The 70,519-nt window shown below is 37.9% G+C and overlaps 5 protein-coding genes and 1 pseudogene across 17 annotated transcripts in view; 2 read left to right on the top strand and 4 right to left on the bottom strand.

Annotated features, from left to right (window-relative positions):
- The window catches only part of LOC143882608 (1-acyl-sn-glycerol-3-phosphate acyltransferase-like), a 10,813-nt pseudogene extending 1,223 nt beyond the window's left edge, over positions 1 to 9,590 (top strand). Inside the window, exons 2-5 of the transcript XR_013252281.1 lie at positions 8,461 to 8,610; positions 8,947 to 9,045; positions 9,123 to 9,215; positions 9,289 to 9,590. The product of XR_013252281.1 is annotated as a 1-acyl-sn-glycerol-3-phosphate acyltransferase-like (transcript). The remainder of the gene's footprint in view (positions 1 to 8,460; positions 8,611 to 8,946; positions 9,046 to 9,122; positions 9,216 to 9,288) is intronic.
- Positions 9,591 to 20,581: 10,991 nt separating this feature from the next.
- On the bottom strand, positions 20,582 to 26,027 carry LOC143884102 (ylmG homolog protein 1-2, chloroplastic-like). The gene is made up of 2 exons (XM_077387495.1): positions 25,223 to 26,027; positions 20,582 to 20,953 (listed from the first exon to the last, which is right to left on the bottom strand). Exon 1 carries the CDS (start codon positions 25,988 to 25,990, stop codon positions 25,229 to 25,231), a length of 762 nt encoding a protein of 253 aa, XP_077243610.1. The 5' UTR covers positions 25,991 to 26,027; the 3' UTR covers positions 20,582 to 20,953; positions 25,223 to 25,228.
- Positions 26,028 to 27,178: 1,151 nt separating this feature from the next.
- RBP45A (RNA-binding protein 45A) lies at positions 27,179 to 37,084 on the top strand. 2 transcript variants are annotated; one of them, XM_077387494.1, is made up of 7 exons: positions 27,179 to 27,746; positions 30,244 to 30,724; positions 34,937 to 34,992; positions 35,071 to 35,201; positions 35,297 to 35,393; positions 35,522 to 35,668; positions 36,738 to 37,084. In XM_077387494.1, exons 1-7 carry the CDS (start codon positions 27,477 to 27,479, stop codon positions 36,738 to 36,740), a joined length of 1,185 nt encoding a protein of 394 aa, XP_077243609.1. In that variant the 5' UTR covers positions 27,179 to 27,476; the 3' UTR covers positions 36,741 to 37,084. The 2 variants fall into 2 exon arrangements, with proteins under 2 accessions (XP_077243609.1, XP_077243608.1); XM_077387493.1 differs by having other exon boundaries at positions 35,492 to 35,668.
- Positions 37,085 to 41,641: 4,557 nt separating this feature from the next.
- Positions 41,642 to 46,358, bottom strand: LOC143884100 (DEA(D/H)-box RNA helicase family protein). Its single transcript, XM_077387492.1, has 8 exons — positions 45,804 to 46,358; positions 44,271 to 44,546; positions 43,856 to 44,179; positions 43,519 to 43,707; positions 43,219 to 43,374; positions 42,574 to 42,989; positions 42,300 to 42,457; positions 41,642 to 42,196 (listed from the first exon to the last, which is right to left on the bottom strand). The coding sequence occupies exons 1-8, from the start codon at positions 46,179 to 46,181 to the stop codon at positions 41,850 to 41,852; spliced, it is 2,244 nt and encodes a 747-aa protein (XP_077243607.1). The 5' UTR covers positions 46,182 to 46,358; the 3' UTR covers positions 41,642 to 41,849.
- A 2,670-nt stretch (positions 46,359 to 49,028) lies between these two features.
- Positions 49,029 to 57,311, bottom strand: MED21 (mediator 21). Of its 4 annotated transcripts, none has more exons than XM_077387488.1 (6): positions 57,140 to 57,311; positions 52,277 to 52,505; positions 49,936 to 50,013; positions 49,653 to 49,734; positions 49,478 to 49,561; positions 49,029 to 49,361 (listed from the first exon to the last, which is right to left on the bottom strand). In XM_077387488.1, the coding sequence occupies exons 2-5, from the start codon at positions 52,481 to 52,483 to the stop codon at positions 49,488 to 49,490; spliced, it is 441 nt and encodes a 146-aa protein (XP_077243603.1). In that variant the 5' UTR covers positions 52,484 to 52,505; positions 57,140 to 57,311; the 3' UTR covers positions 49,029 to 49,361; positions 49,478 to 49,487. The 4 variants fall into 4 exon arrangements, with proteins under 4 accessions (XP_077243603.1, XP_077243606.1, XP_077243604.1 ...); XM_077387491.1 differs by having other exon boundaries at positions 49,683 to 49,734; positions 57,140 to 57,309; XM_077387489.1 differs by lacking the exon at positions 57,140 to 57,311 and adding an exon at positions 55,815 to 56,071.
- Positions 57,312 to 58,647: 1,336 nt separating this feature from the next.
- LOC143884096 (uncharacterized) lies at positions 58,648 to 69,141 on the bottom strand. Of its 8 annotated transcripts, XR_013252734.1 has the most exons (7): positions 68,653 to 69,124; positions 67,982 to 68,056; positions 67,738 to 67,810; positions 67,287 to 67,433; positions 66,693 to 66,848; positions 60,852 to 60,968; positions 60,466 to 60,485 (listed from the first exon to the last, which is right to left on the bottom strand). XR_013252734.1 is itself a non-coding variant. In XM_077387484.1 (6 exons), the coding sequence occupies exons 2-6, from the start codon at positions 68,006 to 68,008 to the stop codon at positions 58,976 to 58,978; spliced, it is 519 nt and encodes a 172-aa protein (XP_077243599.1). In that variant the 5' UTR covers positions 68,009 to 68,056; positions 68,653 to 69,128; the 3' UTR covers positions 58,648 to 58,975. The 8 variants fall into 8 exon arrangements, 4 of the variants coding, with proteins under 4 accessions (XP_077243599.1, XP_077243601.1, XP_077243600.1 ...); XM_077387484.1 differs by lacking the exons at positions 60,466 to 60,485; positions 60,852 to 60,968 and adding an exon at positions 58,648 to 59,091 and having other exon boundaries at positions 68,653 to 69,128; XM_077387486.1 differs by lacking the exons at positions 60,466 to 60,485; positions 60,852 to 60,968 and adding an exon at positions 58,648 to 59,081 and having other exon boundaries at positions 68,653 to 69,126.
- Positions 69,142 to 70,519: the final 1,378 nt, after the last annotated feature.

The raw sequence follows: 70,519 nt of genomic DNA, 5'->3' as shown, positions 1-70,519 counted from the left end.
TATCACTACATAAACATTGAGGAATATCTCCTAGGGGGGGAAAAGAAATGATACAGATTTCTAAAGAACAGAAATTCTTGATGCAGAAAATTTATGATGTTTCTGTTTCAGCCAAAATTCTTATGGGTAATGTTTCTTATTGTTTATAGGGACTTGGGAACTGATGTGGTAATCTGAAATATCTTTATGTTGCAAACACTGTCCCCTGAATATGAGAAAGAACAGAATTCTATGTTGGTATTGCAGTTTCCTCTAGCAGTCAGTCATGAAGTTATGGAAGCAAGAAGCAAGTTTGTTAGTTTCATAATAGTTGAATATATCTTCCTTTGTCCTTACACTACAATAAGACTATAACTTCATCTATGCAAAAGGAAAGGCCTCGGTACATGTTAGAATTTTTGAACAAAAATAATAATAAAAGATTTGAAAAGTCAAAGATGCTTTTTCTTTTTGTTTAAAAATTTGGAGGGAAGATTCAAATTATGTTTCCCTCTCTTGTTTTAAAGCAAAAGACTTTTGCATGTGTGGGGACTTGAACCTAAGATCTTGGTGAGTGTGCTTGTGGTGTGTTTTCAAAACCAAAGGCAAATTAATAGTCCCACATCACTTTGGAAGAAAATTCTTCTCATCCATATAAGATGGAGAGTTAGAGAAAGGCTTGAGCCTTCAAGGGGCTTTAGAATTTGTTGGGTCTTGGGCTTTTAGAAGAGCACAAGCCCATATGTAAATCACACACACACGCGCGCGTGCCTCGCCTCGCCGGGCCGGGGCCGTGGTCCGGGTTTGGGTTTGGGTTTTAAATAAAAAAAGGTTATTTTTATTGCCCAAAAAAAGGTTTTTCTTTTTACCCCATGTTTTTTTATAAAGATACACCCCTTAATTGCAAAACCGTTTCAAATCTCAACAGTCACAAATATGACTGTTGGAGAGAAACATTTTTGTCTTTTAATGGTGATTAGTTATCCTCCAACAGTCATATTCTCATCTATAAAAAGAAGAGAACAGCACCATTGGAGAATATAGTTTTTACAGAAAACATCAAAGTTTCTTCTTGTCTTCTTCCTTTCCTCCGTTCTGATCTGAGCACAGTTCTACGGTGATTCTGGGTGGACCGGTCAGCGAGTGCACGTGGACTGGAGCCAACTTTGGCTGTTTTATCTTGGAGCATCGGTTCGCGGATCCCGGTTTGCACCGGTAGGGGGCGGATACGATTCTTAAGGAGAGTGACCAGTGGCACGACTCAGCCTTCTTCTCGATCTGTTTTACAGAAACATTTTCTACAAAAGCTAAGTATTGATTTATTTACATTTCTAATTTCTGGATTCAATCAAGCCATATATCAGACCCTACTGGACAACATCTAATTTGTCCAACAATCTTAAGAATCGTATTTTTCAAATCTGATCATATGGCTTCTGATAATCCGAACCCAACTTCTGTTGATACCATCTCTGTTGAGAATTCCAATCCAACGGTTGTTCGCACCTCTGTTGTGAACAGAATTCTCAACACCATTCCAGATTTTTCCAAGATCGAACGCCTTACTGGATTGAACTATAAAAGATGGAAACAACAGATCTTGTTTGCTCTACAACAAATTGGTGTCGCTTTTGTTCTTACACAATCAAAACCATCTGAAGATTCTGCTGATTTTGAAAAGTGGAATAATGCAGATTATATTTGCAAGAACCATCTCTTGAATGGTTTGTCAAATGACCTTTATAACGTATACTATTCATTTGAACATGCTGCTAATCTTTGGAATGCATTGGTAACTAAATATGATTTAGAGGATGTTGGAAATAGGAAATATGTGATAGGGAATTTTTTAGACTTTGCTATGGAAGATGGGAAACCTATATCTGCTCAAATAGATGAGTATCAGTTCCTAATTGGAGAATTGGCTAAGGAAGGTATGAAGTTACCTGACACATTCGTGGATGGTTCTCTTATTGAGAAACTGCCTTTGTCTTGGAAAGATTTTAAAATCGGAATGAAGCACAAGACAAAAGAATGGACCCTAGACCAAGTAGTTGTTCGGATTAAAATCGAAGAGAAAAACAGACTAAAAGATAAGCAACAAAATGCCAAAGAGTATACCTCTAAGGCAAACATTGTTGAGACTAAGAATGATGGGTCTAAGAATCTGAAACCGAAGAAGGAAAAGAACTTCAAGAAATTTGGACCCAAAAAGAAAGGAGTCTGTTTTGAATGTGGAAAACCTGGATACTACAAGAAGGACTGCCGACACCGAAAGACTGGTTCGTCCAGTGCCAAGGTTAATTTAACCGAGGCAGATGTGATTGCAGCGGTTGTGACTAAGGTAAATCTGGTGGAAAATTCAAATGAGTGGGTTCTGGATACTGGTGCTACCAAGCACATTTGTAGAAACCGAAACTCCTTCTACAACTACACCTTAGTTAAGGAAGGGGATCAAGTTTTCATGGGGAACTCACAGACCTCAAAAGTCGTTGGTAAGGGCAAGGTCTTGCTGAAGTTAACTTCAGGGAAAGTACTTGCACTTCAGGAGGTGCTGCATGTGCCGGATATACGGCGTAACTTGGTGTCTGGTGCGCTCTTGAACAAGAATGGACTAAAGCTCACTTTTGAAGCAGACAAGGCAATCATTAACAAAAATAATGTGTTTGTAGGGAAGGGCTACAATGCAAATGGTTTATTTGTTCTTAATGTATTTGAAATCCTGAATGAAAAAGTATCCTCTTCTTCTACTTACATTGTTGAGTCCTTTGATATTTTGCATGGTAGATTAGGACATAGAAGTGCACCTTACATTAAAAGACTTTGTAATTTAGGTTTAATAAATGAAAAAATTGAACCTAGTAAAGAAAAATGTGAAATATGTGTTAAAGCAAAATTCATAAAGAAACCTCACTTTAGTGTTGAAAGAAAATCTGACTTATTAGAGTTAATTCATAATGATCTAGCTGATTTTAGAAATCTTGAATCTAGAGGAGGTAAAAGGTACTATATGACCTTTATAGATGATTACTCTAGATACACTAAAGTATATCTTCTTAGAACTAAGGATGAGGCTGAACAAGCCTTTATCAAATATAAAAATGAAGTGGAAAATCAGTTAGATAGAAGAATTAAAAGACTTAGAACAGATAGAGGTACAGAATACTCTATAACTAAGTTTTGTGATGATAATGGTATTATCCATGAAACCACAGCCCCGTACCAACCTGAATCAAATGGTATAGCAGAACGAATGAACAGAACATTAAAGGACATGTTTAATGTTATGTTGATAAGTTCTGGTTTACCCTTGAACTTGTGGGGGGAAGCACTTCTTTCAGCTTGTTATATATATAACAGGATACCTCCAAAGAAAAATGGTCAAATACCATATGATCTGTGGCATAACAAAATGCCTAGTTTATCTCATTTGAGAGTTTGGGGTTGTTTGGCTAAGGTTGGAATACCAGAACCTAAGAAAAGAAAACTATGACCTAAAACATGTGATTGTGTATTCATAGGATATGCTCAAAATAGTACAGCCTACAGATTTCTAGTTTTGAAATCAGTTGAAAATATCCTTGAATATAACATTATAATTGAATCTAGGGATGTTGAGTTCTTTGAACATCACTTCCCTATGAAGAAAGAAATTCCTAAAGAACCTAGTAATGATTCAAGAAATCAACCTGAAACTGAAAAGGAATTGGATTCTGAGTTTCAAGAACTTAGAAGAAGTAAAAGACAAAGAAAAGAAACAAATCTAGGAGATGGGATGTTCACCTATCTAATAGATAAAAATCCTGTAACTTACTATGAAGCTGTAACATCTCCAGATGCTGTATTTTGGAAAGAAGCTATTAAAAGTGAATTAGATTCCATAATAGAAAATCACACTTGGGAACTAGTGGACCTTCCACCTGGAACAAAAGCACTAAATAGCAAGTGGATATTTAAAAAGAAGCTAAGACCTGATGGGACAATTGATAAGTTTAAAGCAAGACTAGTAGCTAAAGGCTTTAGACAGAAAAAGGAGATAGATTATTTTGATACCTATTCTCATGTTGCTAGGTTGTCCACCATTAGGATATTATTAGCTATAGCTTCTATTCATAAATTGGTAATACATCAAATGGATGTAAAAACAGCTTTCTTAAATGGAGATTTAGAAGAAGAAATTTACATTAAACAACCTGAAGGATTCATTGTGTCTGGTCATGAAAACAAAGTTTGTAAACTAATTAAGTCACTGTATGGTTTGAAACAAGCACATAAATAGTGGAATGACAAATTTGATGGTGTCTTAATTACAAATGGGTATAAGATAAATGAATCCGACAAATGTGTTTAGAGTAAGTTTAATGGGGATAAAGGTGTAATACTTTGTGTATATGTAGATGATATACTAATTATTGGTACTAATTTGGACGTAGTAAAATCTACTAAGAGATTTTTAATGTCAAACTTTGAAACCAAAGATATGGGTGAAGCTGATGTAATCTTAGGGATGAAGATCATCAGAAAAGAAAATGAAATAATATTGTCTCTGTCTCTGTCTCATCATGTAGAGAGCATTCTAAGGAAATTTGGACAATATGATAGTTCACCTGCAAAGACACATTTAGATTGTCAGGCACACCTAAAGAAAAACAAAGGTGAGATGGTATCCCAAAAGGAATACTCAAGGATTATAGGTTCAGTGTCATATTTGATGAACTGTACTAGACCTGACATTGCTCTAGCAGTTGGAAAACTTAGTCAACACACTCATAGACCAGGACATGAACACTGGCAGGCTTTGACTAGGTTGTTAAGGTACCTAAAGGGTACAATAAACTTTGGACTGCATTTTAAGGGGTATCCTGCTGTCTTAGAAGGCTATAGTGATGCGAATTGGATCTCTGATTCAAGAGATTCAGTGTCTACCAGTGGATATGTATCCACCCTTGGTGGTGGTGCGATTTCTTGGAAATCGGTTAAACAAACTTGTAGTACAAGTTCCACTATGGAAGCGGAATTTATAACCTTAGCCCTAGCAGGAGCTGAAGCCGAATGGCTCAGGAATTTTATGGCAGATGTGCCTTTATGGCCAAGGCCGGTTCCCTCAGTGTCTTTACACTGTGATAGTCAAGCTGCTTTAGCCAATGCCAAAAGTAAGACCTATAATGGCAAAAGAAGCCATATACGCCTGAGGCATAATTTGGTAAAGCAATACTTGAGTGAGGGAACAATAGCACTCGACTTTGTAAGGTCGGAGAGGAATCTGGCAGATCCTCTGACAAAGCCACAAATAAACAAGGTGGTTTATGAGACATCGCAAGGAATGGGGTTAAAACTCGTAGCATGAACCATTAGTGATGGACACCCAACCAATGTGAAAGGAGATCCCTGGAATTTGGTTCAATGGGTACTAACAAGTCACCGGATGGTTTGTTAATACTATCACCCCCTACTCCTAGATGCAAAATGATGAAAGATAGTGTTCACTGCAAATGAGAGAGGATGAGTTATAGACTCTTAATCAGATCATAACCTGTATTGGGTGGTATGTTACTTGCAGTGCATACTTGATGACTGACCTAAATGAATGTGGAGGTAGGGCCGCTTCCTATGAGAATTTAACGAGTAATTCTCTAGAACATTCATGAGAACCAAGAGGGGAACAAGGCCAAAATGTTGTTCCAAAACTGTAAATGAATCACCAAGGAATCGAATGTAGAGTGTGGATAATAAGTTAGTCAGTTACACCCACGAGAAAAGGTTGAAGGAGTCTAACTCTACCCGTACTCGGTAACGTAATCTGTTTATCCTAAATATCGGTTGAAGTCCAAAAGACACCGGTATGAATCCACTCTATTTTCTAATGTGCTCAGATACTTCCGTTTTCAATTTTCAACTGTATTTTGAATCTTGTGGGGGATTGTTAGAATTTTTGAACAAAAATAATAATAAAAGATTTGAAAAGTCAAAGATGCTTTTTCTTTTTGTTTAAAAATTTGGAGGGAAGATTCAAATTATGTTTCCCTCTCTTGTTTTAAAGCAAAAGACTTTTGCATGTGTGAGTATGCTTGTGGTGTGTTTTCAAAACCAAAGGCAAATTAATAGTCCCACATCGCTTTGGAAGAAAATTCTTCTCATCCATATAAGATGGAGAGTTGGAGAAAGGCTTGAGCCTTCAGGGGGCTTTAGAATTTGTTGGGTCTTGGGCTTTTAGAAGAGCACAAGCCCATATGTAAATCACACACACGCGCGCGCGCGCGCCTCGCCTCGCCGGGCCGGGCCGGGCCGTGTCCGTGGTCCGTGGTCCGGGTCCGGGTTTGGGTATTAAATAAAAAAAGGTTATTTTTATTGCCCAAAAACGGTTTTTCTTTTTACCCCATGTTTTTTTATAAAGATACACCCCATAATTGCAAAACCGTTTCAAATCTCAACAGTCACAAATATGACTGTTGGAGAGAAACGTTTTTGTCTTTTAATGGTGATTAATTATCCTCCAACAGTCATATTCTCATCTATAAAAAGAAGAGAACAGCACCATTGAAGAATATAGTTTTTACAGAAAACATCAAAGTTTCTGCTTGTCTTCTTCCTTTCCTCCGTTTTGATCTGAGCACAGTTCTACGGTGATTCTGGGTGGACCAGTCAGCGAGTGCACGTGGACTGGAGCCAACTTTGGCTGTTTTATCTTTGAGCATCGGTTCGCGGATCCCAGTTGCACCGGTAGGGGGCGGATACGATTCTTAAGGAGAGTGACCAGTGGCACGACTCAGCCTTCTTCTTCTTGATCTGTTTTACAGAAACGTTTTCTACAAAAGCTAAGTACTGATTTATTTACATTTCTAATTTCTGGATTCAATCAAGCCATATATCAGACCCTACTGGACAACATCTAATTTGTCCAACAGTACATAATTTTTAAAAAGAGTGATAAATAACAATACTAGAGAATTTCCTGGGGTGCATCTACCAGATGCAACTGTTTATTGGTTGATGCATACAAATGGAGGAGAGATAAGGGGTCCTTCTTTTTGCTCTGTTTTACTGTCATAAGAGAATGCAAAACCCTTGAATCAGAAAGATTCAACCTGTCTTTGATGATGACTTTGGCTTGAGGTGGTTTATGAAATCGCTTCGGCGCCTAGAGATAAAAAAGAGTTTGGCTCAGATGATGAATGGAGAAGTTCACTTCACAAGAAAATCATACTAAGATACTTATTGGAAGAATAAAAGAGAGACAACGACACTGTAGAGCAAATTATAAATCAGATAGATATGTATAGTGGCTTTCTTTGGCTAAATAAGCAAGAATATATTAAGAAGAAGAGAGAGAAATACAAAACAGGGGCAGCACACAAGAGGGCTGGACCAGAAGAAGAGAAGAGAGAGAGAGAGAGAGAGAGAGAGAGAGAGAGAGAGAGAGAGAGAGAGAGAGAGCAACCACGACTAAGAAGAGGATGAGACGGAGTCAACTCAAACGAAACTGACAGAAACCCAAGCCATCTTCATCCAGCAGGGGGAGACAAGAGATAAATGATCGTTGACAAGATCCTGGTGTTTGGAAACTAGTCAGCACATCGGTTGCCTTCTCTGTAAAAGTGAGATATTATCCATTCGGAGCAATTGAGGAGCTCTATGATTCTTCTAACAGTGGTCATGCAATGCAAAGGAGGGGAGAAATTGTTTCAATAACCTGCCCAGAGAGAGAGAGATTGTTCCAATATGTATAGAGGTATTGACATATAACATTAGGCTAGTAGCCAGTGGATATTGTCAAAACAGGGCCAAGGCGGCAAGGCTGTCATAATTGTGCACAATGTGATGTCAATGTATAATTAAATCTCACTAGATCAAATCAGTTCACAGTAGTGCAACATCTTAGTTCAAGTTTTTGTCTTAATGTATCATGAAATAACAAACACGCAACAAAAATAAAATGGATGGGTTCTTTTGATCTGTTACTTTTCAATGCTTTAGCAATTTCTCCACCCATGAACATGTCTTCAAAAGAAAGGTTCAATAGCCCTCCCACTATGCTTCTGTACATTATGATTACTTTAGGTCATTGCTAAAGTACTCATTTTCAACCGTTGACTGTTTGAATCTAAATGAACAAAAGAACATTGAAGCTAAAGGTTGAAATGAAAGGTTAGTCCTATTAGTAGGTATTTTCTCTGCATTTTAAGTGGAGACTAATGAAGGAAAACCCTGTCACTAATCTAGAACAGTAAACTGTAACCCACTCATTATCCTGCAAAGATGAAGAAATTAAAGCAGTTGAAGCAAGGTTAACCCCATTATTACCTGATCAATAGAATACTTAGTTACGTCAAAGAGGCAATAAGAGATGAGTTATATGCTAACTATGCTGGTGATACTGGTGCAAAAGATACTGTATTCTGTAATGGGTTGTTCCATGTTGCTGAAAGAAATCTCATCTCATGGATTACTTTTCATGATTTCTGAATCTGATTGTGATTGCAGATGTGGATTTTAGGGAACCCTATAAAGATAGAAGGTGCTGAGTTCTCCAACTTAAGGGCTATTTATATCTGTAATCATGCGTCTCCCATAGACATCTTTCTTGCCATGTGGCTGACTCCCACGGGTACTGTTGGCATTGCCAAAAAAGAGGTAATGGTGCTGCTTTGGTTACTATTTTTGTTGTAATCATCGACTTCAGAATTCCGAAATTTATTGTGTGCAAAAAAATGAACTTGAACTTGAAATTACACACTGAAAATGATTTGGGGACCAATTGGTCCAAAATATGCATGCCATCTATAAAGTCGAGATGTTGAGTCCCTGTAGCAGAACTCTTACATATGATATTTGCAAAAGATTTGGATTAAATAAGCATCTTAAATCTTCTCTAACTGAATCACAATCAAAATCTCAGTTACTACAAATCATTTCTTCTGAGCAAATCCAAGGCATCCTCTAACAACAGGCTACTGTGTGTTTATTCAGATCATATGGTACCCACTATTTGGACAGCTTTATGTGTTGGCAAACCATCTCCGAATAGACCGCTCAAATCCAACCTCAGCAATAAAGTCAATGAAAGAGGTACCATGTTACTTTCTTAGCATTCTTAATCACCACTTTATGCTACATTTCTGACTCAAATTCAATGTCAAGCTCAGGCTGCTCGTGCGATCACCAAGTACAACTTATCTTTGATAATATTTCCGGAGGGTACCAGATCAGTTACCGGAAGATTACTCCGATTTAAGAAGGCAATCATCATAACCTGTTCAAATTTACCTTATTTTCTTTATTTCTTCATGTCACATTTTTTTCGCACTGCAGGGCTTTGTTCACATAGCATTGCAAACAAAATTGCCTATATATAGTTCGTATGGTATTCACTGGTACACATCTAGCCTGGAGAAAAGGCAGTTTGCATATCAGACCAGCACCTCTAACTGTAAAATATCTCCCTCCAATAAGAACAGATGACTGGAAAGTAGATAAGATTGATGAGTATTTGAAAATGGTGCACACCTTGTACATCAAACATCTACCAGAGGCCCAAAGGCCTCTTGAATTTGGGAAACAACAAATTTGAGGAGAGTCCAAAGTCATAGTTGTATTTTATTTTATTTTTAACCTGTATTATTTCTCATTTGATGGACAGTAATATTTGCAAGAAACCCCTCTGAACAGCTGCAATAGCCCATAAGGGTAGTTACCAAATTGTTTTTTGAATCAGAACTGAAATTTTTTCCTTCTACAATCCACCTATCCTCTCAAAGACCGCAACTGAAACTAGTACTTCTGGTGATCACCTTAAAGATGCTAAAGGAGTAGTGAGATTGCAATGGGCTGGGCCCGTCTGTTTGGTTGCACAAAAGCTGGGCTTTCGTGAGGGTTTTACTTGGGTTTTGGATGCCACATCATGAAAATGAAAATCCCACGTTTGGTTGCCATTAGAGGAATGAAATCTCCTTGAAACTACTTATATTAATATTTTCTGTAGTAGATATTCTGAGACCGTATGTCCTTGTTGTCTTGTGCATGGTTTTAAATTTCGACCGAAATCCAAAATTTCGGATTTCGATGGAGACCGAAACCGAAATTTCCAGAATTTCGGCCTTTACCTGAAATCAAAATTTTAAATCATGGTCTTGTGAACCACTCTGGCCCTTGTCCTTGGGTTTTCTTTAATAAAATTTTCAGGCCCGACATGGGACCTTGGTGCAAAAATCTGGGTTAAAATAAAACAATTACCTTTGGTGGAGTTATTGAGGTCTGTTGGGGAGATGGGACCATCATCTCATGGATTGGATATCCATCGGTTGCCTCGTGAACGGTCTATAGATCAATGTTTCCTAGTATACATGTATATTCCAGTGTGGGAGCCACAAATTGACTCTGTCAAGACTCAAGATTCATTTAAGGGTAGATGTGAATGGATATTCGAAAATTCGATTACCGTCCGCATCCGAATCCGTTTAAAGCGAATATTATCCTAATCCGTTTCAAGCGGATATTATCCTAATCCATTTATGAGATATCCGCCTCTTAGTAGATGCGAATCTGGTAAATGGTATATCAGACCGTTTAACATCCGAATCCGAGAAGTAAATCCTTTTTATTTTTATTAATCATATCATTAATATTTATTTTTAGTAATCACACACTATCTTTTGTTTCTAAAAGAAAAGTGAATTTTGTTTTTAGAAGAAAAAATAAAAACAAAAAGTGTTTTGGGTGGAAAATGGACTAATCTCTCATTTTAAGGGCATTCTTGGAGTTTGACGTGGCTTCTTTATGAAGCAACAAATGTGGGGTGTAGGATGAAAGAGATAAATGGATGATGGTGATTGAAAGAAGATGGCATAGCTTCTAGATAACTCTAAAGCAAAAAGGCCATCTAGGTCATTGATGCTAAATGGACGGCTCGGATCAATTTTCCAACTTAAGGTTATACAAAAACCCAAAATGCAATTAAAAGAGGAGACTTCTAAAGTTTGCAAGGAAAAGAAAGAGAGAGGAGAAAGGAGGAGGCTGAGACACCATCTCCGGCATTCCTTGGTTCCCCCAACCCCCACCAAAATCACCGCCGCCCCTCTCCACTTTCTCATAACCACCTCCATCACCGCCAGTCACCTCCATCTCTAACCCAATCCCCATCTTCATCCCCATTTCTCTTCATCTTCCACCATTAGCACTCCCACTTCTCCTATTCAAAATAGTCCAAACTCATTCCATCATGTACAAAAAAAAAAAAACACCCAAAGACCATTACCAATACCATCATCAATCCCCACCACCTCTCTCTCTGCCTTTGTTTTAAAAGGAGGAAGAGGATCTCATATATTTTAGAGTTTGAGAGTTAATTTTGAGAAGATAAGGTAGAGATCTGATTTTAGGGTTTGGAAAATTCATTCGAGGAGCAAGAAGTAAAAGAAAGATAAAGTGTTGCAATAAATGTTCGAATTTACATGATAAACGGATACGGATAATATCCGAATTAGAACAATATCCGCTGGAATCGAATGCTGTAAGGGATATTAAATATCCGTCAAATTCGAATTTGAATCCGAATTCAGATAGTTTATATTGTAATTGAATTCGGATATAATCATATCCACTTCGAATTCGATCCGTTTACACCCCTATTTAAAGAGAGTGATAAATTGACCCCCATATGTCTCTTTCTCTCTCCTCTCACTCTAACCCAAACGAGAAAAACAAGAGACATAGGGGTCGATTTAAGATATTTGGGATCGATTTATCACTGATCTTCATTTAATTTAGAGTTTATATGATACATGGGCATGTATTTCTATGGAGATACACGTGTAAAAAAAAGTAGGGTGCCCACTTATTTGGATGATCTAAATCATATACGGGCATGTTGGGTTGCTCACACAGTACTCAAAAGCATGTGAATGTTCAACAAGGAATCACCACTCAGGAAGCAAAGTATAATCCAGATGGGTTTTTAAATGTGTTGAACTCAATAAATCTGGTACCAGTATGATTAGATAAAAGAGTTTTCTCATATGTTTAATCAAATATGTTATATGTGCTAATGATATTTGCACCACCATGTGTTTGTAGTTGCACAGCTCATTTTGTCTTTTAGGGTTTTGCTCACGAGTGCCCCTTCGTTATCACTTATTTCCAACAACAAAAAGTCTTAAAACGTTTACAAATAAAAATCTCAAAACATTCTCAAACGTGTAAGGGCACTCGTTAGTAAAACAAGAGTATAATTGGAATCATACTATCATAGTTTGAAATCCTATTATATCCCATGCCAACTTGTTTTTTTTATATGACATAGGGTATCCCCGCCCTATTTTAGGGCAGGACTAATTCCTATGATGCACGCAGTCACCCATAAACCACGTGCTCCCATGCCAACTTGTTAACAAAGAGAAATTCTCATTGTGTATAAATACAACATAAGCATAAGCTAACATGAGTTTTTATATGGTGCCCGACAGTCAAGTCCCTTGCGGGCGGTACCACCGTCGATGTTTGATCCAACAGCAGATCATTTTTTAAGATGCTGATATTGGATCAAACATAGCTAACAAAAGCACAATTTTGGGCAGATGAAGGAGATTTCGTGTTGGCATCTTCAGAGTCGAAGAAGCTAAGCAAATGCATGAATCTCAAGAGGCAGGAGAATTGGACTGCGTTGCTTGACTGGTAACTCCTTTCACCAATTTTTTTTCTTGGAGATAATCCAAGCACTTCACAAGGAGAAGATTTTATGCGGTGTGTGATCGTGCAGTCAAGTATTTTTTGAAAAAAATACTGTGAGCCCCAACTTCACTGCAAATCAGCATGTCGTGAAACTGTCTATTTTGTTGGGAGAGAGATGTCATCCTTTTTGGTATTTTTTTCGCCTGCATGTCGATGTTAAAATATAAATTTTAATGCCCTTAAGCTTGTGAAAAGTCCCCAAAAAGGCTTGGAGATAGTCCCATATTCTAGACGGAAATTGTTAATACACTAATTTGTTATTATAGCCAAATTTTTTAGAATTAATTTTCTCAAATTAGGGGCACGAGGCTCCCGCCATTGCAAGATCTGGAGAGGGCTAGATGCACGCAGCCTTACCCCTGCTTTGCAGAGAGGCTGTTTTCGTGACTCGAACCCGTGACCACCAGGTCACAATGGAGCAACCTTACCGTTGCGCCAAGGCTCGCCCTCTAATTTTCTCAAATTAGAATTCAAAAACACGTGATGGCTATCATTCAAGAGTTGAATGATCTAGGGTTTTATGTTTTGTGATTGGAATTTGTATTTAAAAGGGCCATAATAATTGGATTTTAAAATAGTTGTTATGACTGCATTGCTGAACTCTGTGATGTACCTTCTTCTATGGATTCGTCCGTTTGTTGTTCTACAAAAATAATGTTGTGATCGCTCAGGTGAAGCAGTCAAGGTATCATCATAAGATTAAGCATATGGAGCAGAGGTTTCATGTTAAATGTAATAAGACATAATGACCACTGTCTTAGAACGTATGTGAGAAACAATGACCGGCTTTGAGTGCAAGTGAGAGAATGTTAGCATATTACATCATAAAAAATTGAGACCTCATTGAAGGAGAAAGCATATTGAGCAGATGTTTCATGTAAAACGTAAAATATAATATCATTGTAGATGAGATATTGTCCACACCAACATTCCATCAGCGGATAATATGGTGAAACCATCAACCAAGGCCTTGATTCAAAATTGCTTGAGAAATGCGTGAATCACATAGGAATGAAGTACATGCATGACTAACTTTGAGTGCAAGTAGGAGTTATGGGTATGCTTTATTTGTGTTACATATATTATCGACGTAAAGGTTCCTTGGGTTATATTGTAGGAACACAATGCCTCGGCATTCCAATTCTTTATGGTCCTAGAATTACTCTCAGCTGAGGATGGCACCAGCATCTCATCATGTAAAAGATGATACATATTTTGCCACTACAAAATAAGATAACTTATCTCAATCACTGAGTAGAGACTCTAAGTAGACATGTGGGTGTGTAAAATAGGTTTACACGCTATACAAGATCTTGAGTGTAGAACACCTAATGGATTGATCAATGTCAGGCTTTAGGAGTTGTCCGATTCACACTGCAGATCGAGTATGTGAATGCTCAACAATGAATCTATCACTCCAAAAGGTGAGCATGATCAAGATGGTTTTATATCATAAATTCAGTACCAATGTGATTAGATAAAAGAGTTTTATCAAATGTTTAATCGACTATATTATATATTTATATATTATAAGAGGAATGCTAAACGGAACAACACTTACAAAGACCCAGCTGCAAGGGCAATGGGCACCCTATTGCCTTCATCATTACACTGAAAATGTAAAAAAGGCCTTATAGACTCATTGCCGTGTATACAATGTCCGCGGTCTGTGAATCCTGTGGACATCACAACTTCACAAATCTATACTGGACGATCTAGACACCCAACTTTTACCAGGAAAAAAAATGTTTGCAACACTCGAAAGCAAAGAAGAAGCAATAAATGGTCAGATTGCACCCTAAATAAAAGAGAAATTGAACAGACCCACATTGTTCAATAAGTGAAGCTGCATGCCTGGAATCTCACAGACTAGACTCACATTTGCTTTAGTTTGTTTCTCTTCAATTCATACAAAGCCATGGCTTCTTATATAATGAATGCGCATACGAGCAGCTAAAAGTAGAAGTGGTGACCACTTGTTCAATGATCATTATGGGTTAGACCACTTGGTCAATTAGTCATTAACTACATTGTAACAAAAGATGAAAGTTACAAGAGCGTGAAACCTATGTGGGAAATGTAGAACAACTAAAATATTGATTTACAATGGCCTACATAAGACCACAATGGGCACCATCAAAGTCTATAACACAAAGGATTCTTACACTTGTGAGAAGGAAAACAATACGAACTCAGTCTCCTCTATACAGCTGATCGTGAGTTTTCATATCTCCCACAATGCTAACTCAAACGAAGAAATTACAAGGAGAATAAAAAGGATTTAGAATATGATAAGATAGAGGTATTTAACAGTTTGGTCATCCCTCCAATGAAGCCAACATTCAGCATATGTGTAGGTTGTGAACACCATTGCAGACATAAAGCTTCAATCACATCAGAAGTAGCAAAGGAGCTATGACATGAAGAAAAAGGTTGCCGAAGAAGAGCTTTGGACAAGGATGAAGACATACATAATTCACATGCCAAGGATGGTGGTCATCAGAAATTCAGATATTAAAAGTTGCTACGAAATTGTATTGTAATAATGAGTTAATTACAAGGAAAATCAAGTATAAAATACAAAATACAATACAAGGCATAACACAAGGAAAAGAATTGGGATTTACCTCATACTAATAATGCAAAATAAAGGAAACACAATAGGCATAACACATCAGTAGATAAAAAAGGAAATGAAATGGGATTTACCTCATACTAATAATGCAGCTACCATCACTTGGGTCTGTTCATTGGCTTCTTTTCACTCCTTGAAATAGGTCTCATCTAAAAGAGGTTGGAGGCATGGCATGACACCTTCATCTTCCCACTCCAAATTAGGGCGCTTGCTTCAAGCTGTTGAAACGGACATCTTCATCATCTATTAGGTTTATGATATTCCAGACACCCTCCACAACACTCAAGCAAATTTCCTCGCTACTGTCCAATAACAACTTAACCCACTTACATAAAAGGTGTGACATTATCTTAATGAATGCACGCTTCTCGTCGACACTATTAATAGTGTCTCTTCAACACGCAGATGCAAAATTTCTTTAGTTTCTCTCAAGGACCAGGGACTTCTAGAGACGAGCAATTTACGTCTCTAACATAGATGTATAGAACAACTAAGCGAGGCAAAGATGCCACCTCATCAAAGCAATACTTCTATCTCCACTACTACCTCTTACCTCCCACTTATCGAAGCTCTCTTCCATCTACAGTTCTTCTAATTTAGACGAACTTGATATCACATTCGGTGCTGCCATTATAAGAGCATTGCAGTATGTCAAGTCCCAAACCTTCAGATTGGACAATTGCCCTATTTCTATTGGCAATTATTTGATCTTAGTTTTTCTTAGGCTAAGTATTTCAAGTTTCTCAAACCCTCCAAGTAGGGATATGTCATTTAATTGACTGCATTCATCCAAGCATAATGTCCCGAGGTTTGTTTAGTAAAATAGTGATGGGGAAATGATGAAATCATCGTTCTACTTAGATCTAAGACGGCAAGGGTTTTCATTACTTTTACGAAATTATCTTGTATTTCTTCCAAATCATTATTTCCTTGTAACAATAAGATTAAGAAATGCGGACAATTAGGCAGATAAGGAAGCATATTAATTGAAGCTCTCATAAGTGAAAGCCTCATGCATTCATCCATCTTCTCATGCTACTCTTTCAATTGCAATTCAGCTTTAACTAGAAACACGTGCTCCTTTTTTTATGCAATCTATATGGCAACATCTCTAACTACATCATGCAGTTTTACACGATCTTTTTTGTCACAAGCTAATAACAAGCATGAATCCTTAATTTTTCAACCAAAGTATGTATTCTATCCTATGCTTCCTTGAAATTATTAACATCCTTGAAACCCACTCCCCCCCCCCCCGGCGCGGCATGTATCTTATTCATGAAGAGGGAGAGGGTCTTCAATAATGTCAACAATTTCAAGGAAGTATGAGATAGAATACATACCTTGGTTGAAAATTTTAAGGATTCATGGTTGTTGTTAGACAGTGACGAAAATGTCGTGTAAAAATTCATGATGTCGTTAGAGAAGTTACCATATCGATCACATAAAAAAGAACATGGTTTTCTAGTTAAAACTACAGTGAAATTGAAAGAGTGGCCTGAGAAGATGAATGAATGCATGAGGCTTTCACTTATGGGAACTTCAATTGGTATGCTTCATTATCTGCCGAATTGCCCGCATCTCTTAACCTTATTGCTACAAGGTAATGATGGTTTGGAAGAAATCCTAGATAATTTCGTAGAATGAATGAAAACCGTTGTTGTCTTAGATCTAAGTAGGATGATGATTTCAGCATTTCCCCCATCACTACCATACTTAACAAATCTCAGGATATTATGCTTGGATGAGAAACTTGAAATACTTAGCCTAAGAAAAATTGAGATCAAAGAATTGACAATAAAAATAAGGCAAGTGTCCAATTAGAAGGTTTTGGACTTGACATACTGCAATGCTCTCACAATGGCTCATATCAAGTTTGTCTAAATTAGAAAAACTGATGGAAGGTAGCTTCCATAAGTGGGAGGTAAGAGGTAGCAGTGGAAATAGAAGTAAAGACAACTTTGATGAGGCGGCATCTTTGCCTCACTTGACTGTTCTTCACATCCATGTTAGGCACGTAAATTGCTCGTCTAAGTCCTTGGTCCTTGGGAAAAACTAAAACATTTGGCATCTGCGTGTGGAAGGAAAACTACAAATTTAGTGTACGAGAAGTGTGCATTCATTAAGATAATGTCACCCCTTTATGTGAGTGGGTAAGTTGTTATTAGAAAGAAATTGGCTCGACTGTTTTGGAGGGTGTCCTAAATATTCTAAACCCACTGGATGATGATGATGATGAAGATGTCTCTTTCAACAGCTTGAACAAGGGCGGGGAGTTGATACATGAGTGAAATTCCTTCTTGTTAGTATGTCATCAATATCAATCATCTTCTTCTTTGCTTATTTACCTAGATAATAGCACGAGCTCAAATTGTGACACCATCCCTTGAAACATCTCTTGTTCTCCCTCACTCCACCATCCAATCTCTTCGCGACTGCTTCAGTGCCATCTACTTGTTGCACCCACACTTGAACTTCCACCAGTGATTTCTTCTCCTCTCCTACGCGCAGCATCGACTGATTGTTGAACAACATCTCTCCTCAACCCCCATATTTTCAACTTGGTTTCTAAGATTTTCAACATTATTTTTATAGTGAACAAGATAATCAAGAAGAAAGAGGAGGGGGGGAGAGGAAAATAAGAAAGAAATACCTGAAATATAGATTCGCCCGATTTAAACGAATTCCAATTTACACCCACGATTTAAAGAGTTTTGTAGAACCGTACAAAGCAAACCCTAGACTTTTGACGAGTTGGGAGAGATCTATCATCTATCTATCAGTAATAATCTATCAACGGTGGAGATGATAAGAGGGGTTGATGGATTGTTTCTGAATCCACGTGAAGCTAGTGTACTTTGCGTGGAAAACCTCAATTGGGTGAATGAAACGATCCTAAAATTGTGTAAGGCCTTACGACTGTACGGTACAGGTACCACCCTTGATATTTGATCCAACAGCAGCTCACTTTTGAGAAGCTGTTGTTGGATCAGATATCAAGGGTGGTACCTCCACCGTCCAAATGATCCAGACCATTCATTCAATTTCCCATCTTGCCCAGAAAATCCTAACCCTCGAATCTGTTGAGGGATGCTACATTATAGAAAGTTAGAAACTCTTCATACGGGAGTGTTAAGATCAGCGTATGGAGATGATTATGGTTTGAATGATCCAACTATGTGGGTCCCAATTGGTGAGAATGCGGAGGCCATATGATATTCTTATATGGTTACTGTGTTAAGTGACTAAGAGAGATTAGACAGAATCAATGGTAATCGTTAATTTATGGGTAATCGAGACCGTTGATCACGTTCGACATTCCATGCATGTGAAAAAGGATTCCATTGATTACAAAAAAATCAATGATTTAGCTTTCCTTGACAAGAATTATAGATCAAGGTATTCTTAAGGGACGTATAGTTGATTTAAGAATCAACATCCGATCAAGCGGCAAATGACGAAACTACCCTTTTTAATGGCCTGGAGGGGACGCCTAAAATGACCAAACTACCCTTTTTAAAGGGCTAGGTTTTATCTCAAATGCCATCACCACAACAACTATCACAGGCAGTTGGATGTAGCCAACACCGAGTGGGATCCAAATCATGTTGGGCTGGGCGGGCTGGCACGGCCCGTTTGACACCCTTGAACTCTGGTTGCAACTCGCATCTATTCACCTGAGATTTCTTGGCATTCCACACACATGTTCAATTGTCAAAAATGGAGCTACGATTAATGGAGATGCTCCTTTACCCAATAACAGCAGCACTCACATATCCTCACAACATGTCAGCACATACAAATCCCGGTCAAGCAATGGCTTGATTCACCATCTTCCTCTTTAGCAATTTTAACATCAAACTATTAGTCGGAATTCTGACCCTATTGTGTTATTACTTCTTACCTTCTATTTCTCTATGAAACGCCCTCACCGGTCATCAATGTTTACAGTGGTTGATCTAATTTTTAATTAACATGCTGTAATACACACATTGAATACTTTAACAATCAGGTGGTTCAACATTACCATGCTACACTCACATCCGAAGACATGTTAATCAACACAAGGCAGAGCACAAATAGCGAGTAAGGTTGACCCCAGAGTAAGTCGCACCGCATAAATGCCATATTGTGCATGAACATGGTAACATAAAAAAGGGAACACCACCTACTGATAGCCAAATATTTAGCCTCTGGGGTTGAATTTAAACATAAAAGGCTGAACATAGTATGCAGATATTTTGAAATTTATGCTCCGCAAGATGCAACTAGTAAGGAGGAAACTAAGACCAAGTAATATTAGCAATCGTAGTTTAGCATCTTGAAACAAATATAAAGGTATAGGTACCAAATAAGCCTATAAACTCTCTCTCAAACATTTCCATGTATAAGATCTAAGGAGAAGCAGCGTGTAACTTTCCAATGATAACTGCACATCCAAAATCAATACCATTTCTGGTGAAAATTATTTCTAAAAATAGAAACAACATATGATTTCATCCAAAATTTACTATTACTGCAGTAAAATACAAATCAAGCCAGCAATTACAGTAACTAGGCAAAAAGAAATTAACAATTAACGAGCAAATGGGTATCAAGGGATCTCATGTCTATTGGAAGACGCAGTAGCGAAGTAGCTACATTTGACGGCAATAACATGAGTCGTACCCAACCCTAGTAATCAGCACCATGGACTGATTTTTTAGTGCATTGAACAATAAAAATTAGCGTTAAAAGGCTTTCACCCTTTTTTCATACATTAAATCGCAATTGAGATGTGTGTGTGTGTGTGTCATTTAATCTTCATCTGCCCCATCGTTATCTGCAACGTCACTGTACAACACAACTTAGGATTAAACCCAACAGGCTACGGTATAAGGACATACACTTGGAAGGATCGTGTGACTAACATAATTCAACTGTATGATGGGCAAAAAAGCAGCTGGGCAAAGACAAGGTGCATGGTCATGCTTAATGGACAGACTAATAGGAGGAGTAGATATCAATCGTTTTGCTACTGAATATCCCAAAAGTGGTATTTTCTAAAAATTTGTCAATGCATCAACACTTTAAACAAAGCAAAGCTGTTAAGCTGTGTTGGTGTTGTAAGGAGTTCAGAGAGAGAGAAATGTCCAGGCAATCATGCACTTGAGCTACATGAAAGTAGATCACCAGTGCATGTGTGCAGAGTTCACAAGTCCGAATTCATATGGGGTACGATTTGGGTTTTGCAGAACAGTACAATTTGATTAACAGAGAGAATATTGTATGCTTTAATAATGTAAACCCATTCTCCTGTCCTCAATTATTTTGAGTTTCTGGTAAAAGTATAAAGGTGAAACAATAACAACAGTTTCTTAGAAGAGACCCGTAACTGAATTGCTTCTCTTAAAATGTGTACGGGTTGAGAAGATGTAGACATCCTTGGGGCAGATTCTGGTTCCTCGAGGCCATTTGAGTTCTTCATTTATGATGTCAACTAATATGGACTCTATCCATAAGGGTAGCTATTTGTAAAGGACTTGAGCTTGATGAGAATGATTTTAAAAGCGATTCTTCAAGAGGTCAGCGCGGAACTTAATTTCTCACCGACTGCAAGCTAGGGAGAATAAAGGCCTGACGAAAAAGGAGATTCTCAACAGTCACTCATATGCTAAAGCTAAGAGAATGAATACATTAACAGTTGCAATTGTATTAAGCCTGATGAAAATGAATAAACTAAATAGCAACGGTTCAGTTGAACAAAGAAGAGCCCCTTTACTTTAAGTGCCCCAAAAAAGCAAATATATGATAAATTGGAGACCAAGGGCTAGACAGTGCCACAATATGGTGTGCGGAACTTTAGTTAAAGAGCACAATGATTGCAGCAGCCGCAAGACAAAACAATAAACATGTATTATACCCATGCACGCATTGGTATTGAGTTTTGAGGAAACGTACACACAATGATAATTTATTAACCCAAAAGTACCAGCACAATGATTGGATCAGCAGCAAGACAAAACTAGGCTTGCGACTCGGGTCGGGTTTTCAAGAACCCTACCCTGCTCGAGAGAGTATCTTGAATCGGGTTGGGTTTTTTTTTTGGGGGGGGGGGGGAGGGAAAACCCGCGATTCACAAACCCGGACCTACCCGAGTTAGTTTCTCAGGATGGGTTGGGTCAGGTTTTTGCGTGTAGTCGCCTTCGCATTGCCATTCCACAAAAAAAAAAAATCACCTTCGCATTCCCCTTCGTGGAGAAAATGGAACCCATACTACTTCACCAACTGTGAATTACCATAAATGGGAGCAAACAAGCTCTTATCCTAAGAAAACAATTATATATGTGTATGTGTGCGCGCGCGCGCTAAAACCAGAGCAGATCCATCATGAATTACCACATATGCAGTCAATGTCATTACAAGTGTAACACTAACAAAGAAAATTAGCAGTTTTATGTTATGTACACTAGCATTACAGAGTCTCATTGGCCGGGAAATTGATCACCTAGATGTCTTTTGTTCTGTATTTATTTAGTCTTGCTGCCATTGTTATAGTTAAAATCAGACAAAGTTTTGATCAATGGAATTGTGGGTTCTCGTGCTATTGGACAATCGGGCATCTACAAAATAAAAATTTCTACAATATTCGTAGAACTAATCTAGTTTTGGTTCTGCAATAGTCATAGAACTTTTATGCTCTTCAATATTCATATAACTAATCTCTTTTCTGCAATATTCATAGAACCTCTGCAATATTCTAAAAACTATTTTTTCCATCTATATACAAACATAACGAAGCTGTGATCTCTACGGCTGAAAGAAGAGGTTCGGCTACAAAATAAAAATGCCCTATTTTCATCCATATCACAAAAATAACAGAAAGGAGAGCAAATTTTAGATGAAATGTTAAATTTTATGAAACAAATGAAAAGACAAGAAAGAGGCCCAGATTTTAACGAAGAATAGAAGATGGATAAATTCGAAGAAAAACGGAAAAACAATCTCATCATAGAAATCATAAAAAGAAAGGAAGGGAAGGGAAAGCAGAAGCACCTTAAGGAGGATGTGCGAAGGAGCGGTTGGGAGTTCAAAGCAAAACTTAGGGTTAGGGTTCCTTCCAAATCCAAAAATCTTCCCACCGTGGTGTGTGAACAAGTGCAAACAGAACTAGAGAGAGAATAAAGGGGGGAAAGTAAAAAGGTTTAGGAACAGATGAGGAATGAAACACCTATGAGAGAAAGAGAGAGAGAGAGAGAGAGAGAAGGGGGGGGATGTTGCAAATTGGGTCGGGTTTTACCCGACCCGCAAAAAACCCGACCCGAAAAACCCATGGGTCGGGTTTAAAGAAGGCTGATCTCCAGTTGGGTCGGTTTTGATATTTAAAAACCAGAGGTTCTCTAGGGTCAATTCAGTTTTAAAGGCTAAAAACCAGAAAACCCGATAAAATGATCTTTTTATCATTTTCTATATTTGGAAAAAAATCAAAAATGCCAAGTTTCTCTCGTTCCCACTTTCCCCTCTCTCTCATACGGTCTGATAGTGATAGACTGATAGGTAATACTAGGCTTACATGCATATGAAAAAGCCTCTTCCACTTTACCTTGTAGATAATCTAGAAGAATAGAAATGACTGTATATTCAATGGAAAAGGCAAAAACATCCGTAAGTTAAACTACCTGGATCATTAATGAGGTTTTCGAACGTGCATCAAAATCCTATATTTTTTTAACTATTGTTGTTCATGATATAATTAATGATTGGATCTCAATCAATGATAAGTTCTTTTTTTTTAAATAGTTCAATCAATGATCAGTTCTCCCCGGGTTAAACCTCCCTAGGTTCACTCAACCCTTCCTAAGTGGCTTAAACTTAACTACAATAAAATTAGTGAAGTTCCCGAAGAGAGACAATGTTGTTCGTTCAACAAGCATTGGTGGTTCTTTTTTTGTTCTCACAAAAAAATTGTGTGCGCCTATGCAGATCCTAGTGGTGATTGATGCGGCTGAGGTGAAATTTATACGTGTGGAGCGATGATAAGCTTTCTACTAAGTCATGTCTGGCAAAAAATTCAGTTAAAGATGATTGCCTCAACACAATCAGGTAGCTTCAAGAGGACTCCTACGTGGAAGTTCATACATTATTTTAGGGCGACGGACATTTTATTGCAGTATCCTTCTCTCATTTGACTGCAACGGAAATGATTTGGCTGATTCTTTAGCTAATTTTGATGTATCGTCTACAGTTTATTGATGTGGCATGAAATGCCAATTTTGTAGTTTTATTTTATTTTTTTTCTGTTTTGTCTCTGTTTTCCGTTCCCTTTTCTAGTCTCAACTAGCCTCATGTATTTCTTTCTTCTTTTAATATAATACGTTCAAAAAATACATTAAAGCTGTCCAACGTAGAAGAAAAGGAATATATTCCTCCAGAATCTGTTTGCTCCACCAGGATGTTTTCAAAGCAATATACATGATAAATGTTTTTAAACGTTAGCTAGTCCCAACCCTTCAGGGATTTTTATGAAAATTAGAGCTTCAATCCCCAACGCTAGCAGCACTGCAACACAAATATGTCCTCGAGGAATGGGCACACACCATACACATGTGCAATCATCAATAATGGAGCTACTATTAACGTAGATGCTCCTTTCCACAATAACAGCACTCACATATCCTCACAACATATATGAACACTTTGTTCATACAAATCCCGATTAAGCAATGGCTTAAGTCACCATGTTCCTCTTTAGCATTTTTAAGATCAAACTATTAGTCGGACTATTGACCATATTGTGTCATTTCTCTCCAACAGATTGACAATCTAATTCAACAATGTATTGCTTCTTGCTTTTGATAATCATTTGTCTTTAGCAATTGACAATCTAACTCGAAAAGGCATTACTTCTTACCTTCTATTTCTCTAAGAACCACCCTCACCTGTCATCATTGTCAACTAAGTTTACAATGGTTGATCTAATTTTTAATTACCTTGTTGTAATAAACGCATTGAACATTTTAACAATCAGGCAGTTCAACATTGCCATGCTGCACTCATATCCAAAGACATGTTAATCAACACGAGGCAGAGCACGGACAGTGAGTAAGGTTACTCCATTTCATGTACCATTTAACTTAGAGCTAATTAAAATAAAAAAGGAATATAACATAAACTAAAATCAGCACGTGGTTCTACGTCAAGAAAAGAAACGTAGCCGGGTTCCAAATTCAATTTCCAAGATGCTCATCATTACAATTGTGACCCGCCCTTCAAAAGAATTAGAATCATTCATTTATGAACTCGAGTCAGTCGCACCGAATAAATGCCATGTTGTGCATGAACATGGTAACATAAAAGGGAAAAGGTAAACACCTACTGATAGCCAAATATTTAGACTTTGGGGTTGAATTTAAACATAAAAGGCTGAACATAGGATGCTAATATTTTGACATTTATGCACCGCGAGATGCAACTAGTAAGGAGGAAACTAAGACGAAGTAATATTAGCAATCGTAGTTTAGCATCTAGAAACAAGTATAAAGAGCTAGGCACCAAAAACGCCTATAAACACTCTCTCAAGCATTTCCATGTAGAAGATCTAAGGAAAAGAAGCATGTAGCCTTTCCAATGAATATTGCACGTCCAAAATCAATACCAAATCTGACAAAAATTACTTCTAAGAAAACATAAACAGCATATGATTTAATCCAAAATTACTATTACTTAATTCAATAGAAAGCAAGCCTGCAATTGCAGTAGCAAAGTAAAAAGAAATAAACAAAATTACTTGGAATAAAATAAACCTTTACCCCACCCCTAACATGAATTACACCGCATGGTGAAGTTTTCGTTCACTAACTAAAGAACCCATTAACGATTTAAATTACCAAAACAAATGACAAATACCAAATCCTAGTAGGTTCCTCGGCTGTTGTTAAGAATCGAACCAAGAGTCCCCAATACTGCAAAAGCAAGAAGTGGGCTAACATCCAAAGTGTCAAAAATCGGCGGTATAATGTTCCTGAACAAATTCAAGTACGGATCGCACAAATCGCGAATGGCTGATAAAGGCTGACGATCCCACGGAATGTTGGGAAACCAACTGAGCAAAACCCTAACCATCAAAACCCCACTGTAAATGTCAAGCCACTTTGACATGCCCGCGGCCACGACAGTGAGTGGTGTGTTCAAGTAGCCACTTGGGCGGTCACGGATAGCGGCAAAGAACAAAGGGCCCACTGTACAAACCACGTTCTCTTTTAGGGTTTTGATCTTTGCGAGCTCTTCTGGTGTGGGATTGAAATTAAAAACCCTAATTTTGGTGGAAAGGCCTTGAATTGTGTTGAGAAATAGTTTGGAAAGAGAAAAGGCGAGTGCGAAGATAGTGGATACTGTGCGAGTGGAATCAGAGAGAAGATTTGTTGAAGAATTTGTTGAAGTTGAATTGGGTGAAATTGTGGGAGTTGTAGAGAGAGACGAAACCGTAAATTTTGGAATTAGGGTTGAGAGTTTGGTTCTGCGGAGAACGGCGAAATTGAGAGGGGGGATGAGAGATTGTTGAGTTAGGGTTTGTCTCTTCAAATAGAGGGCTGTGCGAAGGTTTGGTCTGGTTATAGAGAGCTTAGGGTTAGGGTTTTGGAAGAGGGTGATTCGAGAAGCAACTACCATCGCCATTTTCTCTGTTGCCGAGAAAGTAATCGTCTTCTCCAAGAAAAAGGATAATAATAAGACGTGTTACGAGGACATTTTATATTTATATAAGTGACCTTACATGCGGGCAATAAAAGTGGGGCCACCTATCTAGATGATCTAAGCCATCCATTTGTTGGTCTCCGTAGTGTTACTCCAAAAGTTCTCTCCATAGAATGATCCTAACCCTCCGATGTATTGACCCCCGCAAATCAAAGGGTTAGAATCATCCAATGGGGAAGATTTTGGAGTAAGGCCTATTTACAGCAGAAACCACCAAATGAATGGTTCAGATCATGCATACAGACGGACCCCACTATACTATTTTGATTCAGTCTATACGTATAGAAATACACATTCTAATTTCTAAGGCAAGCAGAGGACCAATCCACCAAATATCATTTTCATAGGTTGATCCTAACCCTCCGATCTGAATGTTAGAGGGTTGATCCTAACCCTCTAACATTCAGTCTATAGGGTTAGGATCATCCTATGGTGCGGGCCATCCCGTACTTTTAAAATAGTAAGAGTGCCCTCATCAAAATATAGTAGTGCTGATAACATTTCCCTAGAGCAAATAATAGATGATTGTGATTTGTGATGTTTGCAAATAGATGTGTTATCTTAAACTGAGGAAGATGGTCTCGATTAGAAACAACACAAGTAAAAATTTGCATTAGTTATTTTTCACTTGATGTGTTTGTAGATATGTAGCATGCACAACCCATCGTACAATGGGATTCGAACCGAGAGGCATAACTGCCATAAAAGAGTTTTGACCGATGAGGTCGCCCTTTCCCTGATTTTTTACAAGAGCCCCTGTGAGTATAGAACACTCAAAAGATAATATATAGAAATATCTCAAGTAATCGTGAAAAGATAAATGAAGAAGTAATTATGAAAAGAGATAGAAATAGAATCTTCCCAATCTAACCTTCTCTCCTAATCACCCTAGCTTACCTCTTCTAATCCACATGCCTAATCTACCACCAAGACAATCCAAAGGTGAATCTCAACCTCATCCAACGGTGAGATGTCAAATGTTCTAACACTTTAAGCATAGGCAGTCAATCAATTAATTTATAAAAAGGCCAGTTGAGTTATTCCCATTATCAAAACACGGTAGTGTGAATATCACCAGCCTATAAAAATTATATAATACTTTCCCCATCTTTTCCTTTCTCCTTATCTCTTGAAATCTCTCATCACCTTTCTATCTCTCTCTCTCGTTTGGGTTTCCTTCTCGAGCCTCTGATTCTTGGGTTTCTACTCTCCCTCCCTTTCTCGCCTGCCCTTGTCTGTTATCATTTTACATCCTTCTAGGGTTAGGGTTATAATCTGCTTCATCGTTCCCTGTCTTTCTTCCTCAAGATTAGGGTTTCTTCCCCTCTCTCTTTCTAATTCTATCGTTATTCCCCACCGTACGCTTTCTAGGGTTAGGGTTTCTTTCCTCTGTTAGGGCTTTGCCAAGATGATGCAACCTGGAGCTCCCATGGTTCCTCCTCCCATGGATCAACAACAGCAACATCAAAACCAGTGGATGATGATGCAGCAGCAACATCAAATCCAGCCTCAACCAGTCTGGAACCAGCAGCAGCAAGCTCCTCAGGCTCAGCCACCCCCGCAGTTTCCGTCCGCTCAGCCAACGAGTGCCGACGAGATCCGAACGCTTTGGATCGGAGACTTACAGTACTGGATGGATGAGAATTACATCCTCACCTCTTTCGCTCAGACGCAAGAGGTAACTTTTTTTTTATATCTTATTTCCTTCTTATTCCATTCCTTATTTGTTATCTCTGGTTTTATCTTTTTCTTTCTTGTTATGTCTGATTGCATGAAAAATCGATTATGGCCAATTTAGAGGGATATCATTGTAAATTGAAGGTCACTTGAAATAAAAATCGAATAGTTTTTTGCAAAATTCTCTAGAAAATTCTCCTAATAGGGCATTAGAGTGATCTGATTGAAAAATCTAATACCCAACTAGACAATGCAAGTGCAGTTCAAAATTTCAGCTATGTTTCACTTTTCCTTCAGTTGGAATTATTTGAAAGCAAAATGGATAGAGATGGAAAATCCAACAGACAAAATTTATACATCTGTTTGAAAAAAACCAGACTTAGTCAGGTTTCTGCCTTTTAATCAATGGTAGATACAGTTACAAGTCTGGGAGATTGACGGTGACAATCGCTACATGTGTATCCAAACTTTGATGATTACACGTGTTCATTTGATCCCTACATATCATTTTCATCTAAAGCTTCTGTGTCCAACCATAATTTTTAATTTTCAAAAAAAAAAACAGTTTCAATTCTTCGTGAAAAGGTAAAAATCAACCAATGTAAAAAAATTTATGCGACTTCTTCGTTCACTTCTGACGGAGAAGTGTAGAATATTTTGAGGGCGACATTTGTTATTTTCCACTGTATTTTTTTTTCAATTGAACTCTTTAGCTATATTATTATTTTTGGAAAGCTGCTCCTTTTTTATCTCTCTAATGGAGGCACACAGTTTCTCTGTGTTGCCTTGTGTTCAAGCAAAATGTTGCAAGGACATGGGGGAAAATGGAAGTGAAGAGGGAGGAGGCATGGAAAAGAGAAATTTTTTTCAAAGCTGAACTTCAAGAAACCTGGACCAAATAGTAGAAGTCAAGAACAAACAAAATTGGGGTGATTTAAAGTAATCGAAAGAGAATAAGTAATATACTGGAAAGGAGGATATCTTCTAAGAAGATGGAAATGATGTGCCGTGAAGATCAGGTGATCTCCGTAGAGAGTAATTACAAACTATTTTATTCAGAGATGATTAGTGAAAAGAACACAGGCTTCTTTTCATCAGAGATCAACAAATGGAAAGGGGTCCTTCTCCAACCCTTTCCGTATATGGTCCGGATGGCTCCCTTGAGTTGGCTCATCTCATTTACCAACTTTAGTGTCTCAAGCTCTGTGTGTTTTCTTCATCGAATAGCGCCCTACCTTACCAAGCAGTGGAGGAGCGTCGCTCGACGAACCGAGAGCCAGAGTTTTTGTAGAAGCTTGGAAACTGAAATTCAACATACTGACTAGATGTTTATAGAAATCAAAGTAATAGGAGATAAAAACACTGAAAATTGTAGAAACATTGGATCTTGCGGCCATTGATATGTGATTAGCATAAACAAGAGGTGAAAAAAAAATCTAACTATGTAGACATTTGGTTATTATTTATTCTGCCAAGGATCTTTACCTTCAAGGAAAAATAAAGAAATCATCTTCAATTGCAGGATTTTCTGCTTCAAAACTCCCTTTTTTTTTGGATGGTTGGTTCAAAACTCCTAAATAAATTACTTTCTCATAGAACAGAAATATGTCACGCCATCCAAAGATAGCAGTAAAATCCCGTGATACATCGTTCATTGCCAGTTAAATTTTTTTAGTATTTTTAAGTTGATATGGTTTTAGAGAAAATTGGTGTTATCTCACTCTATGAATTATTAGATGGTTGCTCAATAAACTTTGCTTGTATGATGTCTATTGGGCAATAATATCAAAATCAATTTACCTTTTGATTTACTTCTCTGTGTACGATGGCTTGCAAGCTTTTTCAGTTTTTTGTAACTTTCTGCACGATCCTGGCACTTGTGTCCAAACTGAGTCACAAATGAGCGAGTAAAATCTCAAAAAGGCTCTCAGGCCCCCAGTTGCTATCTGGTTTTTTAAACCTCGGTCAAACTTTGAAGTATTACAGCAGTTGTGAATAATCTTGCTTAAATGATGTCCATAGGACAATAATTTCAAAATCAATTTACCTTTTGATTTACTTCTCTGTGTATACTATGGCTTGCAAGATTTTTCTGTTTTTTTTTTTTTTTTAAACTTCTGCATGATCATGACACTTGTGCCCTAACTGAGTCACAAATGAGTCGGGGGTAAAATCTCAAAAAGGCTCTCAGGTCCCCAGTTGCCTTCTGTTTTTTTAAACCTCGGGTTAGGCAACATTTTTGCATGGTTTAGGATTTGGTGTATTTATTTAATCTTCTCTTTTAATACCCACTGTAAAATTTTCAGAAATGGGTCAATTTTTTTCATTTAGGCTTTTGTTCTCTGCAGTTTAAGTTGATTGCCTGTTAAATTCAATCCACTTCTGTTCATTTGTTTGTTTATTCAATGTAATTTAAAATTCCATGTTTCCTTTATTTAAAATTCTCTTGTAATTCCATGGTGATCTGTCTTCCATCCACTGATCGTTTGTATTTGCAGGTTGTTTCAGTGAAGGTCATCCGCAATAAGCAGACCGGACAATCCGAAGGTTATGGTTTTATTGAGTTTGTAAATCGTGCTGCCGCAGAAAGAACTCTACAGACATATAATGGCACATTGATGCCTAATGCTGAGCAGCCTTTCAGACTTAACTGGGCATCCTTTGGTTCTGGCGAGAAGAGAACAGATGATAGTGCTGACTTTCCAATATTTGTGGGAGATTTGGCTTCCGATGTTACAGATTACGTGTTGCAAGAGACGTTCAGGACCCACTATTCCTCTTTTAAGGGTGCGAAAGTTGTTACTGATAGAATTACTGGGCGTTCAAAGGGCTATGGGTTTGTTCGGTTTGGAGATGAAAGCGAACAATTGCGCGCCATGACTGAAATGAATGGAATGTATTGTTCTACAAGGCAAATGAGGATTGGCCCGGCTGCCACCAAGAAGAATGTTGGTACTCAGCAACAATATCCTGCAAAAGGTATGCATAGTCAATTGAAATATTATTAGTTATTAGTTGGTTAGGATGTGCTAATGATCATGTTTTTTATGGAATGTTAATTGGAGCATTTTGCATAGAAAATTTGCCATTTAGTTGTTAATTGATGCTAAAAGCTCTGACAGAAATGTTCTTCTTGTTTGTTTTTATCTTTTGACATCTTGATTGGTATCATTTATGGAGTATTCATCTGAATGTATGGTTTGATATTTCTAGAGGCAGAATCCGTTGTACGATCTTCTTAGCTTGTTTTTTCTTCCAGTTATGAAGATAAGGGGTTGTTTCTTCGATAGATATGCAAAGTCATTTCCTTCCTTGCACTTTCCTTTGTGAAATTCGACACGTCTAATGTACTAAGTTACATACACTTATAAAAACTCATGTTGTCTCAAAGCAGGATACCCAGAGGCTCTCTTCATTTAGGGGGCCCGGAACCGATTTCACCGCTGAAATGCATATTCCTTTAGTGCGTGGCCTCGTTTAGGTCAGTTTTCCTGTTTATGTCATAATTTTGTCCTTAATTTCTAATTTCTGTGGCACTTGAATGCTACATTCTCGAATTAATTTTTCGCCTTTCTTTTATTTAAAGAGCTGCCAGTCAAGTTACTTTTCGTTCAACGTTTTATTTCTTTTCTTTTTTTTTAAATCAGTCTGAAGAATCACTTCTTTAGTTCTTTGTAAATCAGTTCCTTTACACCTCATTTTATTATAGTACTGAATATAGAGACTTTTTCTTTTTCCTCCCGTGGTCCCATGTTTAATTCTGATTCATTTTTCCAGCTTTAATTCAACAAGGAAACGGCTTTCCTTGGAGTTATGGAGTTATTCCTAGATTAGATTTCTCGTGGAATTCCAAGATTTGTTAGTCTTCTTTTTACATCATCATTTACCAATTCCAGTCTTCCAACTGTTGGTTTTGATGTGAATGTTCACATGAGGGCTAAATACTTGTGTAAAAGACCGGATAACTTAATTTATGTGTATCAAATCCTTGATATGATAAGCTGTAGCAACGTTGCTATATTTCTCTTATTTGACGTAGAAATATTTTGATGTTATTGAGTTGTTTATATGTTCAGGAAATATGCGTTTCATTTTTTTTCTTGACATGCTTAATTCCTACCCACTATTTTCTCAAGTCTTGGATGCATTTTCAAGCTTTATGAGTCTCCATTTTACATCGTCATTCACCTCTTCCGGTTTCTTCCAGACGTTGTTTTTCACATGAATTGTGAATGTTATGGCGAGGACAAAAGACTCGTGTAAAACACTGGTTAATTTAATATATAATTCTATTTATATCAAATCCGTTATTCGTGTATGGATATGAAAAACTGTAGTAACAGTGGCTACTGTTGAATTGTTTGACAAAGAGACCTTTTTGTTGTGGCTACTGTTGAATTGTTTATCAATATGTTCGGGAAGTATGCGTTTCTTTTTTTTCTCTTGCATAGCCATTATCTACTTTGTCTCTCTGTGTTTTTTTTTCCAGCCAAGAGTCTCCGTAATTCTGAATAGCAGACTGTTTTGTGTGACATTTTTATGCATGCTGGAACCGGGAACATCAACATTATCAGAATCAGCATATTGTATTTCTTCTGGTTTTTATTGACGGACATGTGTAATTGTCTCTCTGAATTCTAGACCACATCGACCATTTAATACTTTATTAAAATTGTTTTATGTGCCAATAAGCTGGGGATCTAGTATCTAGACCTGGCAAACGGGCGGGCCGGGCCGGGTCAAAATGACCCGGAAAATTTTACGGGTCACTAAGCTTAGACCCGTACTCAGCCCGTACGGGCCAGGTCGACCCATGGGCCACCCGGATTTTTGACATATTTTTTTAGATTTTGTTTGTTTGTATAGGGATTTGCTAGCCACCTTCTACAACCATTTATGTTGACTGTTTGAGAGATTTGTCTTATTGTCGACGTGGTGCAAACTGCAAAGATTGGCAGAAGTACGATTTGTGAAAAGGTGGCTATCAATAAATAATAATCATGGGGTACTAAGTTTTAAATGAGAAATTACGGAAAAATGGAAGCAAAGTAGAAAAATTACGAAAAAAAAACCGAAAGAATGTTCTAAAATATGACAATTACGGAAAAAACTACATAGAAAAAGCAAAAATTATGACAATTACGGAAAAAAGGCCAAAAGGTGCCAAAATAAAACCTTGTGCACTTCTCTACGGGCACCTGCGGGTCCACCCGGCCCGGCCCAGTTTTGACTGGCCAGGTGGACCCGCGGGTCAATTTCAAACGGGTCACTGATTGGTGACCCGGACCCGTAATTTACGGGCGGGTTCAGGTCTACTACTATCATTCAAAAAAAAAAGCAGTGGATCTAGTCCTTGGGTTGGAGTGATGATTGCCAATTGTTTTAATTATTTTAGCGTGTATCTTGTCATCATGGAGTCCTGCTTGAGGTTGTAGGTATTAAAAGTGTCATTACACTATCTTAAAAAAATACCATAGCGCTTATACTTATTGTTGCCTTTGTAAGGGCAGATACCATTCTATCATCTGGGAGAATGAAACAATATAATTTTGAGATAACAATTTTCATGTCATACGTGGGTCAAATTTAACTTGTTTGTTTTGACTTGATTTGCCTAGACAGTGTGCAGATATAGAAATACAAATGCAGAAAGTTCAGTTGATCATCTATACTGCTATACCTATATCACTTTTTTATTCGCTGACTAAACGTTTAATTGGATGATAAACAACCTGCAATTTCAATTGCATTAGAAATCAATCAAATACAATTGGTTTTTCTCTTGATAGGAGTGTTTTTTTTAGCTGGCCATGAAAAGGTTGTGATTATGGGACGTTCTTATTCAAGGATGTTTGGTAGCTCAGAGAATGTGCTTATTTGGCCATTGTTTGATGTATGTAAATAGACATACGGCCTTTTGTTTATGTCACAAATTTATAGGAACATCTTAGATGTCTTTGAAGTTTTTTAGTTTCTTTTCTCTTTTATCTGAGTGCCGAAAGAGCTAAAACCCTAAACAAACTCTTATTCCATTATTATATTCATTGTATCCTATTGGTCTCACTTTCTTCCTGGCTTCCTGCATATTGGAGACTGAAGAGAACAGATTAAATTGATGAATGCATCATTATTTGATTATCTCATGTTCATTTTTTTATTATAGTTGATTAATCTTAGTGTTTATTAATTTGTTAAATGAATACCATATTTATATTGTTGCAAATTATGCTAGTGATCATTAATTTATATGTATGTACGTGTATGGGCGTATCACAATTTCTAGATTTTTAGGGGTTGCCATGTCAGATACATTGTATCTGTGTCGACCCTCGACATATGAATCTGTGTCCACAAATCATGATTATATATACATTATGTTTAAGCCGTGTCCCCATTTCGAAATCTTGGGGGTTTGCCGTGTCCGACACTATCTCTGTGTCAACATGTGACACTCATGTCCTTGTCCACAAATCATAGAAGAAAACCAGCTAAACCAATGATGCGGATTTTACTTAAACAATGAAAGAGATGCTATTCCAAAGCTTAAGGGTTAGTATATTGATGGATTTTAAATTGCAAATACGTAAATCTTGATTGCAAGTGATGCGAATTTTTTAAAGGGCAGAAATTGAAACAGGTATCTGCATTTGGTCCTTCACAGGCAGAATTGGTTTCAGTTAAAAAAAGTAGAATCGGTTGCATCTTTCTCTTCTCAATGATGCTTTGATTATTTCCCTATGAAATGCAATTTCTTCTTTACTATCGTAACCCTTGATTTTAGTATTGCATTTATGAGTTTAAGTCTGTAAGTATGGCCCCGCCTCTCTTTTGTTTTATTATCACATGCCAGACAGAATGAAATGGATATCTATACATGCATTAATATCGATATCGTTAGGCCATGACATTATATGGAAATCCTTAATACATTTGTGGTATGTGCATATTGAATAACACAGTAATATTGAATGACTGCATAGGGGAAAAATTGATATTGCCATCTAAATAAACAAGATCTCTATGTGCGAATGTATCTGTCTTCTTTAGTCTGTGCTCCTCCTTTTATTTATTTTTTTTTGTTTTGGCTGCATGTATTCATCATATTCCTTTTACTTTTTTTTACTAACATCTTGTTTGGGTGCCATCATTCTTTTTATATTTACGATCTCTCATTTATATTGTTGTTTGCAGCTTCTTACCAAACTACTCAACCAATTCAGTCTGACAATGATCCAAATAATACAACTGTGGGTACTTCATTCTATTTTAGATGTAAACACATTTATGTGTCATTTGTTTTTTTAAAATAGCATCTTTTAATGCAGATATTTGTTGGCGGTTTGGATTCGAATGTTACGGATGACCATTTGAGACAAGTTTTTAGCCAATTTGGCGAATTGGTCCATGTTAAGATACCTATAGGAAAACGGTGTGGGTTTGTTCAATTTGCTAATAGGTGAGCAAAATCACCAACATTGGAACTGTCTTCATGCTAGAAACACCTCGTGTGCAGTGATAACATCTATTTTTTCTGTATGCGTCGTGCTTCAGGGCTTGTGCAGAGGTGGCTTTACTGATGTTGAATGGAACACAATTGGGGGAACAAAACATTCGACTTTCATGGGGCCGTAGTCCTGCAAACAAACAGGTCAGTTAAGCTCTACCTAGTATTTATCCAACTCTTCTTTTCTCGTCTTTCTAATGTGCTTAAATTTATGTACGTTGGTGAAACTGATAATTTTACAGAACCCTTCTGCTGGATGGGTTCAACCACAGCCAGATTCAAACCAGTGGAATGGTGGTGGTTATTATGGTTATGGGCAGGGTTATGAAGCCTATGGATATGCTCCTCCTCCTACTCAAGATCCTAACATGTATTCTTATGGAACGTATCCTGGATATGGGAACTATCAGCAACAACAGGTAAGGGAAGCATCAGTACTAGCAATGTTCTATTTTTTTGGTATTTGTGTGCTTGTGCTTGTCATCTTCTTTTTTTTGCAGATTTTGTTTATTTATCAACTGAACTGCCTTTGTGTAGTTCATGGTTGTTTTTTATGTCGATGCTCTGTACTCTTTCCAGACCACATCGTATCTGTCTCCACATTTTGGTGTCGTCCCTGGATAAATGTCGATTAGTTTCTTAGATTGCCATCATTCCATTCCATCTTATAGTAGGAGTTTTCATATACATGGTTGACAACTTGACATTTTATTATAATTGCATGCATAGGTGTCAAAGGCTAGGGGCTAAGGTGGTGCTAGAAAAGTATCACCTTGGGCGTGCAATACCTCAGCTCTCTGGTACTCTTGTTTTGATATCAATAAGCCTAAATTGCCATAGTAGTTTAAAAGCCTCGTTTTGTCCATATTGTCGGGCATCTGCCTTGAAAATTTGAAATGAAATATAGTTATCAGGAGTCAGGACGGTGGTAGACAATCCTTGTGGACGTGATCTACCATTTCTTAGCTATGGTTTGGTAATGTGCATCTAGGGTAATCTCGTGGACCGACTGAAAATTCCTTGATTTCATCCCAGATTAGTTCTCATGATGATGTTTTCATGTGCACATTAGCAAGCTAATTCTTTTGCAGTGAACATCACATAATAAATTTGCTCATTTAAGATCCATAGCTGGATGTGTTACCACTTGAGCTTGATGCTAGTGTATATCTCTGTAGTGTCGAATTTCATTGGAAGTCTGCCGATCCCATTGGGTCTGAAGCCAAGTGACCTCCCTTAGTTCCACAGCAAATGGAATCAATGAGCTCATGGTTCTTCGGATGATCTAGCCGGTCATATTGTTAAATGTTTAACTCATAAGCCTTATTTTTCTTGTCATCATTAAAAAAAAAGGCTTATTTTTGTCTTTGGTATCGAGCTAGATCTTCCCATGTTATGTACTGTCTTGAGTAGATGCTTGATTTTTTTTTGGGCATCTGTTTCCTTATTGGAGTAAATATCAACGAACCTCTGTTTTTTTTTGTGCAGTGATATTTGCTACATTGGCCTCTCTTGGGGGGGTGGGGGGCAGAGAGACGAGGAGAGTTGCCGTAGAGAGATGATGAATTCGTCACCCAGAAGCTTGATGATGCTTGGGCTTGTATTTATCGGGAGTTAGTTTAATCTCTTCTTATAACCTATTTTGAAGACTTCTGCTCGGACAGAAAAGTGGAGTCAGTTTGCTGGATGAACTTTTTTTTCTTTTGGCACTGCATTTTACTCTATACCGACTTAAAACACATAAAAACTATGTTTAAATCAGTATTGTCATCTGCACTATGTTTTGGATGTTGGTTTGTTTTGATTGTTCTATGAATTTGGGTTTGAATGTGGTACTTTTCTCTTATCAGCAGTAGTATAGCATTCCTCCTTGCTCTGTTAGGAGTTTTTTGTTTTTGTTTTTGGGTTTTCATTCTTTTATCTTTTGAGACCGTTAGAGTTTTGAATTATATGGAAATGGACGGTCAAGAAAAAATGAATTGGATCCCAGGTGATTTTCATTATCCTTTCCACAAAGACCACTGCTGATGATGCAGAATGATGGATCCAAGGGATATCATCTTGAGTAAGGAGAGGTTTTTTTAAGAACTCGTCAGAAAAGAAACTTAGGGGCCGCTTGGAGACGTGGATTTTAGAATCCAGGTTTTTAGTTTGAAAACAGTGTAAAAGAGGGTTCAATGGTTCATGATCAAGCTACTGTCTGCTGTCCTGACATCGTTTCTTGGATTTTAAGTGAGAAATTCGGGTTTTAAAAATCACTCATCCCGAGATTTCAAACCTGGAAATATGGGAGGATCTGCTACTCTCTTGCTGACAGAAACAAGGGTGAGAAGTCAAAAATTAGTAAAAAACAACGGCTGGTCAACTTCTTCTCGTCTCTTACCTACAATTTTGAAGAAATACCTGATTCTAAAATCTGCGTATCCAAACGGCCCCTTAATCTTTGGTTGGCCTGAAGTTCCTGGCTAATATTATTCTGTAACAAGACCAACCCATTTGTGTTTCCAAATCCAAATTTCCTCTCTTGTCCACTTGTTGTAGCTAAGCCTATGTTTTGCAACTATGACAACTATGACTTTCTTTTTCATGGAATCTTTTCTTACCCAACATGATTTTTCCTCAGGTTTGGTTCGCATCCTATAATTTTCTTGCTTTTTAAATCATGTTTAATTGCAGATTGGGGCGACCTGAATAGTTTTTTGATCGGATTTTTTTTTTTTAATCATTTGAATTGTTCAGGTGAGACGGTCATCTGGTTTTCAAATGAGGAAACAGCTCAAGTATTTTCTCTTTTAAAAAAGAAAAACAGCTTAAGTATTTTAAATCCTGTTGTTTAATTGCAGAGCCAGTCCTTTTAGAACATGATCAAGCTTTCCATGAGTTTCAGTAGACAAGTTATCTATCTGAGCATGGTTCATATTTCAGACACCGTTGTTCTCTTGAATCTAGAACATTTTGTAAAGTTAAACAGGCCAACCGCCAAAGGAGTTTTATTGAAAGCAAACTTATTCAATTTATTTTCCTGCACTCTGATCATGTCTCCTAAGCACCTTGGCCGAGGGTGAGTGCTTGAACGTCGTGGTTAAATGGTTCTGTCACTTATCCAAATCAGGTGGTTAGGGAGGTTTTAAATCCTACCCCATGGGCCCAAGCTGGAACAGCCTTTTTTGAGCAAAGGAGTGAATATACTGGTTGCATCGGTAGTATTTGGCTGGTGTTTGAACATGGGTCCACAAGGCGAAGGGAGCCCGCGAGGAAAAGGAGAATGTGATGAAGAGTTGTTTGCTGTTTTTTGGTAGGTAAGCTGGGGTTTGGCGGGGGCCTCTGCCGGTTTTATTAGAGATAGAGAGAAAAATGTTATATGCATGGGTGAAAGACTCCATCCCTAAATCTGGAACACATGACCGAGGGGGATCCCAAAACTCAGGATAGATAATGGGCGATGATATTTTCACCCCTACATTACGCATGCGCCCCCTTATAATGTAATTTGAAGTAAAAAAGCATTAAAGTTGCCACTTTTCACGTCAAATCACGTTATAAAGGGAATGCATGCGTAATGCAAGGGGAGTGAAAATACATTCTCCCTAGATAAAATAGAATACTAAACCTAAGAGTTCAAACTGCTCAATACTCAGTTACATAATCAGTTAGCTTGATGGGAGTATGTTGGGATCTTTGGAAGAGTTATTACCTTAACAATCAATGGCTTTTACTCTATTGTGATTAACCTGCCGAAATTTCTCCACGCTGCTCTTGCCTTGATCTGCAGGTTATCCTTACTGGTGGCATGATATCATCCTTGTAAATAGTACAAAATTTTCTTAGCGAAAGTTTGGTTTACACTTTTCTGATAGGCTGTTGAGAGCCTTTTGACAATTGTCATAGCCTTTTACAGCTGGTTAAGGAACCATAAAATAAAGACATTAGTGCCATTATCAATACATAGTAGTGCCAATATCAGTTCCCATTCCATTCTGGTGAACAGACTTTGACACTGCCTCAGAATCCAAACTTGTTGTAAACTATAAGCGACTGAGTAAAGAGGTTGCTGCATATACCAATCCAATCAGGGACTGTTGACCAGCCTAATGTTTCTCTCTTCATTAGGAGTCCTAATCAAGGTTTAACACTACCCGTGTTAAACTTTTAGGTCCTGTTTGTTTTGGATTTTGAGAACTGATTTTGAGTCCCAAACCAGTTATTGGAGTCAAAATTACGTTTAATTGAGTTTGGGACTCACAATATGTTCTCCGAATTCCTGACTGGTTTGCCGCAAGTTTTTGGTTATGCAGTGAGAAGATCCGCTTTCCAATGTTAAAGAACATAGTTCTCAGCTTATGGTTTATTCAAGCATTACAAATTTAATGAAATGAAAATTATAAATCCAAATAAAAGCAGACATGAACATCTATATAACAATTATAGAAAGAGCAACCAGAAGTAACATTATGGTTTTTTCATTATCATCTGCACAAAAACAATCATAGGAGATGAGTAACAACACTATAAGGGTACATCTTAACAGTCTGTACAACCTGGGCAGAGTCCTTGGATATCACTATATCAATCTACACCGCTCAATGTGAGTCCCTATACATAAATTATCTTAAATTTATTCTCTTAACATATCCTACCAGTAAAATGAACATACCTATTGAGGTGGTGCATCTAACTGCAGAGCTGTTTTATGAATGTCACCAAGTGTGCCGAACTCTCCTTCTCCTAACCTTCCTTCAAGATCTGTAATTTATCAGTCACAACCTGTGAACGGGGTACATAAAACACATGATTTCTGTAACATGATTTCCTATTGGACCAGTTTTGGAGAACTGATAGACCAGGGACAGTAACTATATTCTATGTTAGTAATTAATCAACTAATGAAGAGTCCCTCCATAGGAAACAATGAGAATGTGAGACCATGAAAATAAAAGCAATTTTCCCACCTGCTAAAATATTTGAACAGGAAGTATGAGAATTTCTTGCCTATCAATAACTGGACCTTGAATTTAGGTTCAGACAATGGCCTCTATGAGACTAAGCACATTCAAAATGTATCAATAGCTGAACCCCTTCTTGAATTTAGGTTTAGGCAATGGCCTCTATGAGACTAAGCACTTCCAAAACGTGGGATCTCAATGTTTCGTTTCTTCTCAAAGAATAATAAATGAATTCAACCATCCCAAAGGGCAATTTGCTTTGCTTTGTTTTTTTTTTTTCCAATAAAAGGTCAGCGAACAGAAGTGGCATCAGCCATCATTGCATAAGGATATACAACAAAATGAGATGTTCAATATAAAGCTTTCTACAAAAGATGTGTTGGGTGCAGATCATACAACAGAGATGAAACAACAACGAGATGAACCCCTCAGCGGATATACTCATATACCATATATAACACCAAAGTGCTTTGTGACCCGAATTACCGAGGGTGAAGATCCACCGTGTTTCTAATTTGTTGAACTTGCATCCAACAGTTCACCATCCTTTATTTCACTAGCATTAAAAAAAATACTCTGGGGAGGGCGAGCCTTGGCGCAACGGTAAGGTTGCTCCAGTGTGACTTGGTGGTCACGGGTTCGAGTCACGGAAACAGCCTCTCTGCAAAGCAGGGGTAAGGCTGCGTATATCTAGCCCTCCCTGGACCCTACAATGGAGGGAGCCTCGTGCACTGGGCCGCCCTTTTTTTGGTAAGGGAGCAAAGAAATATGTCAGCAAAATATTTCCCATTTGAATTCAAATAATAAATTTACCAATAAATAATGGGCCTCTTTGGATACCCTTAAGAATTACAATTTTGAGTTAATAATGATAATTTTCAAATAATGGTTATGATAGTTTTAGAAATGATATAGTTAATGGCTTCCAAAGAGGCCTTTATTTCCCATTTGCAAATAAGATTAATAATTATAATTTATTCGAAAATAAGGACCAATTTTGGCAGCATCCAAAGAGGAGCTATATCTGCAGATGTAGGTTTTAACCTTTTTTAACTTCACTTCCTTTGTTTGGAGTTCAAACAGAACGTTGGACTCAAAGCATGAAACTAAGCAAACCTGCCCAGGGGAAAATATTGAGCCTGAAAATCACCAATCAAAGAAAGTTCAAGTTATGCTCGAAAAAAAGTCACCACTCACAGTAATCGATCGCAAAATTACAATTACCATCGATAGGTAAGAACATAACAGTCTCTTATAGAATTTTGTTAGCTCACACGTTCAAAATAGTTCTGTTGCACAATTATAATCAAACATTGTGTGATTGGCCAATTGGAGCAACAAACTTCTATTTCATTATTCAAATGTGCACCTTCCAGATTCATTCACAACAAGGAACCCATAAAAAAGTATCATATAGAAAAAAGAATTCAAGATTCATTCACAAGAAAGGAAACCATAAAAATGATCATATAGCAAAAAAAATACTCTCAGAAAGAACAAAATATAAGAAAGAGAAACTCTTCAAGTAGAACCTCACACTTGGTAAGAGTTTTTTCCTTTTTGTTGACAATTTCTTGCTAAATTAAAACAAACAAGAGACCAAGCTCACATTTAAATATAAATACAGAATCCCCTCCCTGCATAGAATTTGAATAACTTAAGAGTGCATAGAACTTAATAACTTGAGTGCAAAGGCTTCTTGCTCTGCAAGAGAAATAGTGTCAGCAATATAACCCACATCCTTCCTTTCCTTCTTCTCACCCTCATCACTGTCACTGTTGAAATAAATCTTCGATCGTTTTCCATTGCGGTCATTACCTTCTCTATCCAATACAGAACCATCTTGATCACCCTCACCCTCACCATCATCCTCTTCCGTCCTTCCTCTTTTCAGCTTTATCTTCTCCTTAGTTCGTTTCTCCCGTAAACGTTGCCTGAGAAGAAGCTTGTCCTCCTTGTCCCGTTCCTTCATCTCTTCCTTAAGTTTCGCATATCGTTCTTTTACTGCAAGTCACATTGAACCCCAGTGAGAGGAATAGTATAAACATGAATGAAGAGAAAACAAACATATATGGGCAATTAAATAAGCACAAGCAGTAAAGCATGCCTTTGCTGAGCTGAAGCACGCCATCCCCACTCTTTGTATCTGCTAAGGCAGCTAGTGGGGGAAGTGTATTGCCTTCCTCATCAAAGATAACCCTTGTTCCAACCGGTCTGTGTACATTGATCTTCAGCTTCTTCTTTTTCAAAATCCTCGTCATCGGACTATGTGTTTAAGTACGAAAAAAAAAAGAAACAAAATCAGCCAGAGCCAAAACATGCAACTACAAGACTCAGAAAAATGAGATGGGGAGCTTTTAGCCCCATGACAATTAACTTACGCCGCAGCTTCATTTTCTCCATCCTCTATTGGGGTTTCCTTTGCTAAAAGTATATCATTTTCAGCTTCTTCCTTGGTTTTATCTATCCTCTTCTTTTTTATAGGCACCTTTGCTTTAAGTGGGGCTGAATTATCCTCACTGACATTTTCTTCTTGAAGTAAAGCTTCTACAGGTGCTGATTTTTTCTTAACTTTTTGGTTCAAGAAACGTATTTTAGGGGTCATCGGCAGACCCAACGATGCAGAGAACTCTTCTACAGGCAATTTCAACACATCAAACACTTCTTTATCTCGCTGCAAATATATCGACCTCAAATATGTGGCAAAAGCCCTTTGAGCTAGATACTGCATTTCTGGATATTTTACCAACAGTGAAGCCAATAATCCAGATACTGATTGCAGTCGTTGGGTGTTTGCCTGAAAGACACCCAGTAGTTTGGCCGTATGGTTAGCATGTCCAATACTCTTGAATTTGAGCAACAGAAATGATTCCAGAATCTAAGAGAATAGTTGGAGGACCATTTTTCAGGCAGAAGCCACTCCAAATTGAAAGCATTTACTCTACTCAAAATCATATGCAACAGTGAAACTGGTTGACAATTAGCTAATGTAAGAGAAAAAGGAGAAATTAAGACTATGAATTTACCTTCATATATTGTATTGGAATTTTAGCTGTTTGTAATTTAGCCATCATTTCTGTTTCTGAAGGCATCAAAAACAAAATAGACCTCCCTACAGATGTAAAACGAGCAGTACGACCAACCCTATGGATGTAAGAAGGAACATCTTCCGGACAGTCCACCTAGAGATGTGAAAGAATATTAGGTCACAACCCATTTTCGGCGAAAGTGGGTCCTAACCAATATTCACCTGGATAACATTCAAAAAAAAGAAAAAAGAAAAAAGAAAAAAAAAAAGGAAAGAAAAAACCAACAACAGTTCTCACCTGGACAACCCAATCAACTGCAGGAAAATCAAGGCCTCTCGATGCTATGTCAGTTGAAAAGAGAACTGAACGTTTCTCGGAAAACTGATGATATATTCCCATCCTTCTCTCTTGCTTCTGTCGCCCATGAAGACACTTCAAAGGAACTCCTGGTCGCAGTTTCTTGAATGCTTCATAAACAAATTTCACCTATTGGAAGCACAATTCATTTCAACTTGACCACAAATGCAAGGAAAAAGGGGTTTACTTGTTAATGATAATGACCAAACATGTAAACAACTTGGGCATTTATCAAAACAACTAAAAAAGAAAAGACAAGGATAAAATTATCAATGACCTGCTTGCAACTTGAAAGAAACACAAGTGTCTTTGAATTAAGATGTGCCTTTATGAAGCTCCATAACATGTCTAACTTCTGATCAAGAGGAACAACCATTGCAGTTTGTTGCAAGAGTTTGGGTGTGGCCGTTACCGACTCTGCATGCACACTAAGATATTCTGGATCCTTCAAACTGAGTCTAGCCAGATCTTGAACTGACTTTGTTTGGGTTGCTGAGAAAAGCAATGTCTGACGCTGTTTTGGGAGCTGCGAAACAATTGCATTTACAGCCTTCTTAAATCCCACATCAAGAATCCGGTCTGCCTCATCAAGCACCAAAATCTGTTTCCTGACCAGGAAAGAGTGCCAGAATTAGAAACTAAACAAAAATTCCTTCCAATTGCTTACTGAAAAAGACAATTTTTATCTTGACCTGGAGTTGTGAACACTCAAAATTTGGAGTCTCATCCATGTGCTGAAGAAGTCGTCCGGGTGTACACACCAAGATGTTCAGATCATGGACACGTTCCTTCTCTGTGTCGACATCTTTACGGCCACCAATGAGAAGGCCTGCACTAAAACTATGGTGCTTTCCTACGATTTTCAACTCTTCAAAAAGCTGTGCCGCTAACTCCCTTGTGGGGGATATTATAATGCTGCCCACCCCATCCTCGGGACCCCATCTAGCTCTGTATAATTTCTCCAAAACCTGATAAATCAAGAAATAGCAGCAATCCCACTTAAGTCAGAAGAACAGATAATTAGCATCTATTTGTAGAAGAATGAAATTTGGAACCTACAGATCACTGGATTGTAGTATAAAAAACATATGTATATCATCAAAATATGGAATAGGTAGTGAAAACGTGGCTCTGAAACAAAAGTCAATCAAAACTTCTTTGACTCTCCCCCATAGTTTCAAAACTCCCCGTGTCACCATTGACTCCCCCGAGTCGACTCCCTTTTGCCTTGGCCACGTTGTTGTCCAAGTCCGCGCTTTGCCCTACAAATTCAATTAAAACTCCTTTGACTTTCCCGATTTATGACCACGTCAGCTGAGTACTCAGTCGAGTCAACCGAGTACTCAACCGTGTCGTGCTGAGTCAATTAGGATTTGTTTTGGCCTCATTTTGATTCGCATCCGCATTTCGAAATAGTGATACACGCTAGTTGTTCATAGCACCCTCTTTAAAAAATAAAAAAACACAATAACTTTCATAGTTTCTGGTGCTATGGCTTCCTCATCTCAATATTGAGCATCACCAATCTATAATTTGAGGATGGAAGGATGGTTCTTTTAAACATTTTCACGAATTCTATAGCGAACACTGCAAAGTCCAATAAAATGTAGGGTTTTTTCAGTAACGTACCTAAACAGTTTTTACAGTACATAAAACAAAAGAGCATTTCTCCCAAAAAAAAAAATCATAGAAAAACATACAAGAAACTACATGCCTCTTTGGATGCCAAAAAATTGGCCCTCGTTTGGAGATGAATTTATTTGTAAGTTCACATTATTTGCAAATGGGACATTATCATTTTTAGAACTATTACAACAGTTATTTGAAAATAATCATATTAACTTCAAAATCATATGCAAACGTTTTTTACAGGCATCAAAAGAGTCCCTACATTGACTACTCAAACATTTTAAAAAAATTAATATATAGAATAATAGAATTTAAAAAAAAAAACTAAAATCATAAATCAGACCCCCTAACTGAACAAAACAAAACCCTAATTTTGCTGAATTTCACTGAATTACCACATTCACTGAATTTCAATAATCATAATCAACCCTAATTTCATATTCAAATGTTTTTTAGAGGCATCCAAAGAGTCCCCACATTAACTACTCAAATATAAAAAACAATAGAATAGAAACAACTAAAATCACAAAATCAGACCAACCAAACCCTAACTGAACAAAACAAAACAGAACCCTAATCTCATATACCCTTATTACCGGGATTATGAAAGCGAGGGTCTTCCCAGAGCCAGTCTTGGCGGCGCCAAGAACATCACGGCCGCAAAGCGAATGGGGAATAGAAGCTCGTTGGATTTCGCTCATAACTGTGTATTTTGATTCCAATCCTTTTTTGGTGTTTTTTGATAAGGGAAGCTGATCGAATCTCGTGCACCCGGAGTAGGCTGAGAAGGATCGGTCCGAGGAGAATCCGACCGGAGCGTCTGCGTCTGGGGACGAGATGGAGAGGGGATTGGATCCGGATTCGGGTTTTCCGGACTCTATCCATGATTCGAGGAGTTCGATTTCTTGAGACTCGGAGAGGTGGGTTTTGTTCCTCTTACGGAAAAAGGGTTTCTTTGATTTGGGTTTTTTCATGTGAGTTTTTGAAGTTATGAATTGAGCAGCGATGGGTTTATGTTTCTCAAGCTTTCAGAGAGAGAGAGAGAGAGATTAGGGTTTAAGGTGAGAGATAGATGTAGGGTTTTGGGTGGGACCTTTGCAAATTTTAGTAGGGGCTTAAAAGTTTGAAGGGCGCGAGACTTTCGCAGGACTTCCATCAGTTTCTACTCCTTACTTTTTAAGCGGCCGATGATAAATTCGCACCTGCATATGATAATTCGCACCTCTTTAACTGAGGGATGTTGCAGACTTTAGACTGCACGCTTTTTTTACGTCAATTTACGTTATAGTGGTGCGAATTATCCTACAGGGGTTGCGAATTTATGCCTAAACAACTGAATAGCTCTTTCATGAGCATATGCCCCATCGGGCACCATATAAAATCTCCTAAATAGAAAAAGGGGAGGTATACTCTTTAACTTTTTTAGCTGCCTAGTAAAGAAATAAATAGAAAACGAAGGGGAGAAGGGATGAATTGAACCTGCTAAAGCTCACAATCGCTCAAGAATCATAATTCTGGTGAAATGAGTTTCTTTTATAGTTGCCAAATTATTTATATTTTTATTGAGGGATTTGCTTGGGTCCATCACAAAAGGCATTTCGTGGTTGGTCCGTCGCATGTCAGACCAGCCACCTCGTGAATTGAGACAACAGCTTTTGTCTTCATTCATGAGGTGGCTAGTCTGATGTGCAATAGACCAGCCTCGAAATGCCTTTGAGATGGACGCTACCAATTCCCTTTTAATGAAGTACAACTACTTAAATAAGGGAATTGATATCAGCACAACCATGTTTTAATAATTGCACGTAGCTTATCTTCTATTTTAAATGGCTTGCAAGAGTTTTTTGAAAACCGTAAAAACCTTTTGATAGCTCTTCAAACACTAAAAGACAAGATGCATTAGCACAGATAACAAAACATGGTTGTGCTGATAATATTTCCCTTAAATAAAAGTACAAATTAGTGCCACATCAGTGTCTTATTTAATCACTTACATGATACGTAATCAATAATTAACACCTACAACCTTAAAATACGAAATCATATTTTAACTACTTCATAACCGTCTCATTTAGTCGGATTATTAGAGAAAATACTTTATTCCACTGGAGTCCCAAATCCTGTTAGACACAATTTCATTGAACAACACAATTAACATTAACCTGTTATGGCTTTCAAAAATCATGATCACTGTCTTTCAAACCTCACTTTCTAAATATGTTGTGATCAAAGTTGGAAGGGTATATGTTTTTTTATAGCGCCACATCAAAGCCATGAAATGATCAAATGGGTCGGTAAAATCAAGATGACCCTTGACATTGTGTTCAACTAAATTATATTCTTTGCCATCAATTCTCATATTTTTCTCAACCGAAATATTTCAATTTTTATGCATCTTTGTACATTTTCTCAATCACCATGTTGATTGTGTTCAAGCCTCCCGAGTCTTGTGAATCGTCACTGTCCTTCCAGTAACTTCAAAACAAGTGCATTGATCTCTCGAAAATCATGTATGGAATACTGAATCTCTCAAGATGCAGCATGGCGGTTCAATTCGAGAAGAACCATGATTCTCATGAAACAACAGTTTCATTTTTTCGGTTTTAAAATTCTATATATTTACTGCTTCTTTTGATGTAAATGGGCATAAAATAAAATTTACACCCATTTTTTCCACTTAAAAATGGGCCCCATTTTACATCCAAAGAAACAGAGCCTAATGGAGAAATTGAAGAAAGAAATGAAGGGTAACATTTTCTATTCTTTTAAGCATTCCTCCTCTTTTAGTTTTACTCACAAGCAGATTTTGTCTTGACGTGGCTATCATCATCACATGCAAAGATGGGCGTAAAATGGCTTTCCACGAAGTTGGCTAGCAAATCCCAAATTGAGAGAGTTCATGCACTTTCTCATTTCTCACCTTTGCACCCTGCCTTTGCATGTGGAAAGCAACACGTTGGACTGAATTATTTTCCGGCCATTTGGCCAAGCATATGTTTCCTGATGCGAGGCTGGGGCGAAAAGGCTTCAAGACTCTGATATTTTATATGTCTACGATAAATTTGGGCTGAAATTTCAATTTTTCCTGGAATAATAGCTTACCCAATGGTGAGGGACGGTGGGAGAGGGATAGATGATACGAAGGGCAGAATCGAGGGAGGTCTGAGAATGTGTGAAGCAAGCACAGGAAAAAAAAGAAGGGCAACCCAGTGCACGAGGCTCCCACCACCATTGCGGGATCTGGGGAGGGCTAAATGTACGCACAAGAACGGACTGAAAAAATTGGAAAAAAAGTTCCTCATCTAGTTTTTTAGGTTTGATAGTGAAGACTGAAGAATGCATAAGAATGGGAGAAAATTTGGCAGAAAAAAATCCTCATCTAAGCACTGTATTTTTCACCCCGTTCTTTAGGGAACTCTCACGCCCCTATCACCATATTTTTCACCCTGTTCTTTGGTAACCATGAAAAAAATTCATGGAATTCTGTTTACACAATGTGAGAGGAGCATAGACGTCTGGTGAGACATTTAAGAGAGCAGGGAGGATAGCATGAGATGGGGCTAGAAAACAGAGAAAAACAATACCTTATTTAGAATAGATTTTTCATTTTTTATATTTACCGGTACGAGCCCCATCTAAATTCTCCATACTCACCATCCCCTCAAATAAATCTGTATAAGTCTTCTGATCAATAAGAGCTGTTAAACATTTCTTGTATCATCAGTGTCAGTTACTATAATCCCTTCTCATATGACACATCTCAGATAGTTTTGTTCCATTCTCACATAGTTAACAAACTAATCTTAAACTCTTTTTTCCCATCTCAAAAGCAAACTAATCTTAACATTCAAAAGCAATGCCAATTGTGATATATTCATTGTTACTGGAAAAATGACAAGCAATAGCATCAACAAAAACAGGTAAATTGCCATACATGTCTAGATGTATGTACAGAGTTACCAAGTCTGCCCTAATGCCCATGAATCTCGAAGTCAACAAACTAACTGGCAACTCAATGGGGGATGTAGTGAACTGTGAACCATGTAGAATGAACAAAATGTGAAGCTTATATGTCACTCATTCTGGTTTCTTCAAGTTCAAACAGTTGTCTGCAGCTTGGTTGAACAATTCCTGAACCTGCTTCAACTCCTCTTCTGGCAAAAGCAATACAACATGACTAGTTATTAGGTAATAAGCAAGAAACTGACTGGACTGTAAGAAAAATGTCAACCCTGAAGCCTGACTTTAAGCTTCTAGACAAATGCACTACATTTGATGGCCTACTGATGGATGAAGGAATTGATTAGAAAAAAGAGGCCCCATGAAACCCAAACCAAGGTTTTATCTGAATGCTCTGTCGTCAATGGGGGAGGATTTGTCAATGTCAAGAAATGCAGGGATAAGCGAGTCTTCTGCCCGTTGATAACTAATAAAATTAATTGAACCTTCCAAGGAGTAGATGCCAGAAAAGTCACCTGCTGCCTCCAATTGCTTCTGAAGCTCTTGCCCTACTGCCTCATTTTCTGCCTGGATGTAAGTTTGAAAAGTCAAATGAGAATAAATATTCAACTCATGCAAAACAACATCAGCAAGAAAATAGCAACAGTGGTGTTTCCAACTCAGGCCTACTATACCATGGATTTCTTTGCTCAATAGGAAACAAGGACCTTTTGCATTTATTCACTTTGACTGATCGGCTAGCAAACAAAACAGAATCGGTTACGATACCTGGAGTTCTGCAATACGTTTCAACTGTGCCTCCTCACCTCCCTCAGACAATGGGAGTGCCGATACAAGAACATCAAACTGCACGCAACAAACATGTGCATTTGTTACTTGAGCAAGGTGAATATTGTTAGAGAGTTCATGTGTATTTGTCGCAAGGCCTTTTCGTTTTGGATTTTGATAATTCAGCAAGTCAAAAACCGAGTATTTGACTCAAAATTAAATGCAATTTTGAGTCCAATAATCAGTTTTGAGCCATAAGTATATTTTAATCATTGTACAATTCATTAGAATATAAGCAATGTATTTTGTATTTTGAGTTGAACGAAAAATATACACACCCATGAATCCTCTCCGTATCTTCTTGTCGTCTTCTTCTCCTTTATTGAATCAGTTTTCACACAGTACCAGGACAAGGTTATTAATAACTTTCAATGAGAAACATGATCTAACTTTCACTCAAGGCCATTTACCCTTGTTTTAGTCAAGGACACAAAGTTATTCATTCTCATCTCTTCCTTGCCATCTATTATTCAAAATTCCAATCTACTTTCCTCACAAAATCAAATCATTCTCTATCTAGTGTCCTTTACTCCCTTTTACTCACCTTATCGTTTTGCTATAGCTTCTCCTTTCTACTTCATTCCCCTCTTTTCACTTCCATTCCACTTAAGGTTTTCTTGATTTTCTTCCCTTCGAAATTCCCCTTTTTTTCGAAATTTCTTTCTTCTCTCTTTGCTATATTTAGTAAAGTCTATTATAAACATGGTAGAAAGGCCCAAAATTCACTTAAGGTCCATTTTGCACCTCACTTAAGAAAAAGGTTCATGTTACTAAGTTTTCCCTCTCCCCACAAAAAAGGCAAATTACATTGCTTTCATGGTGTTGAAATTGAACACACCAAGGAAGGTGTGATGACAAGTAACAACTCGATGGAAATACATCCCTACTCTTCAACTTTAAGTTTAGAATGGTGACTTGTTTGTAAGTAAGTACCCTATCGTATACAACAAAAAGATGACCCAAACTAAAGAAGAAAAGGTAAAGGATACTCTTATGCACCCAAGTATGATAAGATCTCTTCAGTACCCCACCTTCACCGGACCTCAGATCACATATGCAGCAAATAAGCTTTGCCAGTAGATCCATGATCCCAGGGAGGAGCACTCATAGACAACAAAGAGAATTAATAGATATATCATGGGAATGATGAGTTATGGGCATAGTAATGATGAGTTATGGGCTGTTTTATGAGAGGCTGCGGGATATTGGGAATCTGTAATGCAGATTGTGTGGTTGATCCAAACACTTGACGATCTGTGGCATGGTTCTTTGTTGAAGTAAATCATTGATTAGAGTCCTGGAGTAGCAAAAAACATCAGACTATAGGCATCTATCTTGCACAGGCCAAGTGCGGGGACATGGCATCCATCACAGTTGAGCTCACATGAATTTGACACTTACTACAGGAGCTTTATCTAAGGTCTGATGCACATTCTCTCTTCTATAACATTTTGAGTGCAACCGACATGTCACAGAATCGTGCCTTCCATGCCATAACAAAAGCATAGAGATTGACTTTCATTTCATTCCTGAAAAGGTAGAGAATGGATAGGAAACACGTGTGCATATCTCTAGTAGATCTCAAGTTCAAAGGTATTCATTGAAGGTCTAACTGTGGAGCATATCAAGTTGCAAAGATGAGAACACATGTGCATATCTCTAGCAGATCTCTAAGTTGCAAAGGTATTTATCGAAGGTATGGCTGTAGAGCATCATCTTTATTTATTTTCAAAAAAAAAAAAAAACATCATCTTTATTTGATTGACAAGTTGAAGATGTTAAGGAACATATCAGCTTGAATTGGGGTATTAAGAGAGTTTGAGTGGCTGAACAAGGGTATTTTTAGTCATGTATCTTGTATTTTGAGTTACTAAGGAATATACACCCCCTATCTTGTTCTTTTCATCTTCTTCCCCTTCAACATTGAATCAGTTTTTACACATGACATAGAGAAACCATGCCATTTCAGGTGTGTAGGAAGAGCATATATTATGTTCTTTGAAAAGCATCTATGTTATCAGGCATATCATTGTAATCAAAATAGTGTTTTGTAAGCAATGCCAGTAAACTATTCAATCGTGAAAATAATGTAGTCCACTATTCATTTCAGACACACAGACTCAGACACACGTATATACATACATAAATAGATAGACAAACAACTCTTATTAACTGCAAAACTGTCTGATAACAACAGCAAAAATTGTAATTCAGATTATTGCTGATGCTCAAATATTAAATATTTGAACGTTCTCCCAAGCAAGTACCAAAATTACGATACCTGTTTTGCAGCCCGAACCAGAGCAGCACTCATGGCCTTGGGTTGCTCAGCCAGGTTGATTGCATCCTCTGAAGGATTAGCAGGCGGTTCAGGATAATTCGGAGAGAGCCGGACTGGTGGAGCATCTCTTTGTAGTGTTCCAAAGGTATTGAAGGCAAGTGCCGCTATTGTATTGACTTGCTCTTGTAGCTGAGAGATGATGTCCATATTATGAAATTGTTTAGAGTGCCTGAAACGTGAGATTGAAGATATTACATGATTAGCCTTTTGGGAAAAGGTTCCATAAATGCTTTTGCATGCTTGACAAGTGGAGACTAGGAGATCCTTCACAGAAGCATATCCTCAGAATGATCTGGTTATGAGTTCTCATGCAAATTGATGTTAGCAAGAATATAAGAAAAGTGGCAGTGATTTATCGATCACGGCCGATAAAACTGTATTTTATTTGCACAGACAGAACAAACACTGTTTGATTATATTTCAAACCAGACTGGAAAGGATATAGAAAGCAACCATACTAGAATGGGTTGCGCCAAATCTGATTTGCTTGAAATGATAACATTAAACGATTACGTGAATGACAAAGAGCCGATGAGGATAATGATAAGCGAAAAGCTATCGGCGGGACTTTGAAAGTACAAAATTCATGAAAAGGTGATATTGAATGAGACCACCATTGAAATTGGATCGTAGGTAGAATCATGTAAGGCATGAATTACTTCTCAGGATTGAGAGACTAAGTTAAGAACACTGCATATTCTTAAGGTTTTGTTTATATCATTCATTTAAATAAGCAAAATTTGAAATGAAATATGATATAAATCTGTACAGACCTCATTACTTCTTTTATAAATTTCCCAATTGCTTATATTTTCCTTTTTGTTGCAATTTTAATTTTCTAATAAAATCCGAACCGGTTTGAATGATAACCCTATTTGTTGGCAGACCCAGTCCTTCCTATGCACATAATAAGCATGCAAACATACATGCACAAATTCATGTCTGCTGTAAATAACTAAATACTAAGTAAATCTGCCCACAAATATTGAGTCATCAATAGTTGTCCTAGGATGCATGCATCTCGTGACACCTACGAATCCCCACAGATGAAAGCAAATAATTTGCACAGAATCAAAGAAAAACCTAAAAGTATAATTTTCTGTTTTTAAGCCACGAAAATTCTTTTACACAGAAGCAAATATCCCAAATAGAAGCTCCATATAGACTTCCATTTCAGGGAAAAAAGAGGAAGAAGCTACATACCAACTTCCTCATGCAGTTGACATACAGAAAGACAAGACATACATGTGTTTATGTATATTTTTTTTTAAATGGACATGTGTTTATATGTATAAGACGCAACATTTTTAATAGTTACAGTATTGGACAGATACAAGAAAATTGCTGCAAATAAAGGATTTAGTGTGATTAGACATCAAAAATTGCCTTTTTCGTACTCTAGAACCCCAAGATTCAGAAACTTATACTAGACTCAGAAATTGGCCTTCAATCTGCATGTTCAACTCAGCCAAATTGATGAAATAATTCATCAATCATTTTTTATTTTTTTCTGAATAATAAATAACTCATCAATCTTACTCAAAACCATCTAGTTCATCATCAAATTATGTTGTCAAAATCAGAGTTTGGACCCAGTACTTAGATTCTGGCAGATGCCAACGATGCCTTTACTTATTTTTCTTGTTTTCGTCTTGATCTTTTATGTCTTGAATCAACTGAAAAAAAAGGTGCTGCATGGAGGAACTTCATCTTTGTTTTCTTCAAATGAATATAATAGCAAAAAAATTGTCCGAAAATCTCATCAATGTAGCCTCCAATATCAACTAAATATCCGATAAAAGAAATAATGAAATGCCAAGTAATTTCATGATCATTGTCTTCTTGAAATGAAGATAACAGCGAAAAATCACCCAAGAATCTCATCATTATGGATTGTAATATTAACAAAAGATCAGCCGAGTACAAATGCCACACTAAGTAGTGTCCCGTTGGGTTCAAATGCACATAACAGTGAACAGCTGTCTAAAAATCTCATCTACATAGCTTCAACATTCGACTTATATGTTAATGGAAGAGAATTCATACATCAGAATCTAATTCAATCAATTTCGTCAAATTTTCTTGGAACAAAGTCCTAGTAGAAAACCTGATTGGATTCTATTACCATAGAACTTGTTTGTTTTGACTAAGAAAACCTGATCGGATTGTATTAACCAGTTGGCGCATCCATTCTTTATGAATAAAATTTTGCAAATAAGATGCAATAATAAAATTCAATCAATATCCCAAATAGAAGCTCCATAGGACCAGTTGGCGCATCCAGTCCTATTTTCATGATTGCACATTTTAAACTGTGACTACTATGATTGAGGGAGATAAGCAGAATATCCAATGAAAAAAATAATAATAAGTTTCTGAAAGGGGGAGGAGGTGACTTGGTTTAAAGAACACTTAATCCACCAATATGCACAATATTATCTTGCTTTAGTGTCCTGAAAGAAGTGAAATCCTACTTCAAAACAGATTGTGGAACCATCATCTTTTATGAGGGTATTAATATTAACAATGACAAACAGTACGACTATACTATCAACTATAGAAGACGCATATTGAAAACCCTATGAACTCTTCTAATGAAGATTGAAGGACTTTAGTTTCAGATCAGAAAACTAACAACCATTGATTTGAGATCTATGATGTTAGCCGGAAGACTGAAGAAAATGAGTTGGGGGGATTACACTGGCATTTTTTTTCATAGCATCATTAGTCTGCAGATATTAGGGGAAAAGAATACTAATGCACCCTAGGGACACCCCTTTGCTAGGAACTATGAGTCGAAGTAGCCACAATTAATTTCTATATTGCAGAAGGCTCAGTGGAGGACTAGAATAGCAAAAGCTTTTTCCAGATTCTTATATCAAATCACACTCTTGGCCCATGTTTGGAGTAGTTAACAAGGGTGGTGGCGGGTTTCAAGCCCTTGAGACACAAGAGATCTATGGACTATGTTTCAGTGAGAAGGTGAATGTGTAAACTACATATATGCAACATTTTACTCTAACTTGGGAAATATATGGTTGCATGATTATGACTGATGGATGGGTGGTCACAATAAAATCATTTTATATATGATATATGTTCCATATGGTGTATTATAATAGGGGAACAATGACCCATAACTCTGTGCACATTCCTAAAGTGAAGAAACGTTCAAGTAATTTATACTCACACTGTCATACACATGATAGTGGGGCCAGAAGATGAACTAAGGGGAAGAGTGATGAACACATTATAGTGGATAATTGAAGCCTGGTGCAAGGCTTTTGGGAAGATGTTTATTAAGCAGCAAAAACACATGTTTTGAAGGAATTTTCACCACTGTATTGATTTGAAGTTGCATGAAACTACTGATATAAAGAGAGAAGTAATGGAGAAAGGGAAAAAGATAATTTCCTTCATGTACAATTACATTTGCCTCGTAAATGTATGGCGAAACTTATTAATGATCATAACTTACCTTGACTAGGCATTACTAGATTTGCTACCCTTTCTATGGCTCTTGATAGCCTGTCTAGATACTTTACAAGGCCGAGGGAGGTATTGACTTCTAGTGCTTGGTTGAATCAAATTACTGAAAAGGGATTGAGTTTACATGCTGAAAGGGATAGAAAAAGGTATACAGCTTCTGGCAAAGGTCCTAAAATTAATGGATGGTGATAATAAATCTATCATTGGTTACACACATGAGGAGATGGATTGGACAACACTTGCACTGAAGGAGTCTCGTGGACAGTGGATACTACAAGAAATACTAGGGGTACAATTGATAATAAGTAGGTAAAGCAGGATTTGATGACATAAAGTAATGTCTAATTGTTTATTTTGCGTATGTTAAAATTTGTCACTTTCAATACACCTATACCTTTTACTCTTTTTTTTTTTTAACTTGTGGTCTGCTTAAATATGCTATATATTCCAAGGAACTGGGAGCCTTCGATTCCCGCTTCGATTCCCGTTTCGATTCCCGCTCTGGCAACCTTGATTATATTCTAATTGAGTGTAAACTTTTCCAACCACTTAAAAGTCTTTCAAATGGGCTCCGGAATGTAATATTGGACTTCCAGATTTGGAGGTCCAACTGAGGTCTATAAATCAAGTATATGACTCCAAAGTACAATGAGTGGAGTTGCACTTTTGGAAGAAGTTTATCAGTGGATAGGCAGAGGCGGATGGTTTTGTTATGGGTGTTTTTGATAGGTTCCAGACAGGGCTGAGTAGGTGCCCTTCCATCTCTCACCTCCCAGTTTGCAAATGACACCTGGATTCTTTCCAATTCCTCAGAGGCTTACATCTGCATGGTAAGACATGTGGTTTGGTGGTTTGAGGAGATTTCAAGGCTTAATTCGAATGTTAATGTAGGAGAGTTGAGAGTGAGGAACCTTTCCTCATAGTGTTGGAATACCTCATAAAGCCATCTGGGATCCAGTTCTACAGCGTATTGAGAGAAAAATGGACCATTGGAAGAATTTTTACCTCTCTCTAGCTGGTAGGGCTACCTTAATTAAGGACGCCCTTTGTGGATCTTACCATGTACTTTATGTCCCTCTTCAGGATCCCAAAATTAGTAGCTAAAACGATTGAAGAACTTAAGAGGGATTTCTTTGGGAAAGAAGGGAGGTGGGTATAACGATGAAGAATCTCATTAAGTGGGATGAAGATTCCATGAAATGCCCTCTCAACTCTCTATCTATCTATCTCATGGGATGCAGATTCCAAGATTTTTTTTCCATGGTTGCCAAACATGCCCTTATGGGTAGAAATAAGAGGATTGAACATAAATACCTGTGTCCGTGATTTCAAAAGCCCTAATTTTCCCCTCCAAAGCATCGTTCCATTTCAAAACATGGAAAAAAAATGTCGAAATGAGAGAGAGAGAGAGAGAGTAGGGTTTTAATCCCCCCTTCTCTGGAATGACCTTGGGATGTGAGGGTTTTCTAAGAAGCTAAAATAGGCGTAAAACAGAAGGAACGTAATAGTTTTCAAGGTTGAAATTTATCACTTGTAAAATTTTAGGGGTCGAACTTGGGTCGATTTTGGCTCGGGTTGGGTTGACATTTTTTCAGGTTGGGTTGGGAAAAGCCAGCACAATTTAATTTCAGGTTGGGTTAGGTTTGAGGCCTAGGCAACCCCACCTCCGTCCTCTAATTTTATCTTGATTTTCTCTGTGTTATTGTATTTTTCTATTTGCCCCAAGGTGAACCCGAACCAACCCGATCCGATTTTGGGTTAGATTGGTCGGGTTAGGATTGAGAGATTTAGAGACAGGTTGGGTTACGGTTGACCATCCTTGACCCGAGGCTCGGGTTGGGTTGGGTTGGGTTAGGGTTGAGGGAATGCTATCCCGACCTGAGTTGCAGTCCTATAAAATTTCATGCTTTGAATTATTTTTGTTGTTTGTTTGTGAGTAACCCTAAAATTATGAGGTTTCAATACCATAATTTTCCTTCATATTGTTGAAAATTCCGATCAAACCTGACTACAAGCAGTAAGAACAGCAACAAAAGTCACTCCATTTGGCATTACATCTTCATGCATCTTCCAATTACAAAGCTTTGTTTCCATTATGTTCATGGCAATCCACCCAATATCTCGTTCAGAAATTCCCTCAAAAAACTTGAGTTCTTTCAATGCTTCCACACCAGCAGTACATATCTATCAAATCCGAGCCCATAAAGGAAGGAATCTAATTTCATTTGGGTTTTAACCATCAAACTATGAATCCATCCTCCTTCATCCAGAGCTCCCATGTCTACATCCGCACAAACCAAGCCAAAAGTTACCCACCCCCCCCTATCAGATTTAACATCCTCCGAGCATGTCACAAATAATTTTAGTACAACTCTATAACTTTTCTTATGTGCAAATCCAGGAATCAGATAATGTTGTGTTCCTAAGTGGGGGCCTGCCGAGGTATAGGAAGGTGGGACTCAACCTGGTATGGGATAGGTTTAAAGGACTTAAACTAACGCATTCCATCAACTTTAGGGCTTTTGGCTTATTAGTTAGGTACCTACTCCAAGAAACAAGATCCCAGCTTTGGATCTTATTCCATGGAAGAAACAGTACTATGCTTGAATGGTGTTTTTTCTTTCTCCCTTTGATTCCTAGAAGTGCCAACGATTTTGCTCATTTTATGAGCTTCTAGAAATTCTTTTTATACAGAGAATCTTTACCCCATTAAGTGTACTTGTAATGTTTCTTTTCTTGATTAATTGTATTTCTTTTTGAAAAAATGGGTTTAATTGTTTTGGGTTTTCCTTCATTGAGTTAAGTTTGTGCCAAAACAATAATGTAGAACTTACCACACAAGAATGGTGGCTTGGCTTTTTGGAATTAGAGAACTTTGCATACCCTAATTCAAAATTTCTAGAATTCAGGGATAATGCAGGGTAGCCCGTACCAAGCCAGACACACTAATACAGACAAACCGAGGTGCTAAAGCGAATCTTGATGCCCACGAGAGCCGTACATGCAAATTCTAAACTTTGAGATATGGTCTAAAATAATTGCCGCACATCACAAAGGTCCCCTTCATTCTCTTTGTTCACATGAGAGGCTAATTCATTTTGTGTACCACCTTCCGATGTTATAGTTCATTGTGAGCCACGCCTTTGTTTTTTACAGGTCACATTGATCGCACCAATCGGAAGTAGTATTGAAGGAGACCTGCCACATTGGACCTATATACACTGATTCGCCCCGTAATCTCCACCCACCAGAGGACCTGGTATGTACTGATCAGATGGTACAGATGATTTATACAACAAGATTTGGTGTATGATTTTAACGAACTATCGTCATTCAATTAAATAGAAATAAAATAGAAAAATAGCTCAAATGGAGTCTAGATCAAGGATTAGGATAAATTTCAATACCACAGAACCCAGACTAGACAGTCAAGCATGTGTCTTAACAAAAATAGACCGTTCGTTCCCTGCTAACGAGAACACCATAGACATAAATCGACAGTCACAGCAGTACAGTATCAAAGAAACATATGGATGGTTAATTGTTCAATGTAAGGATGTTCACCGGACAATGTCCATCAGCAATCAGAATCCTCATCAGGCCTGTTGACAGGCTTGATTCCAGATGGGTCTTTTGGAGCGGTTAGCTGCGTTTAGACTACAGGATTCAGTTCCTACAAAATCAATATTTGCAACCTATTCCACTGGTTTGCTGGAGGACTGCAACAAAGAAACAGAGCCTTCTCTGGGAGAATAACCACTTTCTGGGTGGAAGCAATTGGATCAGAAATTTGGGTCTCCAAAGCATTTTGAAGAAAAGCATCAATTGACTAGTGGCAAGCTTTGATTCTGGATCATTCAGTTCAACTGATGATGTTTCAACTTTTGTTTGAAAGTTGCACTGCGTCAATGACAAGGTTTGATTGAACTAGTACCCCAAAACACCAATTGTCATTATTCTATATGATCCCTTGATCATACGGCCCAGAGAAGGGCCGATGAGGTTTCCGTTTTTTGTTTCAGAATGCAAGGTCTCAGGGTGCGACTTGAGGATAATTGTTGGCATCATTTGGCAGTCTCCGTTGGGCAACCGATCAAAGGCTAAGACGGTAAATGTGGGGTTGCAAAATGAGGCAACTGTTTGTAAGGTGATTATTCAGCTGTAAGAGTAGCTTTATTTCTTTCAAGCTTGGCAGGTCGTTTGGATGTGACAACAGGTACCAGACTCAGGAATCCAGTCCCGAAAGGGGGATATCACTTCGCTTGATCATTTTAGCATGTGGGGCAACATCATTTGACGCAACAACAGGAACAGATAAACCAGGTTTGAACACTAAGCCCCTCAAAACAGTTCCACTGTTGCCTACTCTAACAGTGAGCAAATATCCAGCATCAAATGATGCGTCCAAAACACCAGAAACTATCTGACCTACCAAGTCATTATCTGCGTTAACACTTGAATCTATTCCTTGGCTCTTCACAGAATCAGATCCAATCGTGCCTGATGCATTATCACGAGGGAACATAGTGTCACTCCTCCGAGGCCCGCCACGTTTGCGCTTTGCAGGGGGGATACTTACTGGAGTACCAGAATTGGTCCCTTGGTTCCCCTGGTTCATATTCTGTGAATTGAGAAATACAACCCAGTTGCACCCTAGTCCCTGGCAGTAGAAGGCCAATTGTTTGTTTACTTGCTTTCTTCTATCAAGATGGTAGATGTGAAAAAGGACAAAACTCACATGATAAAGATAACTATGTATCTGATGGAGGGTGTGCTTCATAGACCACACATGCCTGTTTTATCTAGCCGGAGTTGATTTATTAAATGGGAAGCATTAATTGATCGGTGCTTTCTTGATTTCTTGGGAGTGTGCTGGATTGCTCAGGAACCCCACAAAAACTAGTAGACTATTAATTGTACTAGTAGACTATATAAGCGGCCAGATTCCAGCCGGTTCCTGCCTGCCCATTTTCAAGAGTGTTCCTCGTGATTTTACTGAACATAATCCCAAATGCAGCATACTTACACTGCAAATAGTACTGTCTTGTCAAAACTGCTAAGTCTGGGAATGTGTCAAGAAGACATCAATGTCGTCACAACAACACTTGCTGTAACATCTGCTTCTGAATAATCATCAGGAAGCCTGTAAGAATATATTTCCAACCATTCAGGAAACAGATAGAGCATCACAGAAACCCAAGCCCGAATTGCTTACAGTTTTAACTTCCACATTCAAAGTTGTTGACACAGGTTATGACTACCCAGTTTAGAAGCGTTATCTAACATCATCCTTAATTTTCTTACAATCGGATGCTGAAATTTATAAACAATATCATATAATCAAAAGCAAATTGTTGTGGTTAACAATAACTTCATTGCAAAAATGTAGGCAGCTTTAGTAGAAATTGAACCTTAAAGTGGTACAACCTTAAAGCAAGTATGCTCACTGTAGAACCAAGCCCCCAATCATGCCAAGCTTAAAAGGCCTCCACACTGGGACATCTTTACGAACTTGGGACTTCTCGAGCATATATCCATTGCTAGCCTTGTACACTGTACTCTTCTCCCGATGATGTCAATTGCCAATTGCCTTAGAAAGGTTGTCTAGACTGGCATAAATACCTCTTGGTCAAGTGGAAAGAAGATTGTTATTTTAGGATTGAAAAAGGCATTGGTGTTAGGATTTAAGCGAGATTAGTTCGCTCTGTTGAGTAAAGAGAAGTGAAGGTATTTGACTGGTTATAAAAGTTAGCAATTATGGGGGTGTGGATAGGAGGTGAAATCCATTAAACATTTCCAAGAATACAAAGTCCAGAGCATGGGGACCCATTTATAAACAGAAACTAGCCTTTAGGGGGAGAGTTAGGTAAGTGGTGGGTTGAGGAGATAAGATTAGATTTTGAGAAGGATTCTCTTACCATCTGAATTAGTAATAGTAGTATTAATAACAATAACAATAACAATAACAATAATAATAACCTAAGAACTGACATTAAATAGTTGGCATTTAGGGGGTAGCTCAACGCCTTAACCTTCTCAGTCTCTGTTTACTTTAATGAAATCTATTTGCCATTAAAAAAACACACACAGTAATGGACCAATTCAATCTCTTGGTGGCATGTATCGATCATCCATTAGAAGTTTGGAAGAGAAAGACTCTCTACAAAGCGGGTAGCTTAACTCTTATTCAATCTGTCATTTATGGTAGCATAAATCATGGCCTATCTTGCTTCTCTGTCCCCAAAGGTCAGGCTAGAGTCACATTTGTATATCAGTACATGTATGAAAGGTGGCGGGTTGGGAGGAATGCGACTGACTCGAATGAATCAAGCATTTATTGCAGAACTTGCTTCCGAAACGTGACCCAATTAGTCTCTGCAATAGATCTTGCTCAAATGAACCAAGCATTTGTAGCAAAACTTGCTTCAGAAATGTGACCCAATTAGTGTCTGCAATAGATCTTTCAGGTACCACCTGTATGGAGGCCTCACCCTCTAGGATGGACTCATATGCATGGAGAGCTATTCACAAGACTCATCCTCTCATACATTGTGGCATGCTCTGGCAGGTGGGTGATGGTAGATTGGTCAACTTCTGGACTGACACTTGGACACATACTCCTATCACTGCTCTTCTACTCATATAGTTGCCAGGGTGGGAAACGGATTCGGGAAGCAAAACGGGAAATGGGAAATGGAAACAGAAAATGCAAGAAAAAAATAGAGGAGAAACGGGAAACAGGAAAACAATAAAAAATCGTACGAGAAATGTCAACACATTAGAAACGTTTCAGAAACAATAGAGAAACATTAATAAAATGCATATGAAACACAAGGAAAACATGAAAATGTGAAATATATGGTTTTGTATTTAAATTTTGTTAAGTTCAAATTTCTATTTAGATATTTCTTACTTTTAGTTTTTATTACGGTATACGCTGTGTGTTTTTTTTTAAATGATTTTCAAAAGTTTGACACATATTTCCCACACGTTTCACATACATTTTCTATAGGTTTTCCATACGTTTCTCATGTGTTTCATATAAGTTTCTTATATGTTTCTTATGCATTTTGGAAACGAGTTTCCCACTTGCCCAAGTTGTTTCCGGCTACTATGCTTCTACTCCTATCTAATCCCTCCATCATGCCTGACTCTCACATGCAGGTCCATAGCCTTATTGACCATAACTGGCATAGTTTAAAGGAGCATGAGGTTCAATCACTTGGATGCCGATGTGACAAATGAGATCCTCCAGCTCCCTCCTCCAAGTTGCAATACACCCTATCAATGATTAATATGGAAGGCAACAAGTTACAAAAAAAGTATTGTTGGTGCAAGAGTCTCTTCATGAACCTATTATTATCCTTCAGAACTTATGGAAACCTCTATGGAGGATGTCGTGTTCTTTAGCAGACATGTCTTAACCATCTGTTCACATGAGGTCATCTCCCACTGCTACATGGTCCAGACCTTAAAACTAGTCCTCTTTGACATAAAATGACAGAAACTTCAACGCATTGCCTATTTTCATGTACTGTTACTTAACCCCTACGGCTTAACCTAGATCAAGAATGACATGTCCCTCCTAGTTGGCCAACTTCCTTGGATGAAATATTACCATAAAAACCATACCCCAAAAGCAAAGGCACACTTGATTGCCACCCTGGCCTTTTCAATCTTGGCATGTTACATTTGGAAGGCTAGAAACAAACTTATTTTTCAAAATCATTAAAAAAAACTTATTTTTGATCAAATGTTCTAGTCTCCAAATATTTGGGCCCTAGTAAAGAGCCAGAATATTTGGGCCCTAGTAGAGAGCCTCAGAGCCAGAATATTTGGGCCCTAGTAAAGAATAATTCAATTGTTTGGACATGCCCAAAACACCATTTTCATATAATCTTGGCATGTTACATTTGGAAGGCTAGAAACAAACTTATTTTTCAAATCATTAAAAAAAACTTATTTTTGATCAAATGTTCTAGTCTCCAAATATTTGGGCCCTAGTAAAGAGCCAGAATATTTGGGCCCTAGTAAAGAATAATTCAATTGTTTGGACATGCCCAAAACACCATTTTCATATGATCTTCTTAGCTTATAAATTCAGTGAAACACTTCGTTTTACTCACTAACTACATCCTTAGCTCTCTCTCCTACTAGGCTACTACTCTACTGACTCATCTCATTCTGTTAAAAACTCATTTTCTTCTACAATCTTCCTCCTTTTCTTCTTCTTTTCATTGGACACAACCATCAGCAACCATGACTCGTATCATTTATCATATGACCTCTCTCTGTGCTATGTATTATATAGGAGGCATGTCCTTTGACACAAAATATAGTAGTAGTCACAAATGGCTCAGGAAATTACCGTATAATTTCTGAAGCCGTTACCGCAGCACCAAGCTCCAGTGTCATCTATATAAAAGCTGGCATGTACCTTAAAAATGTGTTGATAAGCATTAGCAAAATCAACATCACCTTCATAAGTGATAGAATTGACAAAACAATAATCAAGGTCAACATTGCTACACCTTTCACCACCTTTCATCAGGTGGGTCCCACTAGGAAGTCTTATATATAGTTTATCAAGAGAATACTAATCGTTCCATCTACAGCCTAAAACTGAAGCCGCCCAAAAATTGAGCTTTGATCAGATGGACGTGAGGCTTAAGGCCTTTGGAACCTCAGGTCTAATTCTCTTGTTTTCTGTTTCCGAAACTCTTTGTAGCTAAAACCATTTCTCCTTTTTTCATTTTTTCGACTATTTTCCGTGTTTGGCAGCGCTGGATAGTTGCACTAACTCGTCTAATCTTTTATAATTTAACGAGCTGTCAAAGGTTATTACAGCCAATTAAAAAAGAAGAGACAAGCTGAGTTTGTGCAATTATTTGACATGCCAAAGCGTCCCTAACATGCTCATGCAGAGTTAGTAGAGTAAACAAAAATATGTTCTGCATTGCGGCTGTGATCTAACATGCTAGACATGAAAAATTAAAACATACCCACAGTGGCGGAGTCTAAGGTCTTGAATCCTATACAGTTGCTCTTGTTGGACATGATTAACGTTTTGTTAATTCCATCATCTATGAAAGTGATGTTGATTTTGCCAACGCAAATCAACACGTTTTCACGGTACACGCCAGCTGTGATGTAGATGACATTAGAGTTTAGTACTGCAGTGGCGGCTTTCAGAAACAGTACGATAATCTCCTAAGCCATATGTAGCTACCACTACATCAGGTGTCAAAGGACACACGTTCGGTAGAATACATAGCAGAGAGAAAAGTGATATGATAAATGATATGAGAGTGATGAATAGTAGAAGAAAGATCCAAGGATGTAGTTAGTAAGTGAAACGAAGTGTTTCGCTCAATTTATAGAGTAAGATCATATGAAAATGGTGTTTTGGGCATGGCCCAGCAATTGAATGGCTTGTATCACTGACAAGTGGATTCCACTGTAATAATGGGTATGCAATATTATAAGGTTATTTGAGAGAGCACAAATACAAAACTAGTAAACTACCCCTTATGAGAAGGGTTGGAGCTATCGTCATTACTTAGACAGTCATTATGGAAAAAGCCCACCAAGGACACGAGCGACCTCCGCAAGCGAGTCGATAAGCACACCGACCAGGAAGAGCGCTTGCTCGCACAGGGAGCAGCAGGATTAACCTCCCCGCATGACAGCTAAGGATAGGTGGACGCAACGCAGACGGAACATCCCCCCTTGCCGAAAGGGCAAAGCTAATAGCCGGCCAAATAACTAAGCGGGAAAGCATTCTCTAGGAGATGGGCCTAGAGAACCTCGTCCAATGGCCCACCAGTCTCCGCCCCACCGGGCAATAGGAAGACAAAAGTCGATGCTGCCAGTTCCACAGCGGCTATGGGCATGACACAGAAAGGTACCAACCACTGAAAGACCAGATCAAAGAGCTCCTTCGACAAAGGTATCTCCTCCAAAATCATGTAATAGCGGACTCCTGCGGCAAACCGTAACGTTAGCGCTCCCGTGTGACACAACACGACTTCGCTTTTGGCCCTACGTCCAATGGTAAAGTGCGACCATGGTTTTAAATTTCGGTTTCGGCTAAAATTTCGGTCTTATCCAAAACCAAAATTTCAGCTGAAATCCCGAAATTTCGGGCGAAATATGTTAGGTACGCACGAAACGGCAGTTTTTGGGGGACAAAATTTAAACCGAAATTACCGAAATTGCGAAATTTCGGTAATTTCATTCGAAATTCTTTAACCGAATAAAAAAATATTATTTTATCACAAATTTCGATGAAATTCGAATTTTGGGAATTTCGGATTCGGATTCGATATGTTTTGGTTTTGGTTGAAATTTAAAATCATGAGTGCGACTCGATAAAAATTTCAGTTTAGGTGAAAATTTTGGGCCCTAGTAGAGAGCCATACTATTGCTGAAGCTCTCCTTCATAGCCTACCTTACTACCAAACTGAGAATGAAGGATTACTGCTTGCTCATTGACAGCAACCTGAACCCTACTGAACCCCATTGAGTTTATGATTTGCAATAAACAACAGTAAAAAATGAATCGCCATTAAAAAAATACAGTAACAAATGAAATTGCAACATTCACTCTAGCAACAAGAGATGGAATTAGAAGAGAAATAAGAAACAAACAGCAACAGGAATCTATGTTTTCATACAATCGCATTGCCACCATATGAAACAGAAATAGTTCAATACTGAAGCAGTCCTAACTCCTAAGTGATAAAATTTCTCTAATTTTACCACATTACCGTTTCAGAAACAAAGACAATAATAGCTTGCAAGTAAATTTTTGAAAACCTTAATAACAAAGAAGAGAAAGAAGAAGGTAGGGTTTCCAACAATGTACCTTTGGTGGTTTTCTCTAAGGCTCTGTTCACTTGCCCAGAAAGCGGGAGAAAATATGCAGGATACTTAGTACTGGTAAGGTTTAAACGACTATGGTTTAAACCAGCATCAATGTAAAAGAGGAGCTGGAACATACAGATCCAAGCCCTATTTCCCCCTAAAAAAACGAGTATGGTTTAAACCACCATCGATTTAAAGCAGCATCAATGTAAAAACCAGCATCAATGTAAAAATGAGTATGGTTTAAACCAGCCACAATGTAAAACGAGTATGGATTAAACCAGCAACAATTTAAACCAGCATCAATGTAAAAACGAGTCCGGCTTAAACCAGAATCAATGTAAAAATGAGTATGGTTTAAACCACCATCGATTTAAACCCGTTAAAACCAAAATCCTAATGAAAAAAAATACCCAAAACCACCATCGATTTAAAAGCTTACAGATCGGAGCCCTAACAACCCTAAAAGCTTATAAAACCTAAAAAAAATTCTGCATAAACCCCACAGAAATGAAAAAAACAAGAAGGCATTCTACATTTGAAGAAGAAAGAGGAAAAAAAATGAGTAAATGAGAGAGAGGGAAGGAGATCTAACCTTTTTTTGCCTCGCCGGATGAGAGAGCTCGCCGGAGATGGTGACGGAGCCGGTGGGTTTCGTCGGAGGGTTTGTAGCGAGAACGAATGTTTCGAGGAGGGGAGCCCGACGGATTTTCCCGAGAGTTTATCCCTCCCTTTTTCCCATCTGTTTAGTGGGAAAATTGCAAAGGAGTTGGCGAGAAAATTTGACTTTCCACGTCATTTTTTTTTACGTTAATTACATTTTTCACCTCCTCCTACCAACTTTCTCGAGAAAGCAGGCGAACGTGCGAAAAAATGGTTTCCCAAAAAATTTTGGGTTATTTTCCTATCCTTTCTTTTATTGAAAAGACAAGTGAAGAAAGCCTAATACTCTGTTCTCTCGTCGGGAAAAGAAAGGAAAGGAAAGTGAAGGGAAGTAAACTGATGTGGCATAAAGTAAAGTGAAGGAAAAGAAACCTGGCAGAAACCTGTCAGATGAGCGTTTCGTTGCACATAAACTACAGAAATATGTGTTTCGTTGCAGGGAAACTCAATAGAAACCTGTTAAATAGAAATTGTGACAAACTGATATGCAGAATGATGCCAACATAGAATCTAGTCTAAAATAAGTAGGTCCAACCCTCTGAAATCGATCAAAATAAGAAAACCATGACAAACAGAAGTTGAACAATAAAAATGCCAATCAAATTGTCACAAATATAGAGTTGCCACACTTTGCCCGCTTTGTGGGGCGACCATCCTCGGTTCTAAGTCTCCTATCGTCCATCTAACAACGAGTGGATAGTACTGAAACAAATCATGAGTTAACAATAACAATTAAAACATGAACGGTCAAAACCCAATTAAAACATTAATCATGAGTTAACAATAACAATAACAAAAACCCAAGAATCTCACCAAATTTCAGAGATAAGAAACACAATAGCAAATTTATCCCAAAAATTGACCAACAAAAAAAATATATCTATTTGCTTACAATTACTGTTGAGCATTAAACGCGAAAAAAGATACTCAAAACCCTAAACACGAAATCCTGACCCGAGAATCTCACCCATAAAAACCCACTACTCTGTTCACAGAAACCCCAACCCTAAAAACGAAAATGATACCCGAAACCCACTCTAAAAACGAAAATGATAAACCCTACAATCCACAAACAGCAACAATCCACAAATGGGTATTGAAGAAACCGATCGAATCAAAGAGTTATATGAAAACCCATCAGAGCATGAGAACCACAAAATCAACCCAATAAAAAACACAAGAAGAACAATCCCTAGTTCAGGTTTTTATAAACCCTATTTTCTGAGATTTTAGAAGATGAAAAAAGGAAAAAAAAAATATTGAGAAGAAAGAAGAGAAATAGAGAGAGAGATTCGTACCTGGTAAGAAGCTTGGAGAGGGTGGAGATGACGAGGATGCGTGGAGACAAGCGTTCGGAGGTTGAAGACGAAGTCGCTGTTTGTTTTTTACGCACAGCAAGAGTCGGGGGAAGGTGAAGGAAAAGAGGGGTTTCCGATATTAGTGCTCGGAAACGAACCTCGATCAAAGTCGGGGAAACGTATTTTCCACGTATTTATTTTTCTTTTCCACGTAATTTCAAAAAGTTTCCAGAGAGACTAAAAGAACACACAAAAACGAGATTTCCACGGAAAAAAACCGGTGTTTCCGCGGAAAACCGGGGGAAATGGAATCATTAGAACACAGCATAAGGGGATTGCATGTTTAATTCGCCATGTGCTCGAGGACTGGATTTCTACGCCAACATTGTCCCTTTCTTTTCTCTCATGCATTGATATTCTTATACTGGTGCTGAGCAGGTTTATGGGCCTCTCAAAAGCGTCCATGGTTGGACGATCTTAGCCATTAGATCAATAGCATGCCCAGTGAGGTTGGCAGAAACCCTGATCGAACTACTTAATGCGATTATATCTGTTGTTCCACAGGTCCGGCCAGAATGTAACCGACTCTCAGATCGAATGATCCTGGGCCCTTGATCCATCAAACCTCATTAGGATTCTGCCATGAAAATCTAAACCGTTGATTTTTATAGATCGTTATCTCATGCCTAGGATGTCCATTCTGCATGGGCCCAGGACAACATATGTAGCATGATGATTAGCCGGGTTGATTGCACATAAATGTCCGGATGTGGGACCCAAAAAGCTCATGATGAGTAATTAAAAAGCAAGTATATCAGATATAGGGTTAAGGTTTTGCCGAGAGAGTGGCAAAAAAGCTCACGTTTGACATTCACATGATAGTGATAATTTCTTTCGGGACTGACAGCTCTTTAAATACTAAATGACAAGATGCTTCGGCACATCTATCAAAACATTCCAGTGCTGATATCATTTCCCTTGGTTAAATTATAAAATACACTCGGTTTTCAGGTCAACCCTGATTGCACCCATAGTTTTTATGGTTCCTTGTTATCGTCAAGGAAGGGAAACAACAAGTGCGGATCGAGTCGATCGACGAATGGAAACAATGCTTGGCTGATGTATAATATGGTTTAGAGATATATAGAAAGGGGGTGAGATTCCACAACTCTACTGACTGAAAACTACCATTTTAAAGGGTGTTTGGTAGGAGTTAAAGGGTAACACCCCAAAACTACCATTCTAAAGGGTTTTCGTTAGGAGTTAAAGGGTAACCGTATAATAATGGCTAAGTAGTCTTTTGGGTTTTGGGTCCTTGGACAACCAAACTTCACATTTCACTTTACTTGTAAACTACCAAACAAACCATGTGACTAATTGGGGTTGCATCCCGCTAGTGGGCTTAGCTACCAAAAACAGTAAGAGGCATGGATCTAGTGCAAGATGATCGGTAGATATAGTAAGGAGGAAAAAGGGATAAAAGACTCTAGGACTGTGTAAAATTTCTAAATTTTTCAATGTGCAGCATTGAAAATTGAGGCGAATGACAAGTGGCTTCGTACAATTCAAAAGACAGATTTTATCCTCAAGTGTAAATAGAGCAAGGACAAATATCTCCTTCTATTTCTCTTTTTTTCCCAGCTTTTTTCATCTTTGCAGCTTGAAAGAACTAGAAGAAGAAGAATATGAGAGATGATGTGAAGAAAAAGAGGTGGGGGGGGGGGGGGGGAGAGTGTGAATGGAAAAAAGGAGGAAGAAAGAAGAATCGACATCGAATAATGGAAAAGAAGAGGAAGAATGAAAAAAGAAGAATCAACACCATAAAAATTAGAATACACTGGAAAAAGGGATAATAAGAACTCAGGGT

The sequence above is a fragment of the Tasmannia lanceolata genome, unplaced genomic scaffold, assembly GCF_043159265.1.
Source record: "Tasmannia lanceolata isolate RefF3 unplaced genomic scaffold, GAP_Taslan_0.1 ptg000008l, whole genome shotgun sequence".
NCBI classification, from domain to species: domain Eukaryota; kingdom Viridiplantae; phylum Streptophyta; class Magnoliopsida; order Canellales; family Winteraceae; genus Tasmannia; species Tasmannia lanceolata.
The sequence above is the reverse complement of the archived record's forward strand: the minus strand, read 5'-3'. Positions and strand labels throughout refer to the sequence as shown.

Excerpts from the sequence above, each read along its gene's own strand:
- LOC143884102 (XM_077387495.1), bottom strand. The coding sequence starts at position 25,990 with ATGGCGATGGTAGTTGCTTCTCGAATCACCCTCTTCCAAAACCCTAAC.
- RBP45A (XM_077387493.1), top strand. The coding sequence starts at position 27,477 with ATGATGCAACCTGGAGCTCCCATGGTTCCTCCTCCCATGGATCAACAA. Across the intron at positions 27,747-30,243 it reads CTTTCGCTCAGACGCAAGAG|GTTGTTTCAGTGAAGGTCAT; the intron begins GTAACTTTTTTT and ends TTGTATTTGCAG. Across the intron at positions 34,993-35,070 it reads ATGATCCAAATAATACAACT|ATATTTGTTGGCGGTTTGGA; the intron begins GTGGGTACTTCA and ends CTTTTAATGCAG.
- LOC143884100 (XM_077387492.1), bottom strand. The coding sequence starts at position 46,181 with ATGAAAAAACCCAAATCAAAGAAACCCTTTTTCCGTAAGAGGAACAAA. Across the intron at positions 42,990-43,218 it reads TTCCAATACAATATATGAAG|GCAAACACCCAACGACTGCA; the intron begins GTAAATTCATAG and ends GGTGTCTTTCAG. Across the intron at positions 42,458-42,573 it reads GGAGAAAATGAAGCTGCGGC|TCCGATGACGAGGATTTTGA; the intron begins GTAAGTTAATTG and ends TTAAACACATAG.
- MED21 (XM_077387488.1), bottom strand. The coding sequence starts at position 52,483 with ATGGACATCATCTCTCAGCTACAAGAGCAAGTCAATACAATAGCGGCA. Across the intron at positions 50,014-52,276 it reads TGGTTCGGGCTGCAAAACAG|TTTGATGTTCTTGTATCGGC; the intron begins GTATCGTAATTT and ends TGTTGCGTGCAG. Across the intron at positions 49,562-49,652 it reads TGGCATCTACTCCTTGGAAG|AGCATTCAGATAAAACCTTG; the intron begins GTTCAATTAATT and ends CATTGACGACAG.
- LOC143884096 (XM_077387484.1), bottom strand. The coding sequence starts at position 68,008 with ATGGTCGCCCCACAAAGCGGGCAAAGT. Across the intron at positions 67,811-67,981 it reads CCCCACAAAGCGGGCAAAGT|GTTTCTATTGAGTTTCCCTG; the intron begins GTGGCAACTCTA and ends TCTATTTAACAG. Across the intron at positions 59,092-66,692 it reads CTTAGAGAAAACCACCAAAG|TACATACCAGGTCCTCTGGT; the intron begins GTACATTGTTGG and ends CCATCTGATCAG.